Below are 72,089 nucleotides of genomic sequence, written 5' to 3'. Positions count from 1 at the left end.
AGCAACATGGTGAAGTTCAAAGAGATTCCCCAGGGAACTATGAGAGTTGAGAAGCTAAATAATGTTTTAGATTTTAAGAGATAAATATGTAACATTTTTGAATATTTGGAGCCCTTATTTATAGCTCCGATGATGAAGATCTGGGTTCCTTGGGGGAAAGTAACAAATATATATTAAATTTATTTTTATCCCATGGAGCATGTGCAAACCTTTCAATGTTCAGGCGGTTCCTTTTTTTTCCTTTTTTTTCTTTTCTTTTTAGGTAGGAGTATATATCGGGGGGGGAGGGTTAAGGGGAGGGGGGAGGGTAGATATTTTTTTTCTCATGTATCACTTGAAAATTCAATAAAAATTATATTTAAAAAAACTTCTGAAATGCCTGCTTCACTGCCACTGCTACTGTGTGATCCAGAATCTCCGGACGGGAAGGCCCCGAGTCCTTGGCCTTGCTTGTTGCTCGGCAGCCAGGGCAGGGTCGAAGCACTCGGCACTTGGTGTCGGAGGGCTGGTCGGAGGCTCGAAGTTTTCGGACGGACTCAGAGTCGGCTGTGGTGTAGTGTTTCCAGGGTACTGCATCAGCACTAGAGGTTCATGGCAGGGAGAGTTTCTCCCTTCTACTGTCTACATAAAATGATGGGTTATCAGGACTTCATGACTTTTTTACCGTGGTCTGTTCTTTATCAAATTATGTGTTTTTTGTCAGTTTTAGTCTTGGTCTGTCCTGTGTTTCTGTGATATCACACTGGAGGAACATTGTATCACTTCTTAATGCATGCATTTCTAAATGACAATAAACGAGGACTGAGTGTCCTCATAATCTAATCTAATCTAGTATGTCACCATATATTTGCATAAGTCTAGATACTTAAGCAAACATTTGGAGATACCGTTTTACATGGTACAGATAGTAGCATAGTGGTTAGCACAATGCTTTAGAGCAGCAATGGTCACCGTTTAGGGTTCAATCCCTGCGCTGTCTGTAAGGAATTTGTATGTTCTCCCCATGACCATGTGTGTTCCCTCCGGGTGCTCCACTTTCCTCCCACATCCAAAAATGTACGGTTAGAGGGTCGTGAGCGTGCTCTGTTGGCTCCGGAAGCATGGACACACTTGCGGCCTGCCCCTAGCACAATCCTCAGATAATGGCACAAACTGAAAACAAACAAGAACTCTACGGCCCGAAACATCGACTGTACATTTTTCCATAGATGCTATCTGGCCTGCTGAGTTCCTCCAGCATTGTGCTCGGAGCAAACTATGCATGCTTCAATGTTTTGACAAATAACGCTAAGTTATCTTTTTGTTCTGTGTTTTATCATGTAAGACAGTAGAATAATCACAAGCTGAAATGTATTTCATGAGATGCATTTATTATTAACTTGGCTGAATTCACTCAGGTAGTTAGTTGTTACACTGAAGATTTTATGTCAAAAATGCCAATAGTCAGAATGTTCTGGCAATAATGGAACAAATTTTATTTATTTTTAATTTTCCCATCTGTCAAATTTTATTGAATTTCTCCATAATGAAGTGCCTGCTACTCGACAGAGGGAGGACTGATAGTCAACGTCAGCTGCTACTAAAGACCGCTGAAACATCAATACAATTAGGACCATGGGCATCCTGATAACAGGAAACATTGTGAAACCAGAAGCTGCCTTGGATGCAGGGAACAGAACTTCAAGCAGCAGCTCTTTTATTAAAGTCGTTAGAAATGCACCCTCCAGGGATGTCTCCTGACCAGCTGAGTTTTCTGACATTCTCATAGTTTTCAGGTTACCAGCAATGTCTATATTCTGGTTGACACCATTTCAACACTATCTATTTACCTGTTCATCTATTTTCCATGTGTTTGTCTTTCTTCATAGTGTGTCTATCTATCTATTTATCTAATCTACCTGTCTATCTATCTATCTAGCTATCTAATCTATCTATTTATCTAATCAATCAATCTATCTGTCTATTTTTCATCCATCTGATTTTTCTTTCTATCTGTCTATTTATCTATCTTTTTATCTATTTATCTATCCATCTTCATCCATCTGTTGGTTTGTGGGTCTATCTATCTATCTAGTCAATCAATTTATCTATTTATCTAATCTATCTATTTTCCATCCATCTATCTTTCTTTCTATCTGTGTATTTATCTATCTTTTTATCTATTTATCTATCTACCTATCCCCCTGATCTCCATTTCTACCTTCGGCACACAGATAGCTGCTACTAAGAGCTCAGCTACGCACTTTCAGCTGACACCAGTCTCCAGCACCCACTTTCTTCTGGTTACCATCCTATCACAGACATTCCCTTTGTTCTCCCCACCCTACGGCCTTCTTTATAACGTAAAAAAAATGTTTGTTTCCCAAACTTTCCCATTTCTGGTGAAAGGCCATCAACTGGAAACTAGGGGCTAAATAGTTTCACAAAAGGGATCACCCATTAAAGACTGAGATGAGGGGTAAATTCTTCTCTCAAAAGACCGACGCTCTTTGGAATTCTTTATCCTAGAGTTGAGGTGGTGGAGTCATTCCAATATTGAAGGTAGAGACTGACAAATAACTATGTGGAAATCAAGCACTTTCAGAGAGAGTGCGTTGAGGCCGATATTGAGGGAGGCGCAGCTATTAGCATAAAGCTTTAAAGCAAGACTCTTGGAATTTAATGCAGACAAGTGTGAGGTGTTGCACTTTGGTAGGACCAACTCGGGTAGGCCTTACACAGTGAGCGGCAGGGCACTGAGGTGTGTGGTAGAACAAAGGTATCTGGGAATATGGGTCCATAGTTCATTAAAAGTTGCGTTCAAAGTTGATGGGGTCATTAAGAAAGCTTTTAGTCATAGTCATACTTTATTGATCCCGGGGGAAATTGGTTTTCGTTACAGTTGCACCATAAATAATTAAATAGTAATAAAACCATAAATAGTTAAATAGTAAAATGTAAATTATGCCAGGAAATAAGTCCAGGACCAGCCTATTGGCTCAGGGTGTCTGACCGTCCAAGGGAGGAGTTGTGAAGTTTGATGGCCACAGGCAGGAATGACTTCCTATGACACTCTGTTTTGCATCTCGGTGGAATGATTCTCTGGCTGAACGTACTCCTGTGCCCAACCGGTACATTATGTAGTGGATGGGAGACATTGTCCAAGATGGCATGCAACTTGGACAGCATCCTCTTTTCAGACACAACTGTCAGAGAGTCCAGTTCCATCCCCACAACATCACTGGCCTTACGAATGAGTTTGTTGATTCTGTTGGTGTCTGCTACCCTCAGCCTGCTGCCCCAGCACACAACAGCAAACACGATCGCACTGGCCACCACAGACTCGTAGAACGTCCTCAGCATCGTCCGGCAGACATTAAAGGACCTCAGTCTCCTCAGGAAATAGAGACGGCTCCGACCCTTCTTGTAGACAGCCTCAGCGTTCTTTGACCAGTCCAGTTTATTGTCAATTCGTATTTGGCACATTGGCCTTCATAAGTCAAAGCACTGAGTACAGGAGACAGGATGTTATGTTGAAGTTGCGTAGGGCATTGGTGAGGCCTAATTTGGAGTACTGAGTGCCGTTTTAGTCAGCTACCTACAGAAAAGAGGTAAGTAAGGAAGAAGGAGCATGGAGAGAATTTACAAGGATGTTACCTGTGTAATGCCTTGGTCAAGATTTCTACGGCTATATCGTGGGTGTTTTATTTTAGCAGGTTTCTGCAAACGCAATCTGTCCTCCTGGTAGAATGTTTTGGTTTCGGCTAAAGATAAAATAGCCTTACTGTTCAATTTTGGAATGTTGTGTCAGCCAATCAGAACGGTGGGATCAGTGGGACGGAGAGAGATTTGTGATGGACACTGGTCTGGTTTGGGGTCTTCTGGTGGGAGCTGCAGAGTGGGACAGAAGGGAAGATACCACAGAATGGCATCGGAAGGTAAGTCCCCATTGCAAGAAGTGCTTTGTGCAGATGAATGGCTCCAAGGAGGACGGGGCAATGAGCCTGAGAAAGAGCCCATTAATTTGAGAGCGTCTTTGAGGGAAGTTCAGACTGTGTTGGGTGCTTTAACGCAGACTGTGTCCGGGCATAATGGTTAAACCCAGCTTTTGAAAGAGATGAGCTCCAACGATCATGTGCACATTTAGACTGGTCTGACTACAATGGGCCCTTTTATTTTTTTCTTCTTCTTTCTTTTCTTTCTGTTAATAACTGCTTAACGAAGCTGAAATTGGCAAATATACTTTTAAAAATAATTTGATGCAGCGTACAATCTGTTATTTCTTGCCAGCCGACAATTGTGTATGGGCAGTACTTACACAGCATTCACTCAAATTGAGGTTTCTTTAATTGGAACATCCCAACTTTCCTGCTGGGTTGAACCCTAATCATACCGACCCTAGATGCACAGTATATTGTTTATGAAAGATGCCCTTCTCACTGCTAAGTCATGTAGCCTTTGCAGAGTTAGCTAAGGAGCCAGGTTTGCATCCGAGCCCGGTGAGAAGGCTACATCTGGTCTGGAGGACCTGAGCTATAAGGAAAGATTGAATAGGTTAGGACTTTATTCCTTGGAATGTAGAAGATTGAGAGGAGATTTGATAGAGGTATACAAAATTATGAGGGGTATAGATAAGGTAAATGCAAGCAGACTTTCCCCACTGAAGTTGGGTGGGAATACAACCTCAGGGTGAAAGGTGAAAAGGGGAAGCCTCTTCACTCAGAGGGTTGCGAGAGTGTGGAATGAGCTGCCAGCACAGGTGAGCATGCAAGCTTGATTTCAATCTTTATGAATTGGGCTAGGTACATGGGTAGTAGGAGTATGGACAGCTATGGTCCCGATGCAGGTTGATGGGAGTAGACATTTTAAACAATTCAGCATGGACTAGATGGGATGAAGGAACTAGATGGGCTGTACTTTTCTATGGCTGTCTGACTGTCTTAAAAGGCATACAGTTTGCTTAGAAGTTTAACTGCTCCAACTAAACCAGCTGAAATGAGCTTTGCTGAGTAATGCAGGAAGATTTCCTTGGCACTGTTCTTTCTGCAAGTGAGGTGGTTAGTAATTAATATGTGTAGAGGGTCAGTGAGTGTTATTGTGGTTGGATTTTGCTACAGGAGGGGGGGTGGATTTTGGAGCCCATGAGTTTTGTTTCTTTTCTTTTTCATGCTGGGGCTGTGAGCTGATGTCTTTTCTTCCATCAACATTCACGGTCGCTCTGTATTTAATGGCTATCTGGAGAAGGCAAATACCAGAGTTGTATTGTACAGGCATACTTTGAGAATAAAATGAACATTTGAACCTTTGAACATTGGGAAATTCCAAAATCTGAACTGCAAATGGAGTTGAGAGTCCTTGTGAAGGATTCCTGAAAGGTTAATTTGCAGGTTGAGTTGATGGTGAGGAAGACAAATGTAATGTTAGCATCCCTGTGAAGAGGACTAGAATATAAAAGCAAGAATGTAATGTTGAGTGTATAAGGCCCTAGTGAGGCCTCACTGGGAGTGTTGTGAGCAGTTTTGGGCCCCTTATTTAAGAAAGGATGTGCTACCATTGGGGGGGGGGGGTTCGGAGGAGATTCACGAGATTCTGGGAATGAACCTTGAATAAGGAATGACTGATGGCTCTGGGCCTTTAGTCGCTGCAGTTTAAAAGAATGGGGAGGGGGTGGTATCTCGTTGAAACCTATTGAATTTTGATAGGCCTAGAGAGAGAGGATGTGGAGAGGATGTTTCCTATGGTGGGGGAGTCTAGGACCAGAGGAGACAGCCTAGCATACAGGGCCGTCCATTTAGAATGGAAACGAGGAGGAATTTCTTTAGCCAGAGGGTGGTGAATCTGCAGAATTCATTACCACAGGCAGCTGTGGAAGCCAAGTCATTGGGTGTATTTAAGGCAGAAGTTGATAGGCTCTTGATTAGTCAGGGGTGGAAGGTTATGGGGAGAAAGCAGAGCATGGGTTGAGGGGGAATGGATCAGCAATGGGGAAATCATGGAGCAGACTCAGTGGGCCAAATGGCCTAATTCTGCTCTTATGTCTTATGGTCTTATGGATGTACCACTGAGGGTTATGGGTAGGGCACTAGCAAATTTCTGCACGTGTACCGTGGAGAGTACTTGAGCTGGTTACATCACCGCCTTCTATAGGGGCTACTCTATAGGATCAGGAAAAGCTGCAGAGCGCTACAAACTCAGCCAGCTCCATCGTGGGCACTAGCCCTCATGGCATCAAGGACGTCTTTGAAAGGCGATGCCTCAAAAAGGCAAAAACCATCATTAAGGGCCAGCATCACCCAGGACGTGCCCTTTACTCATTGCTACCATCAGGGAGGAGGTATAGGAGCCTGAAGCTACACACTCAGCCTTTTAGGAACAGCTTCTTTCCCTCTGCCATCAGATTGTTGAATGGACAATGAACACACCCAAGAACACTACCCTACCTTACTATATTTTCTGTTTTTTTTGCAATACTTATTGTATTTTATACATACATATACACACACACACACACACATGTGTGTGTGTGTGTGTGTGTGGTGGAGTGGAGATATGTTTCTGCCAAAGGAGGTGTAGGACACTCCTTTCCTTCACTAGCCTGCAGGTCATCCTTGGGCAAGGTGTAGCACCTGCTTAGCCCCCGATCAGGGTCATGTGAAGCCATGGCAGAAGGTGGCGGATGGCCGTATGAGCAACTGGTGCACATCACAAGTCCTGGTTATGCGACCACTAACGCCAGGCAGACAATCTCCGGAGAGTATTGATAATGGCTGGGTCATGACCAGTGCCCAGAAGAAGGCAATGGCAAACCACTTCTTTAGAAAAATTTGACAAGAACAATCATGGTCATGGAAAGAGCATGATCGCCTACATCATATGACACAGTACATAATGATGATGATAATAATGATATATATGGGGGGGAGGGGGGAGAGAGAGACAGTCAGAGAGAGAGAGATAAATTGAAAATTATAATAATTTTTTTATGTATTGCATTGTGCTGCTGCTAAACAATAAATTTCGTGACATATACAGTGCCATTAAACCTGTTTCTGATCCTGATTCTGGAAATAAAAGGAGTCTGAGAGTGTTATACCACAGGCCTCCCAATAGGCGTCTGGAGATAGAGGAATAGATGTGTAGGCAGAGTATGGAAAGTGTGCAAGTACAACAGGAATGTTGTGGTGGGTGAATTTAACTTCAAAGGTTCAAAAGGTTCAAAGGTTGATTTATTATCAAAGTACACAACTCTGAAATTCTTCTTCTCCAGATAGCCACGGAACCAAGAAGAAAAAAGAACGGCAGTATGAGCATCAATCCCTAAATCCCTCCTCCACATACAAAAATGAACAAAAATGGAACAGGAACATCGACCCCCAAAATTTCCCTCCTCCACACACAAAAATAAGAAAGGTTGAGCGAAAACTCCAGAATATAAAAAAACTATAAGACTGAAAAAAAGCCCACATCCAAAATGCAGAAAACCTAGGTAGCATTTTCCAGACCCAGTGGCAGACCTTTCCCTCTCTGTAACAGAGTGATTTTAACAGTGATCAAAAGGCAATCTCCCTCCTCCACAGCAGAGTGATCTCACTAGTGATCAAAAGGCAGTCTCCTTTCTCACAGCAGAGCGTTCTCACTAGTGATCAAAAGGCAGTCTCCCCTCTCTGTAACAGAGTGATCCCACCAGTGATCAAAAGGCAGTCTTCCCTTTCCACAGCAGAGCGTTCTCACTAGAGATCAAAAGGCAGTCTCCCCTCTCCACAGCAGGGCGATCCAACCAGTGATCAAAAGGCAGTCTCCCCTCTCCACGGCAGAGCGATCCCACCAGTGATCAAAAGGCAGTCTCCCCTCTCCATAGCAGAGTGAAACCCCAGCAATCAAAGGGCAGTCTCCCCTCCCCATAGCAGAGTGATCCCCCAGTGATCAAAAGGCAGTCTCCCCTCTCCACGGCAGAGCCATCCCACCAGTGATCAAAAGGCAGTCTCCCCTCTCCATAGCAGAGTGAAACCCCAGCAATCAAAAGGCAGTCTCCCCTCCCCATAGCAGAGTGATCCCCCAGTGATCAAAAGGCAGTCTTGATGCTAGAGGCTTAGATGCGGTAGAATTCCTTTAGTTCTTCAAACTGGAGACTTCCACCTGTTTTACACTCATTATCTTACAGCGTTCTGATCACAATCAGTCTCCGGGGATCTGTTTCCTCTGCACCCAGCCTCATTCACTCACCCTGTGCTCAAGGCAGCCCTGCAGAAAAGCCAGCCAAATCAAGCCCCATGGGCAGAAATGATCCTCTCCAGTGTCGAACCATCTAATCATCTGCCATTTTGTGTTTATAACTTATAGCAACTGTCGAGAGTATTTCGAAATGAATGTATTTGAAACAATCCATTCTGTACAGCTGTTATGCACTTGCATTTGCTCAGTTAGATGACAATTAAATCTGTCCATGAAATGCAGCTGGATTTCCTTTTCTTTCCCCAGTACTGTATACTTCAGTGAATAAATCTATTTAAATGGTTGAATCTTTGCTAATGAAAGCAAAACATATTTTGATTTCTCCAAGGGCTGAAGAAAACTTCCTTCATGTGTCGAGAGAAAGCAGGATGAAATAGTGTAATTCGAAAACAGTGTGATGCACAGAATAATAAAAACCGGGATTCATTTAAGATGTTCTAAGAGCAGAATTTTGCATCGCTTCTGAATATTTGATTAATGCTGTCAGCTGGAAACTGTCAACTAGCTGTCCAGCGTGTGAGGCTGCTCTGAAAATTTTAGGCAACTTGCTTGAGATGACTGCTGAGATGGCAAGGGTGTAGGCAAGACTGACATGTATTTGCTTTACATGCAAAACGACAAGGTATTTTAAATCACACCTCTTTAACATAACATATGTACTCCTGAAACATTTTGAGGAACTATCAAAGTTCAAAGTAAATTTATTAAAGTATGTATATGTCTCCATGTACCACCCTGAGATTCATTTACTACTTAATAAGTCCATAATAGAATAATAACTATAATAGAATTAATGAAAGACCACACCAACATGGGCATTCAACCAGCGTGCAAAAGTTCAAATTTTATTATCAAAATACATAAGTAAAGAAAAACAAAAAGAAAAGGGCCTGTTTTAATAAAACAGTCAAATGTGCACAAGTTGGAGCTCAATGTTTCACCATATTCACTGATCATTACTCGATCTCTGCACCTGGTCCCACACCGGGTCGAATCTTATGACCTGTTCTCCCTTCATGTCCCACTGAACGACAGCCCCAAGCCAAACCTCAGTGTCCCTCACCAGAAAAACCTCCCCCCCAAGTTCCACCATCCTAATGGATGGTGCACGTTCCTCATCATCCCTTATCTTCAACGGTAACCCAAACAGGCTGACAGTAGAACAGACTGCTCTTACAGAATTGCTAAATGAAATACCTACAGCATAAGAGTAAGAATGTGAGCCAGGGCATTACGCATATATGTCACCATATACAACCCTGAAATTCATTTTCCTGTAGGCATACTCAACAAATCTATAGAATAATAACTATAACAGAATCAATGAAAGACCGCCCAACTAGAGTGCAGGAGACAGCAAACTGTGCAAGTACAAAAAGAAATAAATAATAATAATAAATAAATAATGATAATATGAGATGAAGAGCCCTTGAAAATGAGTCCATAGTTTGTGGGAACATTTCAATGATGGGGCAAGAGAAGATGAGTGAAATTACCCCCTTTGGTTCAAGCTATAATTGCTCTGAACCAATCGATCAAGCATCATCCATGAATTTGTTATATTGCTACTTTAATACTGGTTTTGTGGCTGTCATGCATCTGAGTTGTGCTTTTGTACTGCTGGACATCGCTGGTACTGGCTGGTTACTTGATTTTATTTATTGTTTATTTATTTTATTTGTTGTTTTATAGCATTGAGCATGAGAGTTGCAAACTCATTTTCACTGTATTGGTGCATGAGAAATTGTACTATGCAATGACAATAAAGATATTTCAAGAGCCTGATGGCTGAGGGGTAATAACTGTTTCTGAACTTGGTGGTGTGAATCCTGGGGCTCCTGTACCTTCTTCCTGATGGCAGCAGAAGGAAGAGAGCACATCCTGGGTGGTCCAAATCTGACCCGAATGACATCAAGTGATACACTTTAGAAAGTCAATAAGAGGTTACATATGCACAATAAATGGCAAGGCACCAAGGAATGTTGATAAATGGAAACCGAGGGGTTTCAGGTGCAAAGTACCCAATTCTAGTACTCTAAGGGTAAGATTGAGGTATTGGAGGGAAATGAGGAATTGTTGTGTTCTGTGTTTCACAGAGACGTGGCTCACTCCGGACATGTCAGATGCATTGATGAGACCCGAGGGATTCTCAATACACCAGATGGATCGGATTGCTGATTCAGAGAAGGCAAAAGGTGGGGTCTGTCTTTTTGTGGTGCTCAGATGCAGCAGTCTTGTAGAACACCTAATCCCCCAATTTGGAACAGCTGATGATTAAGTGCTGATTGTTCTACTTACCAAGAGAGCTCCTTTATGATCCTGACCACAGTTTACCTCTCGCCAAGGGCAGATGTTAGGCAAGCACGATGCATTTAGTGTCATGATTAGCGAACAAGAAACAGCCAACCTCGATGCCTTTCAAATCAATCAATTATTAAAGCAAACAATTTATTTACAATTTACTCATATATTACTGGGATATTAAATATACAACAGACATTTTGACTGAAGGATAAATAATGGCCAGGATACGAAGAGAAGTCTCAAACTCTTCTTCAGAACAATGTAATCGGATGTCATTGAGGCAGCGCAGTAAATACAAAGAAATCAATGAAAACCTGCACACAAAGGTGCAAGGTGCAAAAGACAACAGATTTTACAAATACAAATAAATCAATAAATAATATTAAGAACGCGAGTGGTAGAGCCTTTGAAAGTGCTTCAGGAGGCTGATGGTTGATGAGTTAGTAAGGCTCTTGTACCTCCTTCCTGATGGCAGCAGTGAGAAGAGAGCGTGACCTGGACGGCGGGGGTCCCTGATCGTGGTTGCTGCTTTCCTGCGAACCCCGCTCCGTGCTCAATGGTTCCATCAGGTGAGACGGTCAGACTCTGATGAACGTGTCTCGCTCTGTGATTGGATTCACTTTCAACACACCCCTCCGGATTTGTTATTTCCCAATCTAAACTACTGCAAGCCCTAAAAAGAAAAAGCAGGTTTAGTTTTCCATCAAGATGCTGCACTGTGCACGCTCTCAAATGATCCGCCTGAACTCGTCAGGAACAGTATCACGGCACTTGGTGCAAGACATCATTTGATGAATGTTCTTCCCATATGACTGGTTTATCAGCGTCTGACACATCTGAACACAGAGGGAAATGGCAAATACTTCAATACCTCAACAAATTTTCAGCATAGTACACTGATTTAAGTCCAAAGCCATTTTATTTAGCCATTGTTATTCCATTAATTCGACACAAAATAATTTCACACTTCAGAACAAACAGTTGTTATTTCAAGCCACAGTGCAGATTTGGTTACTTGCCCATTTTCTTTGGGTCTTTAAATCTACTTCACTCCTGGGAGCCACGATTACATTCATGCTGTCAGTCTGAAACATCTTATGCACTTGAGTGTGTCCTTCAAGCTTCTCCCCTCCTGTGAATGCCTCGACTCCTTCAAGGTCACATTTCAGTGGGGGCCTCCAGCCTTCGCAAAGAACTGACAGATTACCCACAGTCCAGGGAACCATAATCGAGGCTGGACAGCATCTGTGATCGGCAGGGTGTCACTACCTACTGCTCTACACTGATGCTGAAGGACCTTGGGATGTCTGATTGTGAAATAGCTCTTTGCACTTATGCAGCAGAAGAGATGTCCTTGTTTTTGTTTCCTACCATTTGCCATCCACAGGTACTGAGGCCAACGGTAGATCCCTCAACTACTGATCAAATAACCCAAGGAGAAACTGGGACTTAAATCTGTTTTGAGGTTTGAGCCCCTGTACGATGCAACAGTCCCCTTGAGCTTGCAGTGACACAGGGTGCGGTGGTTGCAAGGAGCGTGCTGCCGGGGGGTGGTGGTAGAGGTAGATACATTAGGAATATTTAATAGACTGATAGATTGGCACAGGATTGAAAGAAAAATGGAGGACTATTTGGGAGGGAATGAATAAATTGACCTTGGAGTTGGTTGAAGGGTTGGCACAACATTGTGGGCTGAAGGGCCTGTATTGCGCTGTCTTGTCCTATGCTCTATTTAATCCCTTGTGTCGGATCATGGCTGATGTTGTACCTCAGAGACACTTTACTACCAGATATCCACAAATTTCCTTAATATCCAGAAACCTAGCGTACCCCATCTTACGTCATTTTGGACCCCGGAGCAAAACTTTTGTTTCAACAAATGCAAAAGTACTTCCTTCCTCAAAAACAATAAACCCTCAAAGTAGAACTGTCATAGAGTCATAGACAAGCACAGCACAGAAACAGGCCCTTTGGCCCATCTAGTCCATGCTGGACCATTATGCCAATGGCATAATGATTTCCAGTCCTCTGATAGCCCCAGGCACAAACCAGTCCCTGCATCCTGCCTCTTTGGCTGAAGTCAAACAGCCCTAAACAGGAAGAGCATGGGGCAGCCTGATAGTGTAGTAGTTGGTATAATTGGACCCAGGTTCAATTCCCACCGCTGCCTGTAAGGGGTTTGTACATTCTCCCTGTGACTGCGTGGGTTTCCTCCCACAGTCTAAAGACCTTCTGGTTAGTAGGTTCATTGGTCATTGTAATCTGTCCCGTGGTTAGGCTAGGGTTAATTCGGGGGTTGCTGGGCAATGCGGCTCGAAGGGCTGGGAAGGCCTATTGCACGCTGTATCTCAATAAATAAATAAACAAGCAACACACACAAAATGCTGGAGGATCTCAGCAGGCCTGGCAGCGTCCATGGAAAAGAGTACAGTCGACACTTCAGGCCGAGACCCTTCATCAGGACAGGAGGAAAAAGAAGATGAGGTGCAGATTTAAAAGGTGGGTTGAAGGGAGGGAGAAACACGAGGTGATAGGTGAAACCGGGAGGGGGAGGTTCCAATAAATAAATAAAGAGGGAAAAAGGCACCTGTGTCATATTTTTGGGAAATTTAGCTTCTCTTTTTCCTGCTTATTTTACTGAGTCTGCCGCCAGTGTTTAATTAGGTTTATGTGCAATGCCACACTTCACCCTGTTCAGCCTTGACTCTAAGATGGGTTCGAGACCCAAACTGATCCAGTTGCCATCCCACAGCCAAGGACAAGTGACTTTTCCAGCCTGTCATCCAAAATACCATAAGGACATAAGTCATCAGAGCAGAATCTGGACATTCGATCCACTGAGCCTGCTCCGTTATTACATCATGGCTGATTCATTAGCCCATTCTCCTGGCTTTTCCCTGGACCAATACTAGCACCCTTACTAATCAAGAACCTATTATATATATATATATAGGCATCCGTTAGTCTCAATTTGCGCCTTGGAAGGTCTCCAGGGCGCAGGCCTGGGCAGGGTTGTATGGAAGACCGGCAGCTGCCCATGCTGCAAGTCTCCCCTCTCCACGCCACCGATGTTGTCCAAGGGAAGGGCATTAGGACTCATACAGCTTGGCACTGGTGTCGTCGCAGAGCAATGTGTGGTTAAGTGCCTTGCTCAAGGACACACACACTGCCTCAGTTGAGGCTCGAACTAGCGGCCTTCAGATCACTAGACGACCGCCTTAACCACTTGGCCACGCGCCAACCTATTAACCTATTAACCTCCGCTTTAAATGTACTCAGTGACTTGGCCTCCACAACCGCCTGTGGCAACGAATTCCACAGGTTCACCACCCTCCGGCAAAGAAATTCCTCCCCATCTCTGTTCTGAGGCACAGTCCTGGAGCAAACCTGGCTGATTTCTCACACGTTTGCTGTCTTCTACCAAACTGTGCAAAAGTCTTAGGCGCAGATATATAGCTAGGGCTCCTAAGACTTTTTTTTGCAGTGCTGTATTCGTCAACGTGGAACGGAGAGCAAGTTCGTCAATCTGGCGGGAGCAAAGGATGTTGGGAGTGGCGAGGGTGGAGCCCCGTGGAAGGGCTGTGGGGCAGGGGGCAGAGAAGGAGTGCCAGGGGCATGGTTTGGTGTGGGTGCAGGCACACCCAGCTCTGAGACACCATGGAAGGTCACTTGATTCCAGACAATTGGTTTAATGATCATTGCAGAAAGTCCCTCTGGTGCTTCCCGCTCCCTCCCCTCTCCCTTCCCCTTCCCACTCTCAGTCCGCAATAGAGACCCATATCAGAATCAGGTTTATCATCACTCACATATGTCATGAGATTTTTTTTCAGCAACAGTACAGTGCAATACATAAAATCACTATAGTACTGTCTTGGGCACCATATATATATATATTTACACATACAGTATATATGTGCCTAAAACTTTTACAGTTCTATATGTGTAGGTGAATGTGGATCAGCACAGATGGTGATCTGCAGCACTGAGTTCCTAATCTGCAAGAGTCAGATAGTCACCCCCTCCTCTAATGGAACCAACGAGTGCAGCTCTCGTTGGACAGACAAACACAAACTGCTGGAGGAACTCAGCAGGCCAGGCAGCATCTACAGAAAAAAGTACAGTCGACGCTTCGGGCCAAAACCCTTCAGCAGGAATACCAGTGGAGTCTGCCCTCTACCCTTTGACCTATTTGGTATGGGTAACCCTATAAGAAGCCCTGACCCCAGCTGACATAGCTCTCCGGGTCACTGAGGCACGCAAGCCTCCAAACCCAACGACGAGGTTGTGGCCCTCTTGGAGGTACATTATGAGCGTTATTCCAGAAAGGGGTTTTATTTGCCGGAGTGAAAGGTTCAAGTGGGTGGAGGTTTGTGAGTCTCAAGTAGAGTCAAAGTGAGACAGAAACCAGTTGGAAAGTGGGTTTCATCAGTCCACAATAACTAATGTGATTCATCGAATGAAATGTCTGTGAAACTACCGCTTTGCAAAGAATGAAAAACTGGGTTCTTGATTACCTGCATTGCTTAATGAACATATCTGATTACAGTACGGACCACTTTATTTACCGGGATACAGTGGGAAATAGGTTCTTTCGGCCCTCTGAGTTGCGCTGTCTAGCACAGCAACCTCCGAAACTTCGAATGATGACTGTACTTTTTTTCCATAGACGCTGCCTGGCCTGCTGAGTTCCTCCAGCGTTTCGTGAGTGCTGCTGCAATTTTCCAGCATCCGCAGATTTTCTCTTGTCTAGTTGGACAGAATGATTTGATGAAGTCTGCTTATGCCTTCAGATGCATGTTTATGAATTTTTGATGCTTCCTGGGCTTTGTTCAACAAATTAAGCCGCTGTTTCCTGAAGAAAACATAAGACTGCAGTTGCAATTTCCTAACACTCCGGTGAGGGTTGCATTCTCTGTACCGCTGTTTTCCAGTTAAAAGTTGCTAGTGACACACAGGGGCTATAGGGCAGATCATTTAAATATTCCACTACTTGGTCAATCAGAATTCACCACTATAAAGTATAACTTCAGGAAACAGGTGTTACTTGTACAAGGTTATCTTCCAGATAAAATGGTACACTGAAATGTAACCATCAAAATAAAATCTGAGTGTGTGGGGCACGGTAGCAAAGTGGTTAGCACATCGGTTTACAGTACGGCCGACCCGGGTTCAATGCCCGCCACTGCCTGTAAGGAATTTGTATGATCTCCCCTGTGAATTGCGTGGGTTTCCTCCGGGTGCTCTGGTTTCCTCCCACAGTCCAAAGACGTACCAGTTGGCAGGTTAATTGGTCATTATAAAATGTCCTGTGATTAGGATGGGGTTAAATCGGGGGTTGCTAGACAGAGGGCCGAAAAGACCTATTTCACGCTGTATCCCAGTAAATAAAATGGTCCGTACTGTAATCAAATATGTTAATTAAGCAATGCAGTAATCAAGAACACAGTTCTTCATTCTTTGCAAAGCAATAATTTCACAGACATTTCATTCGATTAATCTCATCAGTTATTGTGGATTGATGAAACCAACTGGTTTTTCTCTCACTTTGACTCTACTTAAGACTCACAAACCTCCACCCACTTGATCCTTTCGCTCCGGCAAATAAAACCCATTTATGGAATAACACGCATAATGCTCCTCCAAGAGGACCACGACCTTTTCGTTGGGTTTGGAGGCTTGTGTGCCTCAGTGACCTGGAGAGCTACGTTGGTTGGAGTCAAGGCTTTATGCTTTGGATCTTGGTAGGGTCACCCATGCCAAACAAGTCAAAGGGTAGAGGACAGACTAAGAGTAGTCCACCAGTCCCCAAGTTTCGTGGGATCAGCTCAGGCCTAACAACACTGACTGGTCAAACAAAATTATTACGGAAACAGCAATGAATAATCCTATATTTGGAGTGCAAAAATATTCTTGAGTCTCCACCTGGGACTTGCATGATTGACAGTAGTGAAAATTGAGAAGAAGCTACTGACAGGGTGAAGGGAGCCCTGAACACCGCCAGAGATGGAGGGTCTTCATTGCTGCCCTAAACAGCTACGGCATATTGGGCAGTAAGAAGATTCATAATCTTGCACGTGAAGTTGGTCTAAGTCAGCCTAGTTAAATGAGACATCATTGTGCTTTTCCTGGCCACTGGTCAGTTTGACTGGGACAGTGGACTCAGCCTACGTGTTATGTGTGTAAAGCTGGCTACTCCTCACGTTCTGTCCGCACTCCTGATCCACCGTCGCCTTGTACGGAGGGGGCTAGGTCGCTGGGGGAATGTCCTGGAGTGCTTGCTCCTGGGCCTGACCAAGCTGACCGCTCACGGGTCCAGGCAGCAGACAGTCAAGGGCTCTGACCACGCCAACAGCCGCTCCTCTTCCGGGGTTATGTCCGTGCCCAGGCATCCTTGGAGATGGAGCACAGTAGGGGATTTCTGAGGCCAGAGCATCCCAATCCCTCGTGGGCATTGAGTGTTTTGTAGATAACAGTAATCGTATTTCAATTTGAATTATTAATAGAACATAGAAGAGTATAACACAGGAACAGGCCATTCGGCCCACAATGCTGTGCTGACCCGGCTAAAAAGTAAATCAAAAACCCCCCAAATACTAATCCCTCCTACCTACATAATGTCCACGTTCCTCCAACTTCCTCACATTCATCTGCTGTTTGAAATGTCTCTCAAAAGCCTCTAATGTATTTGTCTCTACCACCACACCAGGCAGCACAATTCAGGCGGCTACCACTCTCTGAGTAAAAAACTTACCTCTCACATCTCCTTTGAACCTGCCCCCTCTCTCACCTTCAATGCATGCCCTCTGGTATTAGACATTTCTACCCTGGGAAACAGACACTCTCTGTCCACTCTATCTATGGCTTTCATAAACTCATAAACCTCTATCAGATCTCCCCTCAGCCCTCGCTGCTCCAGAGAAAACAACCCAAGTTTGCCCAGCCTCCCATGATAGCACTTGCCCTCCAAACCAGGCAGCATCCTGGTGAACCTCTTCTGCACCCTCTCCAAAGCCTCAACATCCATCCGACCAGAACTGTGTGCAATCCTCCAGGTGCAGCCTAACCAGAGTTTTATAAAGTTGCAAAGTAACCTCTTGACTTTTGAACTCAATGACTCGACTAAAAAAAGCGAGCATTCCATAAGCCTTCTTCACCACCTTATTGACCCGTGTAGCCACTTTCAAGGAGTTAGGAACTTGGATCCCAAGATCTCCCTGCTCAGCAACACTGTTGAGGAGAGTGTACTGTCTCCTTGCATTTGTCCTACTAAGCCACAAAACCTCACATTTATCTGGGTTATCTATTTTTGTGAATCCCTGATTACTGTATGTACTTCTGTGAGTGAATAAACCTTTGTAGCTTTGTTTAAAAAAGCTGGCTTCACCTGAGAATTAATGATGTGCTGTGCCAGATTAACTGCAAATCTTCCTAATAAATGCACATTTTAATTAAGGTTCCAACATAGTAAGATAGACTTTATTTCCTGGGCCGTAGGAGATTTGATAATGATATACAAAATGATGAGGGGTAGAGATACGGTTAATTTCCGCTGAGGGTGGCTGAGACTCGAACGAGAGGTTAAGGGTGAAATGTGAAGCATTTAAGGGGAACCTGAGTGTGGGATGATCTGCCAGTGGAAGTGGTTCGATTGCAATATTTATGAGAGGTTTGAATAACTTCATGGCTGGGAGGAGCATGAAGGTTTATGGTCCAAGTGTGGTGTTTTAAAAGGCTTGCTAGACCATGGATCTGCGCCTGGAAAGTCTTCACTCTCCAGGGCGCAGGCCTGGGCAAGGTTGTATGGAAGACCAGCAGTTGCCCATGCTGCAAGTCTCCCCTCTCCACGACACCAATGTTGTCCAAGGGAAGGGCATTAGGACCCATACAGCTTGGCACCAGTGTCGTCACAGAGCAATGTGTGATTAAATGCCTCGTTCAAGGAAACAACACACGTTGCCTTGGCTGGGGTCGAACTCACGAGCTTCAGGTCGCTAGTCCAATGCCTTAACCACTTGGCCACATGCCCACACCAAGTGTGGTGTAGATTTCATTTTTCACCCTTAACGTATGACCTCTTGTTCTAGTCCCACCCAGCCGCAGTGGGAAAAAGCCTGCTTGCATTAACCATATCTACACCCCTCATAATTATGGACTAGGCAGAAATAAAGTTTGGCTGAGACTTGACGGGCTGAACGGCCTGTTTCTATGCTGTAGAATTCTTTGATTCTAGAACATGAAAACATGCCCTTCAGCCCATCCAGTCCATGCTGACAAAGCTGCTCATCTGAGCTAGTCCCATTTGCCCGCTTTTGTCCCATATCCTCTAAACTTCGTGAGACCAGATACCTGTTTGAGTGTTACTAAAATGTACCTGTCTCACCGACTTCCTGTGGCAATTGATTTCGTACACGGATCATCCTCTGGGCACAAGAGTTGCCCCTCAGATCCCTCAGCAAGCAAAGATGTCAAAAGCTAAAGATTTAGGTCAATGGGATGGGGTTTTGGGTAATAGGGGGGTGTCTGAGGAAGAAATCTTTCACCCAGGGACTGTTCGAAACCTGGAACACGTTGCTGAGTTGTGTGGTGGAGGCAGAGACTTTCAAAACATTTAATTAGTATTTGGATGAACGCTTTGATTGTAAAAGCATCGAGGTCAAGTGCAGGAAAACGGAGTTATGGTAGATAGGTAAGTTATAGTTTGCATGGTATACTGCTTCGACAGGCGGGCTAAACCAGGTGGGGGTAGCTGGCCGCCTCATACCCCGGTGAGACAGGGACAGGCCTGTCCCAGCATGTGATGTCAGCTCTGGTAGACTGGGCGGATCAGATCTACAGTGAGATCCAAAGGTCAGGAAGGCGGAACTGCTACAGTGCATGGAGAGCGAAGGGCATGGCAAGGCACGGAAGATGCCGTGATCATCCATTGCAACCTAGGAAGGCCTCAGTTTGCGACACTGGTTGGTATCACTGGACCTGGATTTCCAAGGGGGAGAGAGTGGAGCTAATCCAGTTCAACAGGTTTTGTGTCATCGATGGTCACGATGGACAACCACCACAGGTTTGCCAGGACATAGGGGGCTGAGGGGCCTTTTTTCTGTGCAGTTCAACTCTACGAACCTGTTAAGCACAAGTTCATAGAGTTGAACTACGGGGCGAGGTTGAAGGCGCTCGGCAGAGGATGACACTCGGGAGGGTGTATCGGAGGGGCTGGTCGGAGGCTCGAGGTTTTCGGATGGACAGACTCATTGTCGGCTGTGGTCGGGTCCTTCCAATGCATTGGCAGTTGTCGGTGTCTGGAGGTTTATGGCAGGGAGTTTCTCCCTTTTGCCGCCTGCTATCGGGGTCTATTGGGAGTCGACTGGGACTTTGAGACTTTTTTTTTTACCGTGCCCATGGTCTGCTCTTTATCAAATTATGGTATTGCTTTGCACTGCTGTAACTATATGTTATAATTATGTGATTCTGTCAGTGTTAGTCTTTGGTTTGTCCTGTTTTTCTGTGATATCACTCTGGAGGAACATTGTATCATTTCTTAATGCATGCATGCATTTCTAAATGTCAATAAAAGAGGACTGAGTGTCCTCATAATCTAAAAAAAAACTTCTGAAAATCTAAATACATAACATCTACTGGCTCCCCTTTGTTGCGCTGCTCAAGACTTCCAGCATCTGTAGAACCCCTTGGTTTACCTTAACCCATACTTTTTCCTGCATCTCCAAGGAACACTAACATATTTGTTAAATACACTTTCCCCTTTAATCTGTTTATTGGTCTTATATTCTGCTATTATTTCTTAGTAATGAATTCCATTGTGCTTCCTGGATGACATCTGCTCAGTCAGCACGGCTTTATAATATGGAGTTCACAATGTGAAAGCACTCAGACTTTTCCCCAGGGATGGGGAATCAAGAACCAGAGGGCATCAGCTTAAAGGAAAGGGGAGAGGAATCTGAGTACCCGTCGAGTATCTGAGAAAACAGCCTTTGAGCAATGGAGCAAATTGCACACCAGCTAGCAAGGACTGAATCTAACTGATCCCAGAAAGCATTGAAAGTCTGGTGAGGTGGACCGGGGGCGGATGTAAATGGTGAGATGGCAAGTCGAGTGCCAAAATCTCCTAGGCTCTGTGGCATGTGATAAAGGTAGAGCTAGGCTCTTGTCCCTGGGCTGAAACTCGACATGAAGCAACGCTAGGAACTGTAACATCTGAACCATGAGCTGCTGGTTCCTCCTCTCACTGTGGCAGGAGTCTTATCTCTCCCTCCCTTGTTACTGAGAGAGAGAGAAAGCCTGTGGCACGTCGAACTGCTGGGATGGACAGCGGTTTTTGATGGACTTTAGATCATGGCTTCCTTGGGGGTGTTGCTATTCCTTGGATGGCGGGTGGTGGGTCTGGTGGTTTTGCTGAGGCAAGTGAAGGGGGATGGTTGGTGCTTTGTTGCTGCTTGTGCGTAGGAGCGGGAGAGGAGGGCGTTGAGGTTCTGATTTCCCATCATTCATCCTTTGGGGTTTTTCTTCTGTTTTGTGGGTGTCTGTGAAGAGTAAGAATTTCAGTTTGTATACATTCTCCGATATTAAATGGAATCATTGAACCATCAAACTCAAAGCGCACGTGAAGTGGCAACCACTCCAAGGACAACAGGGTGGAAGATGAAGGGTAGGAGAACATGAGGGAATAAACTGAATTACTGGGGAAAACAAAACCAACTGCATGGACACTTGGCCCATTTCCACAGGCTGTTGGGGTTCTCCAAGTTGTTTAGCTTAGAGATCATTTTCCAAGGCAGTTAGCAATGGGAACTCGGCCAAGGCCAGTGTACAATTTCCCTGAGGGCCGTGATTAGTCCACTTCGGGCACGTAGCTGATGACATCACCACATCATCATCCACAGGTACCAAACTAAATTGATGGAACTTGCACTTTTTGATTGCGTGGCACGAAGGAATTCGGCAAACTCGGCAGCATTCTGGCCATGAGGTGTGACTAATATAGTGCCTACCATTGCTTTGTACCCAGGCAGAAGCATCCGTCCAAGCCCTCTCTATGATCGCATCGCTCTAAGTTCCCTCAGTTGAGGCTGTACAGCAGTGATCCCTGCATTTCTATGTGCTTCTCCCTCCTCCAGATTCAAAATACGCACCCAACTACACCAGCTCCTGGAATTTCGAAGCTCTAACTCTCTGGAGCATGGATAGCCGATGTGACCCCTTTAAGGATTCAGGACCGTCCCGCTAATTGGCTGCCGTATTCAGCCGCCAGGATTTCAGTATTTAAGGTGCACCTGAATGGGGATTCAGTGCTCAATCGTGAGTTCAGCTTGGGTTATCGTCTAGCTTCTTGTCTAGTGCTCAGACCCTCTCAATCCTAGTCTCCGATACTCTGGCACTTGGGTCCTAACCATCCGCATCTAGGTCTCTTGTCATGTCCAGATCCAATGTCAGCGTCCTCTCCCAGCACAACCCAGCAAAGAGACCCTAGCTCCATTCAGCCAGCTCCACATTTTTAAAGACTTAAGAGATACAGCTCTGTAACGGACCCTTCTGTGCAATGAGCCAGCGCCGTCCAATCACACCCATGCGACTAACTAACCTACCAACCCATGCATCTTTGGACTGTGGGAGGAAACCGAAGCACTGGAGGAATCCCACGCGGTCACGGGGAGAACGTACAAACTCCTCACAGGCAGCAGCGGGAATTGAACCCGTGTCACTCACACCGTAATAGTGTTGTGCTACCTCATGGCCCACTACGTCTGACACAGTTCCAAAAGAGACATAAAAAGTCCAGGGGTTCCCAATGTTTTTTGTGCCGTGGGCCCCACGCCACTAACCGAAGGGTCTGTGGACTGCAGCAAGGGAAATCCTGCCCTAAATGGATCATCAGGCGAATGCAGAGGGAAAAAAAATAAGATGTCCTCAAGACACAAGAGGTACTGCAAATGTTGGAAGTCTGGACACACAATCCTCCCGGGAGGGGGGAGAAGATGGTGGCGCGACGGCAGCGTGCGTGGCCACTTCGGTGATGAATATCTGTTCTTTGCCAAGTAGGGGACAGTGCACAATTCTGATTTGACGGAGACAGACGTGAGAGCACAGCGGAACATCTGGAAAACTTCTGAAATGCCCGCTTCGCTGCCGCTGCTACTGTGTGGTAACTGGAATCTCCGGAGCAGAAGGCCCCGAAATCCTCGGCTTTGCGTGTTTCAGCGGCCGGGGCGAGATCGAAGGCGCTCGGCAGAGGATGGTGCTCGGGAGGCTGTATCGGAGAGGCTGGTCGGAAGCTCGAAGTTTTTGGACGGATGGACTCAGTGTCGGCTGTGGTCAGCTGCTTCCAAGGCACCGGCGAGTTGACGGTGCCTGGAGATTTATGGCAGGGAGTTTCTCCCTTTTGCCGCCTGCTATCGGGGACTCGGGAGTCGACCGACACGGGACTTTGAGACTTTTTATTTTACTGTGCCCATGGTCTGTTCTTTATCAAATTATGGTATAGTTTTAGACTTCTGCTGTAACTATATGTTATAATTATGTGGTTCTGTCAGTGTTAGTCTTTGGTCTGTCCTGTTTTCTGTGATATCACTCCAGAGAAACATTGTATCATTTCTTAATGCATGTATGCATTTCTAAATGACAATAAAAGAGGACTGAGTGTTCTCATAATCCAATGTGCAGGAGGTGGTCAGCAGGCCAGGCAGCACCTATGGATAGGAATAAACAGTTGATGTTCTGGGCCGAGACCCTTCACCAGGACTGGAAAGGGAGGGGGGAGAAGTCAGAGTAAGAAGTTGGGGGGAGGCGAGGAAGAGGTACAAGGTGGCAGTTGCTAGGTGAAACCGGGGGAGGGGGGGGAAGGATGAAGTAAAGAGCTGTGAAAGAGATAAAAGGCTGGAGAAGGGGCAATCTGACAGGAGAGGACAGGAAGGGGGAGGAGCACCAGTGGGAGTCGATGGGCAGAGAAGTAGAGAAGGTGTGAGAGGGAAACAAGAATGGGGAAGGGGGAATGGTGAATGCGGGGGGGTCATTTATGAGAGGTTCGAGAAACCGACGTCCAAGCCTTCAGGTTGGAATACAAGGTGTTGCCTCTCCAACTGAAGTGTGGCCTCATCATTTCGAGGAATCGATGTTCATGCTACCCAGAGGCTACCCAGACGGAATATAAGGTGAGGTCCCTCCAACCGGAGTTTGGCTTCATCTTCCCAAAGTCTCCCTTTAAAGAGTAATGTATCAACCGTTTCATGGGAATCCATCGCTCACACAAAGATGAAGCAGCATTGAAAACATGTCTCTCCTTGAGTCGGGACACCCGGATGCCTAATGTAAACAGCACGAGGTCACACCTTTCAAAGTACCGAGCCACTCCACCCCCCCACAAACATCTATGAAGCACCGGATCTCTTATTTGGCAATCATTTGAATTCTGCTCTCCATTCGCACATCAACATGTCTGTCCTTGTCATGTCTGCTGAGGTGAGGTTAAATGCAAATGAGAGGAGCAGCACATTATATTTCCTCTGGAAAGTCTACAGCTCGGTGGCATGAACATCTTCCCCCTCTGTCCCTTTCCTCTCTCCTCCTGGTCTACTCGGCCCCCATCACCCTGTCTATATCCCTTCCACCACCATCTCTATCTCCCTATCACCCATAAAACCATAAGATATAGGAGTAGAGTTAGGCATTTGGCCTATCGAGTCTGTTCTGCTATTTCATCATGGCTGATCCATTTTCCTCTCAGCTCCAATCTCCTGCCTTCTCCCCGTAACTCTTCATGCCCTGACCAGCCAAGAATCTATCAACCTCTGCCTAAATATACATAAAGACTTGATCTCCACAGCTGCCTGTGGCAAAGAATTCCACAAATTCACCACTCTCTGGCTAAAGAAATTCCTCCTTATCTCCATTCTAAAAGGATGCCCCTCTATTCTGAGGCTCTGTCTTCTGGTCTTAGACTCTCCCACCATAGGAAACATCCTCTCCACATCCACTCTATCAAACCCTTTTGCCATTCGATAGATTTTTAATGAGGTCACCCCTCCTTCTTCTGAATTCTAGTGAATACAGGCCCAGAGCCATCAAATGCTCTTCCTATGACAAGCCTTTCAATCCTGGAATCACTTTCCTCCCGCTGGGTCCCCTTCCCCATGAGTCCCATCTGCCCTTCCTATATCAGATTCTAATATTTGTCACTTCCACCCATCTCCTCCTAGCTTATGGTGCTGTTCCCATACTCTCCTCACCCCTCCGCCTACCATCCACTCCCCCATCACGTGGATCCCTCTACCACATGCCAGCTCCTCCATCCACCTTTTTATTGTATCTCCCCTCTATCATCGTCTTCACCCAAATTATTGGCTGTCCATTTCCTTCCCTGGACACTGCCCGACCCACTGAGTTCCTCTAGCACAGGGGTTCTCACCCTTTTTAATGCCACAGAGCCTTACCATTTGCCGAAGAGCCCACGGACCCCGGGTTGGGAACCTCTGCATTGCTCCAGGTTTCAGCAACTCCAGTCTCACGTCTCCATTTACCTCCTCTATCAGGCATCGAGTGTTGATCAAAATAGTGTCATGGAGTCATAGAAAAGCACAGCACAGCAAACAGGCCCTTTGGCCCATCTAGTTGGTGCCAAACCATTTAAACTCCCTACTTGCACCAGCCTGCACCGGTACCATCGCCCTCCGTACCCCTGCCATCCATGTACCTGTCCAAACTTCTCCTAAACGTTGAAATCAAGCTGGCATGCACCACGTGTGCTGGCAGCTCATTCCACACTCTCACAGCCCTCTGAGTGAAAATGTTCTCCCTCATGTTCCCCTTAAACTTTTCACCTTTCACCCTTCACCTCAAGTTGTAGTGTCACCTAACCTCAGTGGAAAACGCCTGCTTGCATTTACCCTGTCTATACCCCTCATAATTTTGTATACCTCTATCAAATCTCCCCTTAATCTTCTCCGTTCCAAGGAATGAAATCCTAACCTATTCAAGCTTTCCTCATACTCAAGTCCTCCAGTCCCAGCAACATCCTTGCATCTGCAGAATCTCCTGAGTCTCCCACCCTACCTGCCTTATCATCCAGAATATAAAAGGGCTGCAGGGTAGTGTAGCAGTTCGCATCACATTATTACAGCGCTAGTGACCCAGGTTCAATTCCTACTGCTGTCAGTAAGGAGTTTGTACGTTCTCCCCACGACCACGTGAGTTTCCTCTGGGTGCTCTGGTTTCCTCCCACATTGGGAGGTAGGTTAATTGGTTACATTGGACTGGAAGGGCTTGTAACTATGATGTATCTCCAAGTTAAAATTAAATTTAGAATTCCAGTAGAAACAAGTTATCTTCAATCCCAAGAGAATGACCAAAGAGGAGGAGATAATTGCACTAGACATCTGTACTCTGCAGCTCAAATCCTCTTGCAATGAGCTCCAACATACCATTTATTTGCTGAACCTACACACCATTTCTCATTGACTTAGATACAAGGACATGCAGTCTGTAAGAACAAACACCAACAGCTTTCAATCTGCCACTACCTGTGGAAAGAAAAGTTTTGTTTTTCTAATTTCTTCTACTAAATTAGGTGACCTCAAGCTTCTATATTATATTATACTTCATCCACTGAGTTCTCAACCGCTCATTTACCCTGGCTATATTCCCTCCAAACCTCTCGTCCTCCTTCAGAGAGCCACCAGCTTTGTATCATCTGCAAATTTGGGTACATGGCATTGATTACCACAAAATGATCTGAATCTCAACAGCTGAACTTGAATATTCTACTGTTTTCCCCACCACTTATGTCAGGCTATGCGATCTGCACTTCCTTGGATTCTCTCTCTGTCCAACTTGTGGGATCTTGTAGAAGTCATGGAATTTTTGGGAAGTGACAACCTGGACATCAATCATCTCCAGAAATGCCTCTTTCGGAACGGTGGAAAAGACAAGGTTTCACACCAGTGTGCGAAGCCGCACAGGCCACATTTGATGTAATTTCTGGTCAATTTCAAGAAATGGTTACGGTGGGGGGTGGGGAGAGAGAGGAGTGAAGGTATTGGCCACTTGTGCTATTGACAACAAGTTGACCACACTGAAAGAAATTAAAGGTACTGGCACTGGCATCTGGGGAAGGAAGAGCTTCTCATGGGAGATGGGGGAGTGGGTCCTCTGGTAAATAGGGATGTGCGGGTAACAGAAAGCCACCCTCTCATTTGCTACACTGGAGAAAGAGGCCTCTTTCTCTGGGTCAACTCATGTTTATCCCATGTGGGTCCTGACTCCCGATCTACAGTACTGTACAAAAGTCTTAGGCACATATATATAACCAGGATGCCTAAGACTTTTGCACAGTACTATATTTGTCAACGTGGAGCGGAAACCAAGTTCGTAGACCTGGCAGGAGTAAAGGATATTGGGAATAGTGAGGGTGGAGCACCGTGGGAGGAGTCTGGGACAGGTGGCAGGGGCGGTGGGGTGGTGCGAGTGCAGACACGTCCAGTCCTGAGACACCAGGCAAGGTCATCTGATTCCAAACAATTGGTTTATTGATCACAACAGGATGTCTCTCTAGTGCTTCCTGCTCCCTTCCCTCTCCCTTCCCCTTTTCCCAAACATGATTCCCCTCTCCCTACCCAGAATCAGGTTTATCATCACTCATATGTCATGAAATTTGTTTATTTTTGTGGCAGAGGTACAGTGCAACACATAAAATTACTACAGTACTGTGAAGAAGTCTTAGACATCCTAGCCATATCTATCTATATCTATCTCTGTCTGTCTATCCATCTCTCTCTGTGATACATATACCTATCTCTCTATATACATATACGTACTTATGTATGTGTACGTATGTGTGTGTGTGTGTATATATACACACACACCCAAGATTTTTGCACAGTAATGTAGTTCCTGGTGAATCTGTCCAACAGTGAATGTACAACCACTTCCTCACTCAAGGGACTAGTTAAAGTTCTATTTGGATCAGCATAATTAAAGACCAACGTTCTTATGGTTTGTTCAGGGTGCAGTTAAAATTGCAGTTAGCTGGATGAGGTTAATACCACATGCACACATTGGGCAGGCAATGTACACCCTGGGGTATTGTGGCTCCAATAAGCATTTTACAGCTTCAAAGTTCAACAAGTTCAACACATCAGTCTTGTAGTACATAAACCATTACCGCACACAACACAATACACGCACTTTGGTCCACAATGTAGTGCTCACCTTTTAATCTACTCTAAGACCAATCTAACCTTTCCCCCCAACATAGTCCTACATTTTTCTATCACCCACATGCCTACCTAAGAGTTTCTTAGAAGTCACTAATGTACTTGCTTCTATCACTAACCCTGGCAGGGCACTCCCCGCACTTGCCACTCTCTGCGTAAAAAAGTATACCTCTAACATTCCCTCATCACCTTCAAATTATGTCCTCTTACATTTCCACCCTGGGGAAAAGTCTCTGGCTGTCCACTCAATCTATACCTCTTATCATCTTGTATACTTCTATCAAGCTTTAAAGGGTTCCAAACTAAAAAAAATTAGTAAGCGTGCTGTAGGTACAATTATGGGTTAAGTTTTGCATTAATAAACATCTGTTCCTGAGGACACAAGGGACAGCCTCAGAATACAGGGACGTACATTTAGAATGGAGATGAGGAGGAATTTCTTTAGCCAGAGAGTGGTGAATCTGTGGAATTCTTTGCTGCAAGCAGCTCTGGAGGCCAAAATCTTTATGTATATTTAGGGAAGAGGTTGATACATCCTTGATTGGTCTGGGCTTGAAGGGGGTACGGGGAGGAGGCTGGAGATTGGGGGCTGAGAGGGAAAACGGATCAGTCATGATGGAATAGCAGTGCAGACTCGATGGGCCGAGTGGCCCAATTCTGCTCCTCTATTTTAAATGGTCTTATGGTCTATTTATTTAGTAGGCCCATCCGGCCCTTCGATCCACACTGTCCCAGCAATCACTGTCAACCCCGATTCAAGCCTAACCTAATCACAGGACAAATTCCAACCACCAATTAACCTACCCGGTACGCATGGGAGGAAACCGGAGCACCCGCGGAAACCCACACGCTTTCCGCGGGAGAACGTGCAGACTCCTTACAGATCACGCCGGAACTGATCTCCGAGCTCCGCTGCCCCGAAGCTGTAACAGCATCGCGCTAATCGTTACGCTACCACGGCGCCCAAAGCATTTGTAAATGCAACCTGCCTGGCCCTCATTTTCTAGAGCAAATTAGATTTCTGCTTATTGATGAAGGAACAAGCAGCCATCCTTGACTACAGAAATATAGCCAGCATTACAAGGAAAATGAGATCATATAGACAAAATAAATATATACGTACGCCTGAAGGGCATCTTTTAAATATGGTATGTATCTTTCTACATTATATTCTTTGAGAACAAAATCTTGTCAAGTCATGCTGGCGCAGTGCTATCTAGCTTAGCTTTAAAGATATGTCCTGTATGGCACGTTTCCACAGATGGCAAATTTAACATGTGCATTAAAAGACCATCAATAAAATTAATAAATATTTGAAATTCTAAAGTTTCATGTAGTGCAATTTTATGATGTCACTTTTTTTGATATTCTGATTAACATTTTTTTTTTAAATTACACTTACGCACAAAAGCCTAACATAATCTTGCAGCTTCACATCTACTTGACAGGTGCATTGAAGATTCTATGTGCAAATCTCCCTCAAAGCAGAGGGGAAAAACTTAAGTGCTAAAACACACAATCTACACAAACCGGACAAATTAGTGACACCAAAGGGTCGCAGTGCATTGCTCACTCCCAGTTCATCTCTGACCTTGGCGGCGGCAGGCAAACGCACCGTCCCCATGGGGCTACCTTTCCATCAGCATCTTCTGAAGTGCACGAGCTTCTGGAAGGCTCGCTTGAAGTCTTCATTGAAAGCCGTGTAGATGACTGGGTTGATGAGGGAATTCAAGTAGCCCAGCCACGTGAAGAAGTCAAAGAGGACTGGGTGGAACGGGCACGCCTCTTTGCAGGTGCCGATTATCAAGGTCACTACGAAGAACGGGAGCCAGCAGAAAATGAAAGCACCCAGGATGATCCCCAAGGTCTTGGTGGCCTTCCTCTCCCTGGCCGCACAGATCCTCTTTCTCTCCAGCACACTGTCCGAAACCTTGATCTTGACGTGGTTCAGGTAGACAGGCGATTCGCCGGGGTGAGGGAGGGTCTCCTGGCTGGTGAAGCCAACCGAGCACAGCGAAGATCCGGTGGACCCACTGATCAGCTGAGCAGTGGTGAAGCGCTTCCCGAAGGCAGAGGGCGGCTTCTGAATCCGCGACCTGGCGGCCAGGTAGATCCTGCCATACAGCACAATGAGCAGCAGGCTGGGGATGTAGAAGGCCCCAAAGGTGGAGTAGATGGTGTAGAATATCTGGTCGGTGTTGACCACGCACTCTTTGAGCTCATCCAGGGCTTTCGATTGCCTCCAGAACAGTGGCGGTATGGAGATGGAGATAGAGATGATCCACACCACCGCTATCATCAGGCCTGCCCTGCCCGGGGTGCGGCGTTTGGTGTACTCCAAGGCGTCGGTGATGGCCCAGTATCTGTCCAAAGCAATCACGCACAAGTGCAAGATGGACGCAGTGCAGAACGTGATGTCAGAAGACAGCCAAATGTCGCACATTATCTGTCCCAAGGTCCACACCTTGATGACGGTGTACACAATGCTGATGGGCATCACCATAATCGCCACCAGGAGGTCCGTCACTGCCAGGGACCCAATGAGATAGTTGGCAGGGGTGTGCAGCTTCCTGGTGAGGCAAATGGTGACCAGCACGAAGGAGTTGGAAAGGATGGTAGCCAGGGTGATGATGCCCAGCACCACAGACACTGAAATCCTCAGCCACAGTCGAGCTTCTTCCTCCCAGCTGCCGTGCATCGCAGTGGAATTTTCTGTAGAGCTGGTCATCACATCTTCAAGGGACGCCGCGGAGTGATTATCGAGGTCCATTGTCAGTGAGCTCCGGTGCGCAGGTCCAAGTAAAACTCATCATTCTTTTCCAACCCGGAGGTAAGTACTATGTTCTCAGCACACATAACACAGTGACAGCTGTTATCGTCATCGAGACTGCATCCATTGTCTGTTTATAGAAGCAATATTTCATACCTGGTACAGGAAAGAGATAAAACAATTTAGTGGCAGACATTTACAAGGCTATAAGCCTAACCCATGTCAACATGTGCTAAAATTCTTTGCAGCAATTTGTCCTATCACAATTTGGCATTACCTGAGTAAAGTCAAAAGCATTATATTAAGTGGTTACCTCTGTAATTAAAACTCAAAGAGGACCACAACCTTGTCGTAGGCTTTGGAGGCTTGTATACCTCAATGGTCTAGAGAACTATGTTGGCTGGGGTCAGGACTTTATGCTTTGGCTTTTGGTAGGGTCACCCATGTCAAACAGGTCAAAGGGTAGAGGACATACTAAGAGTGGTCCACCAGTCCTCCAGGTTTGTGGGTTTAGCTCAGAGCTAACAACCCTGACTAGTAACACAAAATTGTTATGGAAAAGGCATTGAAGAATCCTTGTAGACAGGGATGGAGAGCCTTAATTGCTACCCTAAATACCTGCAACATAACGGGCAAAAAAAAAACGTAATTAAAGATTCACTGACATTGACACTGTTTAATACAAAAACTATTATGTTCAAAAAGACAGGAATGAACTTGTAATTGTACGGGAGCTCCTAATTCCAAGGATGCCTCACAGACAATTTGTGACGGTCACTCGTGAGTTCAAGTGCAGGAATCAAGGAAGCTTCAGTAATTAAAATAAAACGAAAGATTTATTACAGAAGTTAGCAAGAAAAAAAACTAACGAGAGCTCAGGCAAGCTGTACAGAATCTTGACAAGCTTGCGTTACTCATGGCACACAGAAGAACTCGGTCTGAGTTATACCAGACAAGGAATTACAGTGAAACGATGGAGAGGGGTTGGAATACCCCCCTAAAATACCCTGAATTCCGGACATTGACAATACTGTGCTAATAAAATTAGCCCAAATTGAATAAAAGTGATAAAAACAAAGAGAGCTCAACAACCTTCATGATCTTAAACGAGACAGCTACAAAACAAAGTGAAAACCGACAGCCAATGCAAAGACAAGCTATTTAGACATAAAAGCATTTCGGGATGTATATTGCATGCATTTCTCTGACATTAAATTGAACCTTCGACGAATCAGAATCAGGTTTAATATCACCGGCAAATGTCGTGAAATTTGTTAACTTGGCAGCAGCAGTACAATGCAATACATGATAAATATAGAAAAAAATAAATCAATTACAGCAAGTATATATGTGTATGTTAAGTAGTTAAATTAAAAACAGTGCAAAAACAGGAAAAAAAAGTGAGGTAGTGTTCATGGGTCAAATGATCATTTAGAAATTGGATGGCAGAGGGGAAAAAATCTGTTCCTGAATCGTTGAGTGCGTGCCTTCAGCCTCCTGATGGTAACAATGGGAAGACTGCATGTTCAAACAATCCAAGAACGCATTCCCATGGAGTAACACTGAGAGAAATACAGCCCACATACTAACTGACAAAAAAAACCTTTTCTTTAAAAAAAGGATCCCTGGTTCTGACACAATTAATCTCTGTCGTGCAGCTGCTGTGTGATGTATGAAACTTAGCAGCTAATTAAAAATTTGGTAAAATATTAATGAAATAAGGTTCACACATTCCAGTCGTGTTGTTCGAGGGATAAATATTGGCTAGGGCAGCAGTTCAATGTTTGATCTTACACTACAGTACTCCCTGAGCATCATTCTAGATACTGTAATCAGTCTGATCTGGGACTCAGTTCTTTCAAGTGGGACTTGACCTCATCACTGCTCAGCTTAGAAGCGAGTGCTCCACACTAGACAGAGAAAGTACAGCTACTTGCAATTTTATCCCAAAGCACAATTTTCACTCTCTGACATCCTACTCCACCTGCATGTCAAGTCTTCCTGACCAACAGCTTTGACCACTGAAGGCATTCTACTCTGTGAGGGTTAACGTCGTGGAATGGCACTGCACAGCGACAGGCTCTTTGGCTCGGTGAATGTGTGCCTAGGATTCGTCCCGCCTGACACCCTTCCCGATAGCGAGTCTGCACAAAATCTGGGAGGCAGGACAAGGAATGGCTGTTTGTGAGCCCTACGCACAGAAAACTGGAGGAACTCAGCAAGGCAGTCAGCGTCTAAGGAGGGAAATAAACAGCAGCTGTTTCGGGCCGAGACAATTCTGTTGGTGCACCCCGTCTCACACAGAGTCACAGCATAGGAAGCATTCAGCCCGTTAGCAAAACAGACAAAACGCTGGAGGAACTCAGCAGGCCAGGCAGCATCCGCGGAAAAGAGTAAACAGTCGACATTTCGGGCCGAGGCTCGTCGTCAGGACACAAACGTGAGGAAATCTGCAGATGCTGGAAATCCAAAGCAACATACACAAAAGGCTGGAGGAACTCAGCAGGCCAGGTAGCATCTACAGAAAAGAGTAAACAGTCGATGTTTCGGGCCGAGACCCTTCATCAGGACCTGTCAGCCCATTAGTCCTGTTTTGGATCAGTAACGATCCAGCGAGTGGTGGGGTGGAGATACGTCTCTACCAAAGGAGGTGTAAGGTGCTCCTTCCCTCTGCCAGCCTGCAGGTCACCCTTGGGCAAGGTGTAGCACCTGCTTAGCCCCCCAATCAGGGTCACGTGAAGCCATGAGAGCAGATGGTGGATGGTCGTGTGTGTAGCTGGTGCACATCACAAGTCCTGGTTATGCGACCACTGACACCAGGCAGACAATCTCTGAAGAGTATTGATAATGGCTGGGGTCACCCGTCTTGTAAAGGCACTGCCCAGAAGAAGGCAATGGCAAACCACTTCTGTAGCAAAATTTGCCAAGAACAATCATGGTCATAAGACCATGATCACCCACGTCTTATGACATTGCAGATAATGATGATGTCATACATGACACATAATGATGATGTCATATGACAGCGCATAAGGATGCTGATGGTGATGAATAACCAAGTCAATCAATTCTACCATCTGCCCTGCTCCACCATCTTTCATTTCCGCCTGATCAAGTTTTGGGTTTTAAAAAAACAGGTAACAGAAAACATCAATGGCAGTGACAAAATAAAACAAATTATTTGAGAAGCTCAGCAGATCCTGTGGCACTTGTGGGCAGAATGATGGTGAAGCGACTCAAATCATTGACTGTCCAAACCACAGAGGCTGCCTGACCTTCAGCTGGTTTTAAGCTCCAGATTCCAGCATCTGCAGTCGCTCTATTTCCATCATGTGATCCGCTTTCTTACTTTTAAACCTTTAAAAATAAACTGCATTTAAAAGCATCACCAACTTTATCAACAAAACAAAATCAAGAAAAGCACAATTTTTGGCCTGCACGAAAAATCCTGGAATTAAACACAAAAAAATACTCTGCAGATGCTGGGGTCAAAGCAACACGCACAACATGCTGGGGGAACTCAGCAGGTCGGGCAGCATCTTAATCCCGGAAATAATGTAGATAGAGTTTACCAATGAGGCCTCAGTCAGTCAGGGTCGAACATGGATGTTGTGTCCTAGCTGTCTAGATACGCAAGCCAGGACAGTGCGATATGGAGAGTAAACTGTTGCCCATGTAGCAAGCTCCCCCTCTCCACGCATCTGATGAACCCAAAGGAACGGCAGAGACCAACACAGTCTGGTACCAGGAGCTGCCAGTCAGCATTGAACTCGCTGCCTTAGGGACTCCGTCTCCGGATTTTCCCCTCGAGGTTTACTCCCAAAGCCTTCCCCAAGAGTGAGTACAGCCGCAAGGCGGCGGAGATTTGACTTTTCCTTCTCCTAGATGAGCTGCCCATCATGGCTGACGAGCCCCCCATCTGCCTGAAGCCGCCAGTTACCCGTCTTTGCCCTGTCTCCTGTCAGTAGCATCGGTTCCGCTGAGCTTAGTAGCTAAGCCAGACGTGAAGGCCAGGAGCTGGCCTTGGTTGTCAGAGGCTAGTTGGGACGCATGCCATTGGGAGCATTTAATAGGTTGTGGGAGCTTGTCTCCATGGCCTCTCCCTGGTGATGACAACCTTAAGGAAGCAGCGAACGTCCAGCGGCAAATCATAAGCACAAGGGGTTTTGCAGACGCTGGAAATCCAAAGAAACACACAGAAAATGTCGGAGGAACTCAGCAGGCCAGGCAGCACCTGTGGAAATGAATAAACAGTTAACGTTTCAGGCAGGGACTCTTCCTCAGGACTGGGATCTTAGAGCAGTGATTCAATTCTCCAACGTTTCTGAACAAAGATAGACAAAAAAAAAATCTCAATACCTATTCAGGGCCACGGAGGTTTAACGTGAACTTGTCTGCTGGAAGGTTTTGGTTACGAGGGCAAACAGTTTATGTTCTTATCTTAGGTGCTAATCAAAATCCGAATGAAGCATTAATAGAAAATACTGTATCCCGGTTTCTACTGGAAGATGATTCCAGTGGCTTGGATTCGTAGAGAAGGCTTCTTCAAAAATCCACCCTGACAGTGGGCATTTGAAATCCGTCGAAACAAAATCCAATCTAGAGGGAGGTGAGCCGTCGGATTCCATGAAGCCTTTCCCCACACAAAAATAAAAGCTACACGGGAGAAAGCAGAATCATTTCGCTTACCCAGTCCGATCTACACGCGGCTCCACAGTCTAGAATCCAGCTGAATTAATGGTAACTGTCTTCGGAGCTTTTGAGGTCGCTCCAAACGACCCAAACAGCTCTTCGGACAACTAGGACTGAACAGTGCCAGTGATACCCTCACCCCGAGAACGAATCATTCAACATATATCACAAAATCTCTTTTTAAAAAAAAACTCTCCACTTTAAGGGATTGCGAACGAAATCCAGGCTTTCACAATCGTGTGTTTTGAGTCTGCAAGCCCCATCAACCGCGTTATAACTGAAAAATTGCTGAATTAAATATTCATTCAGCGCAATTCTCTCTCCAAAGAGAGAGAGAGAGAGAGAGAGAGAGAGAGAGAGAGAGAAAGGCGCCCACCCCTACCTTCCAGCGCAGGAATAGATATCTCCCTCGGTCGAGAGGTGGCGGGCTAACGACGAAGTTTCCACTTGCGAGGTGACTTCGAATCCGGCGAAGAATACGAACTGATTGAGGGACGGGCGCACTTTCAAAACTTCCATGCTAATTTTAAGTTTATTTAGAATGGCTTACGGAATTATTAGAAAGTGGGAAATGACGCGATTAAGTAGATTTGATGGAAAGCGAAATTACAGTGTGCGAAGTTATAATGCAGAAAAAAAAAGAGCGCCGTTGCAGGGATGTACCATTCGCGGATGAAACGGAGTGTCAGGTGCTGAACCGAGTCCGGCGCCTGTACACGTGGATGTCTCAGTTACTGATCACCGTAAGAGAACGATGTAATGAAAGTTACAAAGAAAAAGAGCAAATAAAAAGTAGTGTCGAAATGTCCAATTATTTAAGAAGCGATTCTGTACAATTGGTTAACCTGTATTGTAGGCGCTAGTGAAATGTACACTTGCGCAGTGTTTTTTTTGCACTCACCAACAATGCCTTTTCTCTTCAGTGTTTTATTCCTTCTCTCCTCCAGCCCGGAAGTTTGCTAAAGGGATTTGGCGTCTTGGTAAAGCTTGCTTTCTGGTCGGCAGGCGTATTTTCCGCTTCTAAAGGGTCGCCGGTCGGGCGATGGATAGCGTTTGGTAGCCCCTGGGGGGCAGAGGGGGAGAGAGGGGCAGAATTGCCAGCTTCAGCCACTCTCCCGCCTTGCGGACTCCTGATCAGAGATGGTCCTTAAATCAAAACCCGAGCGCGCAGTAAAGCGAGAAGAATTTGGTTTTCTCTTCATATCAGACACCAGGCAGAGGAGACAAGACTGGCTCGTTTCTGCTGTGGTTACAGTGTATCGGATCCGGCTGACGAGTCGAACTTGCCTCACGTTGTAGAGTAACACGGACCCCGCGCCAAGCAGCATCGAGCGGCTGAGCGAGAAGCACTGTTCGCAGCCCCCTTATCTGCGGAGAAACAGGCACGGTCCACCCGGGCATTCCGTGCGGGCAGCATCCCGCTGTTCTATCGGCAGGGTGCAAGGGAGGCAGCGCCTTTAAACACGTGCATAGGACGGCCGGCAGGAGCCGAGTTCGCGCACGACCTTCCGAAACCCCGGCGCCGAAAGAGATGCACAGAATCGCCGCAGGAACTCTTTCCGATGGCCCTTCTCATCTTATCGGAGTAAATGTAAATGTACAGCGCGATACAATACACCCCAACCGGCTACACGGGGGGGGGGGGGGCTGAAAACTGTTTCTGGGATCTTGCTGTGCCGGCACTTTCTTCCCGCCGGTGCCTTGACAGACGTGAAGCCCTTTGGGAGGGCGAGGTCATGAACTGGGCTGTTCATTTTTTTTAAAAATCGTTTTACCTGGCGATCTGGTCTTCTCTTGCAAGATAAACTAATTAGCCCGTGGTAGCTGTTAATTACCTCCTGGCAGACTAGTCAGTTAGCGAGTGGTTATCACACCGTCGCTCCTTCCCGGTGTTTGCTCCGTCACGTTTGTTACCACCTTGCAATGTTATCTGAAGGGTTTCTCCTAATCAGAGTTATAAATTTGCAAGAGAGATATCGCAGTTACAACAATGATTGCAGCTCACTCTATTTTGATAGAATCGATTATATTTTCTTTATATTGTTTGCGGGAATTGTCACCCAATTCTTGAGCAACAGTTACAGTCACAGGGTCGGTGTGTGCGTGAACTGGCTGCCACGGCTCCCCGCTGGGTAGTTTATGAAACACTTTATTGATTTTTGCTTTCGGATAGAAAAGTGAGTGAAAATAAATAGAATTATGTTTGCTTGGCTATTGAATTTGGCTGCAATTTCCTAAATCAATAATAGTCACTAAATAAGGGCTGAAATTGTTTTTGTATTAGCGGGCTTGGGTGATCGCAAGATGTCCCAGTACATTCTCCAGGCATCTGACGTGCAGCCGCTGAAATTCAGGAAACGTGCACAGGGAGATCCCACAGTTATGACTGTTGACTGAGGGATAAATGTTCAGGAGAGCAGTGAAGTAAAGAAGCCTTGCCAGCCATTTCCACTCTCACCGTTCCACCAGCAGGAAAGAGGCAGGTTGATTTCTGCAACACAAGAGGTATTGCACATGCCCGAAATCCAGAGCAAGACACACAATGTGCTGGAGGAAATCAGCAGGTCAGGCAGCATCTATGGATGGGAATAAACAGTCGATGTTTCAGGTCGAGACCCTTTATCAAGGCTTCAGGTTGTTTCCTGCACGCTGGATGATCTTTCATTGATCCTGTTATAGTTACTATTCTAAAGATTTGCCGAGTATGCCGGCAGGCAAATAAATCTCAGGGTTGTATATGGTGTGTACATATATGTACTTTGATAATAAAATTTACTTTGAACCTTGAGCTGCTTTGTCCTTCAGTACAATGAGTGGCATATTTTACTTTCTGTCATAGATTATTTATAGGCATCCGTTAGTCTCGTGAGACCGTGGATTTGCACCTTGGAAGGTTTCCAGGGCGCAGGCCTGGGCAAGGTTGTATGGAAGACCGGCAGTTGCCCATGCTGCAAGTCTCCCCTCTCCACGACACCGATGTTGTCCAGGGGAAGGGCATTAGGACCCATATAGCTTGGTACCAGTGTCGTTGCAGAGCAGTGTGTGGTTAAGTGCCTTGCTCAAGGACACAACACGCTGCCTCAGCTGAGGCTCGAACTAGCGACCTTCAGATCACTAGCCCGACGCCTTAACCACTTGGCCACGTGCCAACACATAGATTAACACTGCAAGGAACTGGCTTGTCATATGAAAAGTGTTTGATTACTCTGGGGCTGTATTCACTAGAGTTCAGAAAAATGAGGGCTGACCTAATTGAAACCTATCGAATGGTGAAAGGCGTTGATAGAGTGGATGTGGAGGGAATGTCTCCTATGCAGCGAGAGTTTAAGACCAGAGAATCACAGCCTCAGAATAGAGGGGCGTCCTTTTAGAATGGAGATGAAGAAGAATTTCTTTAGCCAGAGAGTGGTGAATCTGTAGAATTCATTGCCACAGGCAGCCATGGAGTCCAAGTTTTTATTTATATTTAAGGCAGAGGCTGATAGATTCTTGATTGGTCAGGGCATGAAGGGATACAGGAAGAAGGCAGGAGATTGGGGCTGAGAGGGAAATTGGATCAGCCATGATGAAATGGCAAAGCAGACTTCATGGGCCAAATGATCTAATTCTGCTCCTATATCTTATGGTGTAATGGAAACAGCTCTTGGTCCAAACTGGTCCACGCCGACCAAGGTGCTGACTTAAGCCAGTCCCATTTGCTGGTGTTGACCCATATCCTCCTAATACTTTCCTATCTGTGTACCTGTCCAATTGTCCTTGAAATGTTATTGCACCTGCCTGAACCACTTTGTCTAGCATCCTGATTATTTTAAAAACTGTGGCACAAAGGACTTCACCCTTGGTGAGAGGGAGGCATGAACCATTAAGGGCATTAAGAATGAGTGAAGCTGTGGAATGAATCCCTTGAAAATAAGCAAATGTAATTTCCTGTGCATTGGGGGATATTCTTCCCCGCTGCATCACAGTTTTACAACATAAAATATAGAAATCTACAGCACATACAGGCCCTTCGGCCCACAGTGTTGTGCCGACCATGTAACCTACTCTAGACACTGCCTAGAATTTCCCTACCGCATAGCCCTCTATTTTCTAAGCTCCATGTATGTGTCTAAAAATTGCTTAAAAGACCCTATCGTATCCGCCTCCACCACCGTTGCTGGCAGTGCATTCCACGCACCCACCATTTATCTCTGACATCTCCCTTGTACCTACTTCCAAGCACCTTAAAACTATGACTCCTCACTTTAGCTATTACAGCCCTGGCAAAAACCCTCTGGCTAGCCACACGATCAATGCCTCTCATTATTTTATACATCTCTATCAGGTCACCTCTCATCCTCCATCGCTCCAAGGAGAAAAGGCCAAATTCACTCACCCTATTCTCATAAGGCATGCTCTCCAATCCAGGCAACATCCTTGTAAATCTCCTCTGCACTCTCTCTATAGTATCCACATTCTTCCTGCAGTGAGGTGCCCAGAATTGAACACAGTATTCCAAGTGGGGTCTAACAAAGATCTTATACAACTGTAACATTACCTCACAGCTCTTGAACTCAGACCCATGGTTGATGAATGCCATCACGTCATGCACCTTCTTAACAACACTGTCAACCTGTGCAGCATCTTTGAGTGTCCTATGGACATGGACCCCAAGATCCAAGGTGACAAATTCTATTTTGGATCATATGTCCCTCAACTTGCTTTCATGTCAATATGTTTACTTTCGTTTTTTTTTTAAATTTAGAGCTACCGCACAGTAACAGGACGTCCCAGCCCAACGGGCACCCGTCACCCAATCACACCCATGTAACCAATTAGCCCGCTGTAGAGCTCTGTGCTAACTGCTACACTACCATGGCACGCACACACACACACAATTACTTCCATGTGACCAATTAGCCTTCTGACCGGTACGTCTAGACTGTGGGAGAAAACCAGAGCACCCGGAGGAAACCCACGCGATCATGGGGAGAACGTACAGACAGCGGCAGGAATTGAACCTGGGTCGCTGTCGCTGTAATAGTGTTACTCAAACTGCTACACTATCATGCCAGAAGATTTGTTTTGTCATGCAAGTTATGAATAATTTATGTTAATTCAAGTTTATGTGATTTATTCTTGTAATATACTGTACTGCAGGTGCAAAAATGTAATTTTTGTGGTGCTTATACTCTTCATTTGAATGCCCTTGATTAAACTTGAACTTGAAGTAATGAATTGCCAATTTTTTACTTCTCGCTTGAGGGTAGTTTCAATCTCCATTTCCCCCCCTCCCCCCCCAGGAGATTCCATCTTCCGATCAGGCATCAGCTGATTTCCCAAGATCCAGCTGTGAGTGATCACTCCTGGACCACTACCCACTGATAAGGCATCTGAAATGGAGTAATTATGCATTGTGGAAGCATCAATCAGAAGTTAATTTCAAACTCTCTTAAAGAATAAAGTGAGCTAAAGTGTTTACATTATGCCACCGACTGAGTTTATTGTTAATAAAAAGGAAACGGTGGATTCCGGATAATTGGGGCAGAGCGGGATCAGTACATTTTGGCCCAATTCAGCGGCTGCCACATTTAGCCAAAGTTTCATGGAAATAGTTAAAGATTTAAAAAAGACAAACTATCATTTAAATGCATAACAAATTATTTATTTAAATGAAATATAGAACAAATTAGAACACAATCAATACTACTACATTATTATAAAACTGTGTATTAGTTCCTGATAGTTATCGAAGAAGGTATTAATCCAATGTTCTCTGCTGTACTATTTTGATTGACTGGTAATATACAAAATTAGCGCAGATACCTAGCGGAGATAATGGACTGCCTTCATACAATGCTTTCGACAATTGCATCCTCTAAAGCTTCATTTTCATTGTAACATTTAAGTTGATTGTCAATATCTTCCAGTTCTTCATCGCTCCTAACTTGCTGAAGCAGTGGAATTGTTTCCTTTCCACTCCCAGCCGTGTCTGGCATCTCTCAGCCTGAATGCTTGAAACCGCAGTGAGCGAAGCAGTTCTGAATTGCCTTTCTGCTTATTTCTCACAGACTATCAGTGACAAAAATCAAAGCTTCTTGAACACAAGCACACGTGACTGATGCTATGAAATACTGTTTGCTCTAAGCGGAGTGTGGTGTCTAATGGCCATACAAGTGCACACGTTTGACGCCAGTTAGAAACTCTGCAACAGCAGTCTCCTGCCCCAATTTAGTGGCATAGTGTCCCAAATAAACAAAGGGAATCCTGGCTATTTTCACAATTACTTTTTGCTCTTTAAGAGTTGTCCCAAATAAGAGGCTGTCCCAATTAAATGATGGAATCCACTGTATTTAAGGAGATATAAAACGAGCTGCAGGAGGAACTCAGCAGGCCAGGCAGCATCTGTGGAGGGAAATGTATTATCAACATTTCAGTCATGATACATTAAGCGTCTCGACCCAAAACATCAACTAACCATTTCTCTCCACGGAATCTCTTACCCCAGATTCCAGCATCTGCAGTCCCTCGTGTTTTTATGCAAAGTGATTGCTAGGGAACAGGTCAGCATTATCAGAGATTAGGAGACATTTGCAATCTCTTGTGTAAAGCTATAAACGGTGATAAGATTAGATGAAACAAATATGTTATTTGATATCTGTTGTTCCTAGTTACGGACTGTAAATGTCACTGAACAATATTTGATTTCCATTTAATATATTGGGACATGATTTTTTTTGTATACCTGAACGATGGAAGTCTTAATTGCTTTTTATTTTGTGTAGCTGTTTTGTGTGATCTGTCTCTGGGATTTCTTTGCTTTGAACTGAAAAAGAAAAAAGGCAGATATGATTTTTAGAATAACACTGAAGATAAAGGCAGTCTTTGTTATTTATGTGAAAATGGATCAGCTGCTTTGGGGGGAGGAGCGCATGCCTGATGAGATCCTTCAGTTTTGTGTAAATGCTTACATGTTTACATTTTCCCAATGAATGTGGTGATGTTTCGGAATTTGGGTGGTAGACCTGCCTTATATACATAAAGTCTTATTGCTTCTGGCTAAAAAAACTGCAGTTGCAGGAAATCGAAAATGAAATTTGGAAATGTTTAGTAGGCTAGGCAACATCAGTGGGGAGCAAAACAAAATTAATGGAAGACCTACCTACTCCTCAACAGTAGCTCTGTTTCTCCACAGATGCCTCTTGGCCCGGTGAGTATTTCCATTGTTTTTGTTAAAAACTTATCGATTCCTAGCCAGGTACAATTTTAACGTAACCGGGTGACCGTCGGATCTTATTTGGTATTGTTAAAAGTGTACTTAGGCATCCATTCGGGTAATGCTAGAATAGTAGTCTGTGCCTTTAAGGGAGATGGTGATGTCATTACGCACACGTGGGATAGTGGGGAGACCATTTTGCTTTCTGCTGAAGATGCTGGTGGGGCGTTGGATTTGGGTTCCTCCCCGAGACTGGGCATGGTGAGGAAAGGTGAGCATTAATTTACAATATCCATGTGAATTCATTTATGCTTGTTGGCGAATCGAGAATATCAGTAATTTGACATGTTTTACATGTGGATGCTTTAGATTTCCACGAGTGAAGGAATCGAGGCTGGGTAGCGTGGCTTATACGAAGTTCCTCACCATCCAAGTAGGTCAGTCTTCCTGTAATTTAACTACCAGGCAATACCCTGTAAAAGTTGTGCCAAAGTGAACCTTTTGTCTAACTTTATTGTATCAGGACTGATTGTGCATGTAACCATGTAACGTGAATGTTTAGTCTCTGTTCGGAAGTTCAGCACGTGTGTACATCTTAGATGAGATGTATTCGCTTACATTTTTCGCTTTTACGTACAAGATACAGGGTTGGGGGGGATTCTAATGTTGTTTGTATTGTGTTCCTTCAGAATTGCCACTACCGTATTAGTTCTGGTATTTTTATACTGCATACATAATTCTGTTCATACACAAGGGTGTGGATCGAAAGTTAAACTGAGATTGTACTGGCAAGAACTGGTTGTAAATTCGTTCGTTTTGTTTTGCGACCCTCTTCTGGCACTTTAACATCTAAAACAGATAAAGGAATTAAAACCCGAAAGAAGTATTTGTTGTCCTGAGTGTGTAATTTTCCCCAGGCTACAAAATTAACATTGTCCTGCACAGTGTACTTACTGGCAATCAACCCCAGTAGCACTGAAAATGAGCAATTTTAAAAGTGTTACATTTCAAATTAAAACTATTTGAGGATCTTCCCTTCTGTTCCATTTTTCATTCTTTCCCTTCATCCATTCTTTCCTTGTCTCTCTGTAAATTTCTTCCTGAACTTGACTTTGATCCCTCCCACATTGTTTACATTAATTATCATCATCATTTATGTACCATGTCATACGACACAGGCAACCATGGTCTTTGACCATAATTGTACTTGACAAATATTTCTACAGAAGTGGTTTGCCATTGCCATCTTCTGGGCAGTGACTTCACAACATAGGAAACCCCAGCCATTATCATTATATATACTAGACACTAGAATACTACAGCTCAGTACAGGGGGTTCGGCCCTTGATGTTGTGCCGACCCATATATTCCTTAAAAAACCCACACTACTGCGTACCGCTCTATTTTCCTATCATCCTTGTGCCTGTCCAAGAGGCTCTTAAATATCCCTAATGTTCTAGCCTCCACCACCATCCCTGGCAAGTCATTCCAGGCACCCACAACCCTCTGTGTATAAAACTTACCCCTGATGTCTCCCCTAAACTTCCCTCCCTTAACTTTGTACATATACCCTCTGGTGTTAGCTATTCATGCCCTGGGAAACAGGTACTGGCTATCCACCCTATCTATGCCTCTCATAATCTTGTAGACCTCTATCAAATCCCCTCTCATCCTTCTACGCTCCAAAGAGAAAAGTCCCAGCTCTGCTAACCTTGCCTCATAAGACTTGTTTTCCAATCCAGGCAACATCCTGGTAAATCTCCTCCGCACCCTCGTCATAGCTTCCATTTTTCATTCTTTCCCTTCATCCATTCTTTCCTTGTCTCTCTGTAAGTGTCTTCCTGTACTTTGATCCCTCCCACACTGTTTACCTTAGTTATCATCATTATGTACCATGTCATATGACGTAGGCAGAGATTGTCTGCCTGGCGTCAGTGGTCGCATAATCAGGACTTGTGATATGCACCAGCTGCTCAGACGACCATCCACCACCTGCTCCCATGGCTTCACATGATGCTGATCTGGGGGCTAAGCTGGTGCTACACCTTGCCCAAGGGTGACCTGCAGGCTAGCTGAGGGAAGGAGCCTTCTTTGGTAGAGACGTATCTCCACCCTCCCACCCATTACATTAATTCTGTAATCAATTTTACAATCTTTTATCAGTTGATTTAATGGGATGTCCAATTATTTGTTTTTATTCACAGGGATCCCAGGTACACAGTAGTCCTTTCTGCAAAAGATCATTAAAAGGAAGATGCACATGGATAATCAGTCTTCATCCGAGATCCCCACCACCCAGACCATGCTCTTTTTTCACTGTTGGCAAGATACAAGAGCCCCAGGACTTGCACTGTTAGGGCATATTCTGGAGTTGATTATATCACAAAATAGTAAGTTCAGCAACCAATCTTTAGACCTGAACATGGAGTTGTGGACACCAATTAATTGATAAACCAAACACTGCTGATTAACGCAACACACACAAAATGCTGGTGGAACGCAGCAGGCCAGGCGGCGTCCCTAGGAAGAGGTACAGTCGACGTTTTGGGCCGAGACCCTTCATCAGGACTAACTGATTGAAGAGCAAGTAAGAGATTTGAAAGTGGGAGGGGGAGGGGGAGATCCAAAATGATAGGAGAAGACAGGAGGGGGAGGGAAGAAGCCAAGAGCTGGAAAGTTGATTGGCAAAAGAGATACAAAGTTGGAGAAGGGGGAGGATCACGGGACGGGAGGCCTAGGGAGAAAGAAAGGGGGAGGTGAGCCCAGAGGAAGGTGGAGAGCAGGTAAGGAGTGATTGTGAGAGGGACAGAGAGTGAAGAAAAAAGGGGGGAATAAAAATAATAATGAGTAAGGGATGGGATAAGAAGGGGAGGTGGGGCATTAAGGGAAGTTGGAGAAGTCAATATTCATGCCATCAGGTTGGAGGCTACCCAGACGGAATATAAGGTGTTGTTCCTCCGACCTGAATGTGGCTTCATCTTGACAGTAGAGGAGACCGTGAATAGACATATCAGAATGGGAATGGGACATGAAATTAAAATGTGTGGCCACTGGGAAATCCTGCTTTCTCTGGCAGACAGAGCGTAGGTGTTCAGCGAAACGGTCTCCCAGCCTGCGTCGGGTCTCACCAATATATAGAAGGCCACACCGGGAGCACCGGACGCAGTATATCACCCCAGCCAACTACACCTGCTATGCCTGTCCTTACACTTCCTCCCTCACCACCATTCAGGCCCCAAGCAGTCCTTCCAGGTGAGGCGACACTTCACCTGTGAGTTGGCTAGTGTGATATACTGCTACGGTGCTCCCAGTGTGGCCTTCTATATATTGGTAGAGACCCGACGCAGACTGGGAGACCGTTTCACTGAACACTTACGCTCTGTCCGCCAGAGAAAGCAGGATCTCCTAGTGGCCATACATTTTAATTCCACGTCCCATTCCCATTCTGATATGTCTATCCACGGCCTCCTCTACTGTCGAGATGAAGCCACACTCAGGTTGGAGGAACAACACCTTATATTCCATCTGGGTAGCCTCCAACCTGATGGCATGAACATCGACTTCTCAAACTTCTGCTAATGCCCCTCCTCCCCTCCTTACCCCATCCCTTATTTATTCTTATTTTTATTCCCCCTTTTTTTTTCTTCTCTCTTTCCCTCTCACAATAACTCCTTGCCTGCTCTCCATCTTCCTCTGGGCTCCCCTCTCCCTTTCTTTCTCTCTAGGCCTCCTGTCCCATGATCCTCCCCCTTCTCCAACTATATCCCTTTTGCCAATCAACTTTCCAGCTCTTGGCTGCATCCCTCCTCCTCCTGTCTTCTCCTATCATTTCAGATCTCCCCCTCCCCCTCCCACTTTCAAATCTCTTACTAGCTCTTCTTTCAGTTAGTCCTGACGAAGGGTCTCGGCCCGAAACGTCGACTGTACTTCTTCCTATAGATGCTGCCTGGCCTGTCGTGTTCCACCAGCATTTTGTGTGTGTGTTGCTTGAACTTCCAGCATCTGCAGATTTTCTTGTGTTTGCACTGCTGATTAACGTTCATTTTCGATGTCTGGAGTGTGTGTGCAAAGAAGGAGGTGTGAAAATTATATGTAATTCAAAGGAAGCGTTGTATATAGAATTGTCCTTTGAACTTTAGCATACAAAATATCATGTAATATTGGGTCAAACAGGCCTTTTGCTCCTGGAGTGTCTCATTTTGATGAATAAAGTACTTGTGTATCCATTAGCTACTGTGTCTCTTCGGCAACTTTGTTCATGTTACAACACCACCACCAGGTTCAAGAATAGCTACTACCCCTCAACCACCAGGCCCTTGAATTGAAGGAGATAACCGCACTAACTTGCCCCACCAATGATCTCACTTTAGTGACTTTTTAATCTCATGTTCTTGTTATTTATTGCTATTTATTTATATTTGCATTTTCACAGTTTATTGTCTTCAGCGTTGATATCTCATTGATCCTGTTATAGTTACTTTTCTGTGGAGTTGCTGAATATGCCCACAGGAAAATGAATCTCAGTGTTGTATATGGTGACATGTACATACTTTAATAATAAACTTTGAACTTTAAACCTATTTAAGTATCCTATAGAGCAACAAATGAAAGTATCCTGACTGGCTGCATCATGGGCTGGAACAGCAATTTGGATGTGCAGGAACATAAGAAGCTGCAAAGAGTAGTGGGTTCTGCTTAATTACATCAGAGGCACATCCCTCCTCACCAGTGGTAGTATCTACAATGAGGGGCTGCCTCAGTAAGGCAACACCCATCATCAAAGATCGCCAGCATTCGGGCTATGCCACCTTCTTGCAGCTACCCACTGGGCAAAAAGGTACAGGAACCTGAAATCCCACATCACCAGCATCAAGAGCAGCTACTTCCTTTCGACCACTCAATTCTTGAACCAACCAGCACAACCGTCATCACTATCTCAATATGGCAGCACAGTGGCCGCTTTGATCACTTTTGCACTACAATGCACTCTGTGTTCCAAACGCGTCCTTTCTTGCAAAAATTGTATTTAATATACAGTATGTTTTTCCTGTGACTGCCACCTATCTGATGGTCTGTGCCTGTGATGCTGCTGCAGGTGTGTTTTTCATTGTACCTGTGCGTACATGGACTGGTGCGTATGCTGATAAACTTGACTTTGGCAATGGTAGATGCTGTTGGATGCCATCTCGCCAGAGTATCTGGACCAATTCTAATGACAGGTACACAGGGACAGAGTACAGCCCACTGGGTTAATGTGCCACATGGAGGACAAACATTTTTATCTTGAGCTACAAATATGGTGCATGTTTCCTTCTCAACCATCCGGCCCGTTGGGAAATACGTGCTGATCATCAAGTGTGTAACTTATTGTAACTTATACCATAAGACATTAGAAGCAGAATCAGACCATTTGACCCATTGTGTCTGCTCCGCCATTTCATTGTGGCTGATTTATTTTATGTCTCAACCCCATTCTCCTGCCTTCTCCCCTTAACCTTTGACACTCTTGCATATCAAGAACCTGCCAACCTCCACTTTAAGTATACCCAATGACTTGGCCTCCATAGCTGTCTGTGGCAATGAATTCTACAGATTCACCACCCTCTGGCTAAAGAAATTGCTCCTCATCTCTGCTCTGAGGGGGTCTCCTTGTATTCTGAGGCTGTGCCCTCTGTTCCTTGACTCCCCCACTATAGAAAACATCCTCTCAACGTCCACTCTATCTAGGCCTTCCAATATTCCATAGGTTTCAATGAGATTCTCCCTCATTCTTCTAAACTCCAATGAGAATAGGTTCCTCGTATGTTAACCCTTCCATTCCTGGGAGTATTTGGTAATGTAGGTAATGAAACTGCTACCATTAAACCATCTCACCTTGTCCTGTCACACACATTCCCTTTGTTTTACACTGCCCTTCCCCCACCTTCCCCTCAATTGCATCTCTCTTCCCTGGTTCCGATACAGGATTTCTTTCCACAGACACTGCCTCACTTGACGAGTTTTTCCATATTTTCTGTTTTTGTTGCACCTTCTGTTATTATTTCACTTTTCCGTCCATATTGCGAGGGGCTACTCCAATGCTTATGTTGACCCCAGTACGTATTCTTTTAGAAACACACGTTGAAGGGTCTCGGTCGACTGTTTATTCCTTTTTTTATAGATGCTGCCTGATCTGCTGAGTTCCTTCAGATGCTCATCCTACATTAACCCTTTCATTTCTGGGATCAGTCTCGTAAACCTCCCCTGGACTCTTTCCAATGCCAGTGGATCTTTTGCTATACAAGGGGCCCAAAACTGTTCAGAATGTGGTCTGACCAATTTACACAATATATCCCCTAATGTGAGACATTGAGGGGGAATCTTCCTAATGTAGCGTCATTCCACTAGTCTCTGGGGCCATTCTTATTTACTCTATAGAATGTTGAAAGGTGTTAGATCGAATCTTCGGCAAAATCATGACTCTGATGGCCAATGGCAGCAATGGTAGCAATGGAGAGTGTGCGGAAGAGATTGTTCCAAGGCGGTTGCCAGGAATGGTAGCTTATAGCCAAGGGAAAGGGGAGGCCGAGGCTGAGGGAAGACTTGATTGAGGATTATAAAATAATGCAGGGCTTTCACATAGCAGACAATTCAACATCCAAGGACACAGATTTACAGAAACGAAGACTAGACGGGCAGATAAAAGCTTCCTCAGAGGCTGCCCCTCACTGGCTGATTGGGTCAGAGAGGCAGAAATCCTCTTTGTTTAAGCCCTTTACAAATGTACAGTACCATGCAAAGGTCTTGGGTATATGTATAGCTAGGGTACCTAAGACATTTGTACAGCACTCTATGTGTCAACGTGGAGCAGAGAGCAAGTCTGTAAGTCCAGCGGCAGCAAAGGCTGTTGGGATTGGTGAGGATGGGGTGCTGCAGGAGAGGCGTGGGACAGGAGGCAGAGAAGGAGTGTCAGGGTGAGGGTGGTGGCACACTCGCCCCCTGTGACACCAGGCAAAGTCATTTGATTCCAAGCAATTGGTTTATTGATCATTACAGAATGTCTCTCTGGTGCTTCCTGCTCCCTCCCCTCTCCCTTCCCCTTTTCTCAAACATGATTCTCCTTTCCCAGTCCACAATAGAGACCCTTATCCCCTGAACCAGGATTATCATCACTTACATAATTAGATTATGAGGACACTCAGTCCTCGTTTATTGCCATTTAATAATGCATGCATTAAGAAATGATACAATGTTCCTCCAGTATGATATCACAGAAACACAAGACAGACCAAGACTAAAACTGACAAAAAACACATAATTATAACATATAGTTACAACAGTGCAAAGCAATACCTTAATTTGATAAAGAGCAGACCATGGGCACGGTAAAAAAAAGTCTCAAAGTCCTGATAGCCCCATCATCTCACGCAGAGGGTAGAAGGAAGAAAACTCTCCCTGCCATGAACCTCCAGCACCGCAAACTTGCCGATGCAGCATCCAGGAAGCACCCGACCACAGTCCGACTCAGAGTCCGTCCGAAAATTTCGAGCCTCCGACACCGAGCACCATCTCTGCCGAGCGCTTCGACCCCGGCCGCTGAGCACCAGGCAAAGCCAAGGATTCGGGGCCTTCCCCTTCGGAGATTCTGGATCACACAGTAGCAGCGGCAGCGAAACAGGCATTTCAGAAGTTTCACCAGATGTTCCTCCATGCTTCTCCCATCCGTCTCCATCAAATCAGGATTGTGCATGGCATCCTACTTGTCAGAGAACCGATATTCATTCCGGAGTGGCCGCTGTGTGCTCCGGAATATGTCACGAAATTTGTTTTTTTTGCAGTAGCAGTACAATGCAATCCATAAAATTACCACAGTACTGTGCAAAAGCCTTAAATGTCCTATATATATATATACATATATACACCCAAGACACTTGCACAGTACTGTAGATGATGCCGTTGTGGAAGGCAAACTCCAAGCCTCAGGAACAAGCCTGACAGTCGAAGCAGTTTCTGTTATCAAGTGTATTTGAAAATAAAAGTTGAGTCCAAGAACAGTGAGGTAACGTTGCAGCTCTACAAAACTCTGTTTTGACCACACTTGGAGTATTGTGTTCAGTTCTAGTCACCTGGTTTTTAGGGAGGATGTGGAAGCTTTAGAGAGGGTGCAGAGGAGATTGACCAGGATGATGCTAGAGTTGGAGAACATGTCTTCTGAGGATGGATTGAGTGAGCCTGGGTTTTTCTCTTTGGAGACAATGAAGATAAGACAATATATCAAGCGGTACTGCAGCTTGACCCTCACCCTGACACTCCTTCTCTGCCTCCTGTCCCACGCCTCTCCTGCGGCACCCCATCCTCACCATTCCCAACGGCCTTTGCAGCTCTATAAAACTCTGGTTTGACCACACTTGGAGTACTGTGGGCAGTTTTGATCTCCTTATTTAAGAAAGGATATGCTGACGTTGGAGAGGGTACAGAGAAGATTCACTAGAATGATTCCGGGAATGAGAGGGTTAACACATGAGGAACGTTTGTCCGCTCTTGGACTGTATTCCTTGGAGTTTAGAAGAATGAGGGGAGACCTCGTAGAAACTTTTCGAATGTTAAAAGGCATGGACAGAGTGGATGTGGCAAAGTTATTTCCCGTGATGGGGGAGTCTAGTATGAGAGGGCATGACTTAAGGATTGAAGGGCGCACTTTCAGAACAGAAATGCGAAGAAATTTTTTTAGTCAGAGGGTGGTGAATCTATGGAATTTGTTGCCACGGGCAGCAGTGGAGGCCAAGTCATTGGGTATATTAAGGCAGAGATTGATCGGTATCTGAGTAGCCAGGGCATCAAAGGTTATGGTGAGAAGGCGGGGGAGTGGGACTAAATAGGAGAATGGATCAGCTCATGATAAAATGGCGGAGCAGACTCGATGGGCCGAATGGCCTACTTCTGCTCCTTTGTCTTATGGTCTTATGGTATGACAGAGGGAAATGGATGAGCCATGATTAAATGGCGGAGTAGACTTGATGGACCAAGTGCCCTAATTCTGCCTGTATATCTTATGAAGATGGAAAGAGGCATAGATCGAGTGGACAGTCAGAGACCTTTGTCCAGGGCAGAAATGACTATTACAAGGGGGGTGTAACTTTAAGGTGATTGGAGGAAAGTATGGGGGGGTTGTCAGAGGTAGTTTTTTTTTCCTCCGCACGGAATGGTGGGTGTGTGGAACGTGCTGCTCGGGATGGTGATAGAGGCAGATTCATTAGGGACATTTTAGAGACTCTTAGGTAGGCACATGGATGAAAGAAAAATGGAGGGCTATGTGGGAGGGAAGAGTTAGATTGATCTTGGAGTAGGTTAGAGGGTCAGCACAACATTGTGGGCTGAAGGGCCTGTACTGTGATCTACTGTAATACGTTATTTGTTGGTGAAGTGGCGTTCCAGTGGAGACAAGAGGAGAAGTAGTTGTCCCAAACTACGGGCCAACCCCTCTCTCAGTGCCCCATGCTGAAGTCAGAAACTGGCAACCCATAGCCCATCTAATCTAGCAATGGGAGCTGCTTTTAGAGGTTCCTGCAATACATTCAGATAGCCTGACGTTGGACTCAGCCTCCGTTTTAGGTGATGGCACACCAGATAAAAAACGCGTAATTCATTTCTATCCTATTAGGTTTTTAGCATGCGGCATGGTAGTGTAGTGGTTAGCATAATGCTTTACAGTGCTAGCTGTAAGACCGGGGTTCAATTCCCACCGTTGTCTGTATGTTCTCTCCGTGATCGTGCTGGCTTCCTCCGGGTGCTCCAGTTTGCTCCCACATTCCAAGAAAGACTCACGAATTACGGTTAGCAAATTGTGATCATGCTTCGTCGCTGCTGGAAACACAGCGATGCTTGCAGGCTTCCCCTAGCACACCTCGGACCGTGCTGGTCGTCAACGCAAAACAACGAATTTGACTGGATGGTTTCAATGTTTCTGAGTCCTCTGTTGGTTGGGGTGGACCATAGACGTTGTATCCTAGCAGTCTAGATACGCAAAGCCAAGGTGGTAAAATATGGAGGGCAAGCTGACGCCCATGTAGCAGGCTCCTCCTCTCCGCACAACTGAGGAACCCAAAGGAACGGCGGAGGCCGATACAGTTTGGCACCAGTGGCATCGCAGGAGATGCCAGTCAGCACCAAACTCAACGTGGGACTGCCAGCTCCCGACCTTTCCCTCAGGGTTTACTCCCGAAGCCTTCCCCATGAGTGGGTATAGACACAAAGCAGTAGGTGTTTGAGATCAGAGTTTTCCTTCTAGATGAGCTGCCAACCATGGCTAACAAGCCCCATCTGCCCGAAGCGACTGGTTTTAAGGCACCAGTAACCTACCTTTGCCCCTTCTCCTGTCAGTAGAAACAGTTCTGCTGGGCTTAGTAGCTAAGCCACACATGAAGGCCTGGAGATGGATTTGGTTGTCAGGGGCTACCAGAGGTGCACACCATTGGGAGCATTTAATAGGCAGTACGAGCTTGTCCCCATTACCACCCCCGGCTATAACAACCTTGAGGAACTATTTTGATGAACATGTGACAAATAAAGCTACTCTAATAAATAAAAAGGAATATCATAACCTGATCTGTTAAGTATTCACCCACAGAGTGAACATTAGAATTCAAGTCACGTTTCTTCCTCACAACCAAACTATTATCTCTCCTAGTCCCCTTCATGGGACTTGTTGAGATGTCACAGCCTCACTCCTTGATTCTAAAAGGTTTTGGATTACACATAGATTATTATCAGCCCAGAACAAAAGGCTTTTACAAAGGCAGTGACTATGATATGGAACTGTAATGCATAAAGGGAATGAAGAGGTAGTTTAACAATGTGAAGAGGCAGAGCTTGGAGTACCAACAGGAGGACAGATGAAACTTAAATGATTTAAGTAGGAAAATCAGGAAGGTGATAACTGAGTCTTTTTTTTCTTCAATATATATACAATTTATGCTCTGGTTTCTAATGGCATGCTGAACTCTTGGGTTGAACAGAGTTCATGGTCTCTTTGGGGGTGTTGTTATTCCTTGCATGGTGGGTGGGGGGCTAATGCTTTCTGCTGAGGCACGTGCGGGGGGGGAGGTTGATGCTTCTGCAGCTGCTTGTGCATGGAAGGGGGTAGAGGGGGGCTTTGTGGTTCTGACATTTTCATGTCATTCATTCTTTGGGGTTTTTCTTCTGTTTCGTGGATGTCTGTGGAAAGTGAGAGTTTCAGGTTGTATACTGTATACGTTCTCCAATATTAAATGGATCCACTGAACGACTGATTGGAGGGAGGAGAAGATGGCGGCGCGACGCAGCGCGTGCGGCCGTTCCGAATGAATATTGATATGTGTAACTAGGGGTGCCGTGCACAATCCTGATTTGGTGGGGACAGCCGTGAGAAGCGCAGAGGAACATCTGGAGAAACTTCTGAAATGCCCGCTTTGCTGCCGCTGGTACTGTGCGATCGAGAATCTCCGGAGACGAAGGCCCCAAATCCTCGGCTTTGCCTATTGCCTGTTGCCGGGGCCGGAGTCGAAATGCTTGGCAAAGATGGTGCTCAGTGCTCGGTGTCGAATAGGTGGTCGGAGGCTCGGAGTTTTTCGGACAGATTCAGAGTCGGACTGTGGTTGGATGCTTCTGGGATGCTGCATCGACGAGTTGGCGGCGCTGGAGGTTTACCGTCTGCGTGAGATGATGGGACTTTCGAGAGACTCTGAGACTTTTACTGTGCCATGATCTGTTCTTATCAAATTATGGTATTGCTTTGCGCTGTTGTAACTATATGTTATAATTATGTGGTTTTTGTTAGTTTTTAAGTCGGTTTGTCATGTGTTTTCGTGATATCATTCTGGAAAAACATTTTTATCATTTCTTAATGCATGCATTACTAAATGACAATAAAAGGGGACTGCGTGTCCTCATGATAATAATTTTGTGCTCCCCCCATTATGTACTTAGTATCCCCTTTATTAGATACACATGTACACCTGCTTGTTAATGCAGATATCTAATCAGTCAATCATGTGGCAGCAACTCAATGCATAAAAGCATGTACACATGGACAAGAGGTTCAGTTGCTGTTCAGACCAAACATCAGAATGGGGAAGAAGGTGTGATCTAAGTGACTTTGACTGTGGTACCAGATGGGGTGGTTTGAGTATCTCTGAAACTGCTGATCTCCTGGGATTTTCATGCACAACAGCCTGCAGGACAGGGGTTCCCAGCCTGGGGTCCACAGACCCCTCTGTTAGTGGCACAAATTAGGTTGGGTGCCCCCTCCTCAAGAGCTCACGGAGAAGCGGCGGCTCCGTGGGCGAAAACGTCTCGTCAATGAGAGAGATCAGAGGGGAGTGGCTCAGACTGACAGGAAGGTGACAGTAACTCAGATAACTGCACATCACAGTGGCGTGCAGAACAGCATCGCTGAACACACGGCAGGCCGAACCTTGAAGTGAGTGGGCTACAGCAGACTCACCACAAGCATAGTGTACCTAATAAAGTGGCCACTGAGTTCATCATTCATCTATATATAAAATTACAGTACTTCTTCAAAGTATTAAGGATTAGTCAGGTCATTGCAGTTAGACTTCATACATTTAAATGGGTGTTATGTAAGTTCAAAGTAGAGAAAAAGAAGATTATTCCAACACAGGTGAATGATGTACTTAATCTTCCCCATTAAATAAAGATGATGATAAATGGAATTAAATGCTAAGTGGAATGAGTTTTAGTGGAAAATTAGTGGTAGCTTATGCATTGCTATTTCATTGCTTAATGGGTCTAAGGTGATTAAACAGTATTCCTTAAATCATAAAGTCATTTTATAATCTTCTAATGTTCTGAAAGAGATCATAATTCCTCATGTTTAGGCTGGCTGGCTCTGTTTTTCTTTCTGCCAACATGGATAAAATGGGCCGAGGGGATATGTTGAGGTCGAATACCGCTGCTCGGTCTTGAGAATGGAGTTAGGTGCTCATCTGTCACAGGCGGTGATTTTTTTTTTGTTGATGGGGTGCTCATGATTTATGTCCTTTGTTGAGTGCAGGGCTGCCTCTGCGCTGTCGAGGCGGACACAGGAATCAACGTGTAAACGCACGGCATTCTGCAGGAGCCGGAGAGCCTCGAGCAGCGCACTGAGAATGCCGAAGGGACTCGGCAAGTCCCTTCCTTTCCAGTCCCGATGAAAGGTCTCGGCCCGAAACACCGACTGTTTATTCATTTCCATTGATGCCGCCTGACCTGCTGGGTTCCTCCAGCCTTCTGTGTGTGAGAATCAAAGCGAAACTGGCCTTTTTAGGGGCAGTTTTTCTGGTAGTTGTGGGAGTCTGCCACGCACAAATTGTTTGCAAATTTTTCTGTATCATTTTCTGCTCAGGCTTTCGACACAATGAGACAACATGTGGCAATGAATGTTGTCATTTAAGTGCAAGTCTTGCTGAGTTTCCTTTCTTTGTGGCCCCTTTTGAGTCGCTGACAAGCAAAATTTCATTTGCCAAGACATAGCTCTACTAGTGTCACCCGCATTTGGGTCGAGGAAGTCAAACAATTACAATGTAAAGTATCTGTAAGATCCATCAATAGAAATTGTATTGTTCAAAACGCATTTAGCTCTTCAGCTCATGATAGTATCGCAACTAGTGCAATGGGTCTTACAAGCTTCCTTCTAGGGTATATTATGAATTAAGGTAGACAATTTCAAAGTAGGAATGAAGACTCAGATGAATTTGAACTTTTAGTTCAAAACAGCTATGTCTGACGTCTCAAGAGAGAGAGAGCGCGAGTGAGTGAAAACTAGCAGGACAAGCTGCAAATGAGCACAGCGGTCATGGCAAGAGAAGTTCTGCAATAGGACTGACTATCCACGGCAACTGGGTGGTTATTGGGAATCAAGACTGACAAGCGCTTAAGTTGGTGGATTGGGTTATCGATCTCACAGCCAGCACAATCAAAGATCCCACTCACCCCTGACATTCTCTCTTCTCCCCCCTCCCATCGGGCTGAAGATACAAAACCCTGAAAGCACCAGGGCTCAAGGACAACTCCTGTCCCACTGTTATCAAACTCTTGAATGGATCTCTTTGTACAACAAAACGGGTCCTCTGCCTCAATATAAATATATTTAACCTTTATATTTCATATTTAAATATAAAGGTTAGCTTTATTCGCCATGTGTTGATCAAAACATCAGGACAAACGGTGAAATGCATCATTTTGCGTCAATGACCAACATAATCCGAGGAGTTTCAGGTGTCCTACAGGTGTCGCCATGCTTCTAAAGAGCCAAGGTTTTGGGCCGAGACCCTCATCAGGACTCTGTGTGAATCAAGGCCCTCCTGATGAAAGGTCTTGGCCCAAAACGTTGGCTCTTTGCTCCTCTCCATAGATGCTGCCTGGCCCACTGAGTTTCTCCAGCATTTTGTGTGTCATAAGAGGGCGCACTGGGAGCAGACCCAAATGCAAGACACAGACACTGAAGTACTAGGAACAGGACTAGGCATGACAAGGAAGCAAGGGAAGAGGGGAAGAAATGACACTGGACATTGACACAGACCCTGGACAAGGCAAGGATTCAGGGCCTGGGCTAGGACAAGAGACACAGGACCTGGAAATGGACATGGAACAAGGAGCCTGGACTAGTGACAAGGAACTCCAGAACCAGAGCCTAGACAACAACCCAGAACCTGGGTCTTGGTTGGGACTCAGAACCAGAACCCATGTCTAGGCTAGGACTCGTGACTAAGATCTTGGCAAGGACAGCATGTGGCTACAGAAAAGGACATTGGAACTCCTGCTCAGGACAAAGCACATGGACAGGACGAGAACACAAAGCCTTGACTTGGACAGGACGAGGTTCTTGGACGTGGCTTGGACAGGACAAGAGACTCCTGGACAGGGCGAGGGAACCCCAGCACCAGGCTGGGCAAGGTACTCCTGGGCTGGGCAAGGCACATGGACAGGACAAGAATGCAGAGCCTTAGTGAAGGGAGACAATAAGTGCAGGACTAGGCCATTCAGCCCTTCATGCCAGCACCACCATTCACTGTGATCATGGCTGATCATTCACAATCAGTACCCTTTTCCTGCCTTCTCCCCATATCCCTTCACTCCACTATCTTTAAGAGCTCTAACTCTTTCTTGAAAGAATCCAGAGAATTGGCCTCCACTGCCTTCTGAGGCAGAGCATTCCACAGAACTACAACTCTCTGTGTGAAAAAAGTTTTTCCTCAACTCCATTCTAAATGGTCCACCCCTTATTCTCAAACTGCAGCCTCTGGTTCTGGACTCCCTCAACATCAGGAACATGTCTCCTGCCTCTAGCATGTCCAATCCCTTAATAATCTTATATGTTTCAATCAGATCCCTTCTCATCCTTCTAAATTCCAGTGTATACAAGCCCAGTCACTCCAATCTTTCAACATATGAGAGTCCCACCATCCTGGGAATTAACCCTGTGAACCTACACTGCAACACAGAGCCTTGGCCAAGGGAGACAGGAACACAGAGCCAGGACCCCTCCTTGGGAACAGGACATAGGGCCAGGACTCATACACCAAACACAGTGAGACAGTTCCAAACACAAGGTAGCAGCAAACAGCCAGACCTACCTAGCAAAGGCATGGAGACAGACAATTCCTAACAACAAAAGACAGTTCTTCATCTAAACACAGCAAGGCTCCAGTCTTGCTCCAACAGTTGAACTTAACAGCAGTGAAGGCAAAGGCTGCAGGCAAGGCAAGAAAAGATTCAAACAGGAGATTTTGACAGAAACAATCCAGCAGCCAAGCCCTGGTCTCCAGAGGTATTTATGTGTCTGCCCAAATGAGAATCATGTGCACAAAGGAAAACCAGAAAACCTGGAATAAGGATCGATGGACCAGTCTGTGAACCGGAATGCAGACTTCACGGACCGGACCATGATGTTGTGTGTTGCCCTTGTATCTGTCTTGTTGTCCGTTGGTTGCACATTGTTCAGTGATCTTCAAGCATTGTGGACATGCCATGTTGACGATACTTGCGGGCTTCCCTCTCAGCACATCCAGAAGCTGTTGGATGTTAATGCAAACGACACATTTCACTGTATATTTTGATGCACAGTATTACGCAAAAGTCTTAGGTACACACTTGCCAAGACATAGCTAACATAGCCAAGACCAGGCAAGGTCATTTGATTCCAAACAATCGGTTTATTGATCATTACAGAATGTCTCTCTGGTGCTTCCCACTCCTTCCTCTCTCCCTTTCCTCTTTTCCCAACTATGATTCCCCTTTCCCCGCTGCCCTTCCCACTCTCAGTCCACAATAGAGAACCATATCAGAATCAGATTTATCATCACTCACATATGTCATGGAATTTGTTTTTTTTCGTTGCAGCAACAGTACAGTGCAATACATAAAATTACTACAGTACTGTGCAAAAGTCTTAGGCACCCTAGCTATATGTATGCACCTCAGACTTTTGAAAAGACTGTACATGTGACTAATATATCTCATCTTGAATCTTGAAATGAGTACAATACTTCAAGCAAGCAGGAGAAATTGAATGTGATGCTATTCTGTTGTTAACACAGCAGGATTTTCTTGTACTATCTAAATCCATCTGTATTCAGCATCTATCGTAATTGCCTTGCCTTCAGCTTAAGTATCTAAGCACCAGAGTTCCTTTCTTCACCCTTCTCCTTCTCAATGTCCATATCTTAGCTTTTCATCATCTGCCCTGCTATCTCTTTAAGTAGTTCGATGTCAACATTTTCTTTGATAAAGTTGCCGTGAAGCCGTTTGAGGTGCTTATGTTAATCAGAGTCAGAATCCAGTTTATTATTTGAATCTGAATCAGGTTTAACATCACTGGCATATGTCATGAAATTTGTTAACTTTGTGACAGCAGTACAATACATGATAAATGTAGAAGAGAAAATTAATTACAGTAAGTATCCACAGGATCCCACCACTCAGCACATCTTCCCCTCCCCCCTCGCTCTGCTTTCCGCAGGGATCCCTACGCGACTCCCTTATCCATTCGTCCCCGCCATCCCTCCCCACCAATCTCCCTCCTGGCCACTTATCCTTGTAAGCGGAACAAGTGCTATACATGCCCTTACACTTCCTCCCTCACCACCATTGAGGGTCCCAGACAGTCCTTCCAGGTGAGGCGACACTTCACCTGTGAGTCGGCTGGGGTGATATACTGCGTCCGGTGCTCCCGATGCGGCCTTCTATATATTGGCGTGACCCGACACAGACTGGGAGATCATTTTGCTGAACACCAACGCTCTGTCCGCCAGAGAAAGCAGGATCTCCCAGTGGCCACACATTTTAATTCCACATCCCATTCCCATTCTGACATGTCTATCCACGGCCTCCTCTACCGCAAAGATTAAGCCGCACTCAGGTTGGAGGAACAACACCTTATATTCCGTCTGGGTAACCTCCAACCTGATGGCATGAACATTGACTTCTCAAACTTCTGCTAATGCCCCACCTCCCCCTCGTACCCCATCCGTTATTTATTTATATACACACATTCTTTTTCTCTCTCTCCTTTTTCTCCCTCTGTCCCTCTCACTATACCCCTTGCCCATCCTCTGGGATTTTTCCCCCCCTCCCCCCTTTCTTTCTCCCTGGGCCTCCTGTCCCATGATCCTCTCATATCCCTTTTGCCAATCACCTGTCCAGCTCTTGGCTCCATCCCTCCCCCTCTTGTCTTCTCCTATCATTTCAGATCTCCCCCTCCGCCTCCCACTTTCAAATCTCTTACTAGCTCTTCCTTCAGTTAGTCCTGACGAAGGGTCTCGGCCCAAAACGTCGACTGTACCTCTTCCTAGAGATGCTGCCTGGCCTGCTGCGTTCACCAGCAACTTTGATGTGTGTTACAGTAAGTATCGTTGTTGTTGTTAGGTTGCATCTGGAAATTCCAGTTGCGGACGATTTCTCTCCACGCCGCTCTGACATATTAGGAAGTTATGTTCGTGGCAGGTTACAGCAGTGATTTGCCTTTGCCTGCTGCCGGGTGAGTTTAAAGAGATCACCACCTCCCACAGCAGATGACCAGGACGTCTAAGTGCCTTGTCGTGCTCTTAGCGCTCCGCCACGCCTGCCGGGCCTGCCTTCTTGACCGTTGGACCATTAATCGGTCTCCTCCAGTCAGTCTGCCAGGGCCAGACCACACGCTGGGACAGGCAGATCCCCTACCTCACCAAGGGTCGAAGACCCGTCTGCTACCCTCACCTGGTTTGGCCCGTCTGTCGAGACGGTTTACCGGGGGTGTGGCCGCTGTGCGTGTTACAGCTACTTGGAGCCACAGGTGAGAGCTGAGCGCCAGGTGGGGACCAAAGGTGGACGAGCTGCCCTGAAAAAGGACATGGCAGGCCGCCCCCCACCAGAGGTGCTACCCCTCCCTAGACACCCCATACACCCCACAGTAAGTATAGATATATTAAATAAGTAGTGCAAAAACAAAAATAAAAAAAAATAGTGAGGTAGTGCTCATGGGTTCAATGTCTATTCAGAAATCGGATGGCAGAGGGGAAGAAGCTGTCCTTGAATTCTAGATTATGTATTGCATTGAACTGCTGCTGCTAAGTTAACAAATTTCACATCACATGCCGGTGATAATAAACCTGATTCTGATAGTATCCAGAACATCTTCAAGGAACAATGCCTCAAAAAGGCAGCGTCCATCATTAAGGACCCCCATCACCCAGGACATACCCTCTTCTCATTGCTACCATCAGGAAGGAGGTACAGGAGCCTGAAGGCACACACTCAACAATTCAGGAACAGCTTCTTCCCCTCTGCCATCCGATTTCTGAACGGACATTGAACTTATGACAGTACCTCACTACTTTTTATTTCTATTTTTTGCACATTTTTTGCCCGACGCTGGCCCGCTAGGCCTGAGTTGACGTAGTAGCAGTAGTAGTTTTTGCACTATTTATTTAATTTAACTACTTAATATATATACTTACTGTGATTCACAGTTTTTTTTTCTCTATTGTTAAGTATCACAATGCCCTGCTGCTGGAAAGACAACAAATTTCATGACATATGCTGGTGATATTAAACCTGATTCTGATTCTGATGCTGGCTGCCTGATTTAATATCAGACTATTTATAGTATTGACAAACATGATTTTGTCATATTCAACTGTATGTGCAGAAAATGCCAGAAAATATCTGGAGGCTAAATATGGTGTTCATACAGGCATGAAGAGCATGTACAATTATATCAAGAGCCAAGGGGGTTCTTTGTTCTGTAACGTTGTGAGACAAGCTCCCACTACCTATCATATATTCCCAATGGCGTGCACCTCAGATAGCCTCTGATAACCTAGTTCAGCTCCTGGACTTCAGGTGTGGCTTAGCTACTAAGCCTGTTGGAACAGTTTCTACTGACAGGAGAAAGGGCAAGGGTGGGTTGCTGGTGCTTTAAGACCAGTCGCTTCAGGCAGATGGGGCTTGTCAGCCATGGCTGGCAGCTCATCTTGGGGAAGGAAGAGTCTGATCTCAAGCCTCTGCTGCCTTGCGTCGATACTCACTCATGGGGAAGGCTTCGGGAGTGAACCCAAGGGAAAAATCTGGAGCTGGAGTCCCTAAGGTAGTCCATCGTTGAGTTCAACGCTGACTGGCAACCCCCGGTGCCAAAGTGTATTTGCCATTCCTTTGGGTTCATCAGAAAGGGGGAACTTGCTACATGGGCAACAGCTTGCTCTCCATATTGTACTGCCCTGGTTTTGCTTACCTGGACAGCTAGGACTCAACATCCATGGTCGACCTAAACGATGGAGGCCTCTGGTGGGGGTTAGCGGTTCTAGAAACATAGAAAACCTACAGCACAATACAGGCGCTTTGGCCCACAAAGCTGTGCCAAACATGTCCCTACCTTAGAACTACCTAGGCTTACCTATAACCCTCTATTTTTCTAAGCTCCATGTACCTATCCAGGAGTCTCTTAAAAGATCCTATCATGTCCGCCTCCACCATCACCGCCGGCAACCACGCACTCACGCACTCTCTGTGTGAGAAACTTACCCCTGACATCTCCTCTGTACCTATTTCCAAGCACCTTAAAACTATGCCCTCTCGTGCTAGCCATTTCAGCCCTGGGAAGAAGCCTCTGACCATTCAGAAGATCAATGTCTTTCATTATCTTGTACACCTCTATCAGGTCACCTCTCATCCCCTGTTGCTTCAAGGAGAAAAGGCTGAGTTCACTCAACCTATTCTCATAAGGCATGCTCCCCAATCCAGGCAAAGTCCTTGTAAGTCTCCTCTGCATCTTCTATGCTCCATCAATGGTGAAGTGTCAATTGCAAATGAAAGGCCAAACTAATAACATTTCCAATTAAGATTTGACTGTGTTTTTACATAAGATTTCATCATAAAATTAAGTCTTATGTGAAGAACCTTAACTCCAGTAAATCTTTTACAGACTTTGACATTGTCAGGACATGGCTATCACCAAATCACCAGGTTGTAGTGATTATCATGTAACTAGGTGGACAGTTCACATAGGGTTTTATGAGGGAGAGTCAAGTCTCATTTATTGACTGTACAAGAGTGAGCATTTTCTGCCGCTTGGCAACTTCAGTGCTTGATTACTGCAATCAGAGCTTAAGCTTCCTACTCCTATCACACTCATTGAAGTGACACCTCTTTTATATAAAAAACAAGAGGACACTATTTACATTAGAAACTATTGCTATTAGAGACTATTTATTCCTTTACACACTCTCCTACCCAATGAGATCATAGTTTTAACTCCATCATTCTCCAATCACAATCAAGTTTATTGTCATATGCACAGGTGCAATGAAAAAGCTACCTGCTGTGGTATCACAGGTATATGCACCATGTTAGTGGCATTCCCAAGAAATATATGAACTAGACAGAAATTGTACAAAACTTTTACATGACAAAACACAATTTAAAAAACCACAAAGTCCATTAAAGCAATGTAAAGTGATCAAAGTATTTGCTAAGGTACCCCATGCAAAGCGTATAGGCATTTGATACACGGCTTATTGAGAAAGTAAGGAGGCATGGGATCCAAGGGGACTTTGCTCTGTGGATCCGGAACTGGCTTGCTCACAGAAAGCAAAGAGTGGTTGTAGACAGGTCATATTCTGCATGGAGGCCGGTGACCAGTGGTGTGACTCAGGGATCTGTTCTGGGACTCCTACTCTTAGTGATTTTTATAAAAGACCTGGATGAGAAAATGGAGGGATGGGTTAGTAAATTTGCTGATGACACAAAGGCTGGGGGTGTTGTGGATAGTGTGGAGAGCTGTCAGAGGTTACCGTGGGACATTGATAGGATGCAAAACTGGGCTGAGAAGTGGCAGATGGAGTTCAACCCAGATAAGTGTGAGGTGGTTCATTTTGGTAGGTCAAATATGATGACAGAATATAGTATTAATGGCAAGACTCTTGGCGGTGTGGAGGATCAGAGGGATCTTGGGGTCCGAGTCCATAGGACACTCAAAGCTGCTACGCAGGTTGACTCTGTGGTTAAGGAGGCACACAGTGCATTGGCCTTCATCAATTGTGGGATTGAGTTTAAGAGCTGAGAGGTAATGTTGCAGCTACGTAACACCCTGGTCAGACCCCACTTGGAGTACTGTGCTCAATTCTGGTCGCCTCACTACAGGAAGGACATGGAAACCATAGAAAGGGTGCAGAGGAGATTTACAAGGATGTTGCCTGGATTGGCGAGCATGTCTTATGAGAATAGGTTGAGTGAACTCAGCCTTTTCTCCTTGGAGCGATGATGGAGGATGAGAGGTGACCTGATAGAGGTGTACAAGATAATGAGAGGCATTGATCATGTAGATAGTGAGAGGCTTTTTCCCAGGGCTGAAATGGCTAGCATGAGAGAGCATAGTTTTAAGGTGCTTGGAAATAGGTACAGAGGAGATGTCAGGGGTAAGTTTTTTACGCAGAGAGTGGTGAGTGTGTGGAATGGGCTGCCGGCAGCGGCAGTGGAGGTGGATACAATAGGGTCTTTTAAGAGACTCCTGGACAGGTACATGGAGCTTAGAAAAATAGAGGGCTATGGGTAAAGCCTAGGTAGTTCTAAGGTAGGGACATGTTCAGCACAGCTTTGTGGGCCGAAGGGCTTGTATTGTGCTGTAGGCTTTCTGTGTTTCTATGTTTCCAAAGTAGTCCTAGCAACACGCCCAAAATGCTGGAGGAACTCGTCAGGTCTGGCAGCATCTGAGGGAAAGAATAAACAGTTGACCTTTCCGGACTGAGAAGGAAGGGGGAAGATACCTGAATAAAAAGGTGGGGGGGGGGGAGAGAGGGGAAGAAGCTAGCTGAGAGGCGACAGGTGAAGCCAGTTGGGTAGGAGAGGCCAAGTGCTGGATAAGAAGGAATCTGATAGGAGAGGAGAGTGGACTATAGGAGAAAGGGAAGGAAGAGGGAAACCAGGAGGAAGTGATATGCAGGTGAGAAGGAATAAAAGGTCAGAGTGGGGAATAGAGGAAGGGGAGGGGATTTGTTCACCAGAAGGAGAATTCGATATTCATTCCAACGGGTTGGAGGCTACTCAAACGGAATATAAGGTGTTGCTCCTCCACCCGGAGGGTGGCCTCATCTTTGCACAAGAGGAGGCCGTGGATCGATGTGTCAGGACAGGAATGGGAATGGGAATTAAATTGTCTGGAAGTAATCCTAGCGTAGCTAAACAGTAGTGATTAGGGTCCTTTCCACTGGTTGACGGCCGACTGGTTGAAGGTAGGTAGCTGGTGGTGTGGGATTTCAAGCTTCCCGACCTCCTGTTTGGTGGTAGCTACAAAAAGATGGCATGGTCTGGATGATGGGGTTCTTTGATGATGGACGTTGCCTTTTTGAGACCTCGCCTCTTGTTGGCTCTACCAATGGTGGGGAGTGATAGGTCAGGGATGCATTGGGCAGAGTCCACTACTTTCAGCAGCGACTATCATTCCTGTGCATTCAAATTGCCATATGTTAACAGTACACCTGTAGTCAACAGTACACCTGTAGTCAACAGTACACCAGTATGTCAACAGTACACCTGTAGTCAACAGTACACCAGCATGTCAACAGTACACCTGTAGTCAACAGTACACCTGTAGTCAACAGTACACCAGTATGTCAACAGTGCACCTGTAGTCAACAGTACACCTGTAGAAGATTGTTAGATTGTCCACTGACATAACGACCCTCTGTAACCTCAGCATTAGCATCTTTTGCATTTCGGGGAGATCATCAGTGTCATTATTATGTGTTAAGTCATATGACGTACGAAATCCTGGTCTCTTGACCATGATTGTTCTTGGCATATTTTTTTACAGAAGTGGTTTGCCACTGCTTTCTTCTGGGCAGTGTCTTCACAAGACGGAAGACCCCAGCCATTACCAATAACCTTCAGAGATTGTCTGCCTGACGTCAGCAGTCACATAACCAGGACTTGTGATATACACCAACTGCTCATACGTCCATCTGCCACCTGCTCCCATGGCTTTGCTTGACCCTGATCGGCCGGGGGGGGGGGGGGTAGGGGGGGCTAAGCAGGGGTTACACCTTGCCCAAGGGTGACTTGCAGGCTCATGGAGGGAAGAAGCATCTTGCACCTCCTTTGGTAGAGATGCATCTTCACTCGGTCACCCTGTTTGTGGAAAAGAGTTTTGACTTCTGGCCTCCTCCCCCTTTCCTTCCTCGGCCCGTAACTTTGACTCTTTATTCCTTTCCATAGACCCTGCCTGATCTGCTGAATTCTTCCAGCATTTGTGTGTGTGTGTGTGTGTGTGTGTGTGTGTGTGTTACTCTGGTTTTCCAGCATCTGTAGAATCTCTTGTGTTTCTGAATTACTCCTATCCTCTGCTCGTGGAAAAAATTCTTCATTCCTACATACAGAACCCTAACTCTTGCATTATGGCTTGCATTGTTTCATTTTTCTTAACCAAGAGAAATGCAGCGCTGTACAATAGTCTTAGACACATATATATAGCTAGGGTGCCTAAGGCTTCTGCACAGTACTGAAGTAACTTTATGTACTACACTGCACTGTTGCCACGAAAAAAGGACAAATTTCATGACATATGTGAGCGATGATAAACCTGATTCTGATTTGGGTCTCTATTGTGGACTGAGAGTGGGAAGGGGGCAGGGAGAGGGGAATCATGGTTGGGAAAAGGGGAAGGGAGAGGGGAGGGAACAGGAAGCACCAGAGAGACATCCTGTAATGATCAACAAACCAGTTGTTTGGAATCAAATGACCTTGCCTGGTGCCTCAGGACTGGGTATGGCTGCACCTGTGTTAACCCCCTGCTACTGGCACTCCTTTCCTGCCACATATCCCACTGCGCTCCACCCTCTCCACCCCCGACATCCTTTGCACCCGCCAGATTTACAAACCCTCTCTCCGCTACATGTTGACAAATAGGGTACTGTGCAAAAAGTCTTAGGCACCCTTGCTTTATATATGTTCCTGAGACGTTGGCACAATAGCGTAGATCCCCAGCTTCTCATTTACTCAGTCTCTTTCAATATAACAGAAACTTCTGTGACCTTACCTGTTAGACTTCTGAAATGCCAGGGAGTACTGGACGTCATTGATCTGTAACACCTGGCCCCTGCACTCCAGCGATACCTCTCTCTCTTTTGATGGTGAGTGAGAGCCTGTCGATCCTTGAGTCCGGGGACCCAGCGAGGTGACGTGGAAGACTGTAACATCGAAACAGCCAATTGCTGGTCTCCTGCTCTCGTTGTTGAGGGAGTGATCTCTCTCTCTCCCTCGCTGGTGAGAGACAGCCTGCCTGAGACAACGAAGTGCTGGGTTATGGACTGTAGTTTTTGATGGACTCTAGATCAAGGTCTCTTTGAGGTCCTTTGCTATTGCATCCATGGTGGGGGAGGTGGAGGGGGGAGGGTGATTTTACCTGGTGCAAGTGGTGGGGGGAGGGTTGATGCTTCTGCCGCTGATTGGGTGTGGGAGGGGGTAGGGGTGCTTTGCGGTTCTGATGTTGCTGTCATTCATTCTTTGAGGCTTTTTTTCTCTTTTGTGGATGTCTGTGAAGAGTAAGAATATCAGGTTGTATACTGTATACATTCTCTGATATAAAATTGAACTATTTAACCTCTCTCCACGGATGCTGCCCGATCTGCTGAATATTTTTTCTAGTTTGGATTTCTAGCATTTGCTATATTTGGCTTTTTTTTGATAATAAATGTGTGAAATATTGAAGTATTAGGATCAAGAAATACTGCATGTCAATCAGGTTGTGCTGATAGGAACATTGAAACGTGCCAGACATCGATGAATGAAACATTGCATCCCACTTATGGTGAACAGTTGGCACCACTTGATGGAGGCTTGTGATTTAATTGGCTCCTACTGGACTTCTTACAAACTTTATAAAACTCATTCTGGGCATTATTGATGTCCATCTTTGTGGCTGCTTGTCAATGGAGGAAACCTCCACAAAGTCAAGAGAAGTGCAGATGCTGGAAATCCGCAATAAAAACAGAGACAGCATCTGTAGTAAGAGATTCAGAGTTAACACTTGAGGTTGGAGACCCTTATCACAACGCTGGTTTTAAAGTTAGAGAGGAATGGACCAGACAAAGAGAATATTTGTGAACACGAAGTTTCTGCAGATGCTGGAAAGCCAGAGTAACACACACACACAAAATGCTGGAGGAACTCAGAAAGTCAGGGAGTGTCTATGGAGAGGAATAAACAGTCAACGGTTTGCGCTGAGACAGTGCATTGGGATTGGAAGGAAAAAGAAGCTCAAAGTCCAAAGTAAATTTATTATCAAAGTAGATATATATCACCGTATAGAACCCTGAGGTTCATTTTCTGGTGGGTATTCACAGCAGAACATAGAATCAGTGAAAAACTACACACAAAGACTAACAATGTGCAAAAGAAGACAAACTATGCAAATACAATAAAAATAATTATAATAAATAAATAAGAAGATAGACAATACCAAGAAGGTGACTTGTTAAGCCCTTGAAAGTGAGTCCACAGGGTTGCACGATCAGTTCGGTGCCGAGGTGAGTGAAATTAGTCACACTGGGTCAGGAGCCCGATGACTGAAGGATTAAAACTACTCCTGAACCTGGTGGTGTGGGTCCTAAGGAAGGGTGAAGAAGCTAATATAAGAAAGTGGGCAGCGGAGAAGCCGTACACTCTGGCAGGTGACAGGTAAAGCCAGGTGAGGGGTGTTACCAAGTTTATCCGATAAGTATTCACCCTCTTTGATAATGATCCATGCTTACTGACTAGTACCTTTATTGCCTCAACTGACAAGCATGTGGATTTACAAACTAACTAACTGTGTGAATATCTAATAGGTTTCCCTGCCTGTTTCCACGAGCAGTCAAAGAAGAGAAAGGTAATGCTTGAGAAAGAGAGTCTTTGCTGGTCAGGCGTTCCACGTAGCCAAGGGTTCAGAGGTTTGTTTTATTACCAAAGTATGTATGCAGAATACTGTATGTATGCTGAGGATGTTCTATGAGTCTGTGGTGGCCAGTGCGATCATGTTTGCTGTTGTGTGCTGGGGCAGCAGGCTGAGGGTGGCAGACACCAACAGAATCAACAAACTCATTCGTAAGACCAATGATGTTGTGAGGAGGGAACTGGACTCTCTGACGGTGGTGTCTGAAAAGAAGATGCTCTCCAAGTTGCATGCCGTCTTTGACAATGTCTCCCATCCACTACATAATGGACTGGTTGGGCACAGGAGTACATTCAGCCAGAGACTCATTCCACCGAGATGCAACACAGAGCGTCATAGGAAGTCATTCCTGCCTGTGGCCATCAAACTTTACAACTCCTCCCTTAGAGGATCAGACACCTTGAGCCAATAGACTGGTCCTGGACTTATTTCCTGGCATAATTTACATATTATTAATTATTTATGGTTTTATATTGCTATATTTATACTCTGTTCTTGGTTGGTGCAACTGTAACAAAACCAAATTTCCCTCGGGATCAATAAAGTATGACTATGACTATGACTATGACAACTCTGAGATTTGTCTTCTCCAGATAGCCATGAAATACAGAAAACCATAGAAGTAGTTGAAAAAAGCTATCAATGAAAATGAAACAAAAACTCACAGTCCCTGCCCCCAACCCCACCTTCGCATAAAAACTAACAGATCATCCACATACAATCTGATAGGAGGGAGAAAGGAAATATCTATGATAAGGTAAGACCAGGTTAATGTTTTATTGGGGCAGATCGAGAGAGCTTTTACAGACACAGGAAAACTCTCCTAAGATGTGGAGTCAGCAGTATAACTTGGGATGGTATTTCTTATGTTGCTTTGAGCGGATCCCAGAGGTAATAACAGCCCAAATGAAACATACTCTTTTGTTACTGAGCAATGATCTGAAATATTTCCAAAATGGAATGAAAACATAAAGCAGGCAATGTATTTGATTCACATAGAACAGCGCATTATCAGGATATTTGGAAAGCACATTTTTGCCTCTGAGTTGTGTTGTAAACAATGTTTATTATTTTCCTTTAAACGCTACTTGGATACCAGTTATCAACCACATGTATTATTAACAAATTATTCTGTGAATAAAGAGCCTTTTGACTTCTGGGGAGCTCAGTATCACCAAGATCATTCTGATTATACATTTTCTCACTCACAATACTTAAATTAAGCATTTCTATTGTCTTCCAAGCACCTTGGGGTTTCTTTATATGTGCGATGCCACAACTTGTTCAGAAAGTGAAAGTATATCTACTTTTATCCCCAATATTTTGTCAGCAAGACCAAAGAACTGATTGTGGACTTCCGAAATGGTAAGACGAGGGAACACACACTATTCCCCATAGAGGGATCAAATTCCTGAGTGTCAATATCTCTGAGGATTTAATCTAGGCCCAACATATCGATCCAACTGCAAAGAAGGCAAGACGGCAGCTATACTTCATTGGGAGTTTGAGGAGATTTGATATGTCACCAAAAATACGTGCAAATTTCTACAGCTGTACGGTGGAGAACATTTACAACTGGCTACATCGCTGTATGGTATGAATGGGGCAGTGCACAGGGTTGAAATAAGCTGCAGAGAGTTGTAAACTCTGTCAGCTCCATCGTGGGCTCTAGCCTCCGCCGTGTCCAGGACATCTTCAAGGTGTGATGCCTCATAACAGCAGCGTCCATCACCCACATCATGCCCTCTTCTCATTGCTACTATCAGGAAGGAGGTACAGGAGTGATGCACCATCAATAACGCCAAAAGACTGGAAGTAGAGAAGATACTGAAAGGCTTTTATTCACAGTAAAATGTGAACTCCAGCATGCTGAGTGTCTGCCCCTGGACTGAGAGGAGGAGCCAAGGCCCAATCGCCTTTATTCAGGGGTCTGTGAGAGGAGCCACAGGAGCAGTCAGCAGAGGGGCATGTCCAGACAGGTAACCCAGTTACAACACATATATATAGTTTACCACATTCACCCCTCCTTTTTTTTAAAAAAGAGACCCGCGGGGTGAAGTGACTGACAATATTTACAAGAAGTATATTTACAGGTTAAGTCTATCAGATGGTCGAGTCCGTCGCTGTGATCTACGTAGCACCGGCGGTGATTGCACCAGCGATGGCGGTTGTGCTGGCTCCAGCCTGACTTGAGGTGTTAGCACGTTAGGCGTCGGTAATCCCTCATGCATGTGCGTCGCGCCTGGTATGGGAGTGTCATGTCGTGTCTGTGTAGGGTTTGGAGTGCGCGGTATCTCGTGGGTACATATATCGGTGGATACGGGGTTAATAGTCACCACGGAGTGTTCAGGGTAGGGGCTTGGTGCTCCTGCGGGCACCAGGTCACGGATGGAGACCGTGTCCTCCCGCCCATCAGGTAAAACCACATAGGCATACTGGGGGTTCGCATGAAGTAAGTGAACCCTCTCGACTATCGGGGAGTATTTATTGCTCCTCGCATGTTTCTGGAGCAGCACTGGCCCGGGGGACGTCAGCCAAGTTGGTAGGGTGGTCCCAGTGGTTGACTTTCTGGGAAATGAAAAGAGCCGCTCATGAGGGGTGGCATTGGTGGCCATGCATAACAGGGAGCGGATGGAGTGGAGTGCCTCGGGAAGGACCTCCTGCCAGCGAGAGACTGGTAGTCCCTTTGATCTGAGGGCTAAGAGTGTGGCCTTCCACACCGTGCCATTCTCCTTCTCTACCTGTCCATTCCCCCGGGGATTATAGCTCGTGGTCCTACTAGTTGCAACTCCCCTAGCCAGCAGGTATTGGCGCAGCTCGTCACTCATAAACGAGGACCCTCTGTCACTGTGGATATAGCATGGGTATCCGAACAGAGTGAAGAGCTTGCACAGGGCTTTTATAACTGACATGGTAGTGGTGTCTGGGCAGGGAATGGCGAAGGGGAACTGTGAGTAGAGACCTACGCTTTGTCCGCCAGAGGAAGCAGGATCTCCCAGTGGCCACACATTTTAATTCCACGTCCCATTCCCATTCTGATATGTCTATCCACGGCCTTCTCTACTGTAAAGATGAAGCCACACTCAGGTTTTAGGAGCAACACCTTATATTCCGTCTGGGTAGCCTCCAACCGGATGGCATGAGCAGTGACTTCTCTAACTTCCATTAATGCCCCACCTCCCTTTTGTACCCTATCCGTTATTTATTTATCTTTTATTATTATATATTTTTTTCTCTCTCTTCTTTTTCTCCCTCTGTCCTTCTCACTATACCCTTTGCCCATCCTCTGGG

General features: G+C 45.5%; 1 protein-coding gene across 1 annotated transcript; it reads right to left on the bottom strand.

The window, feature by feature from the left end:
- Positions 1 to 29,367: 29,367 nt before the first annotated feature.
- Positions 29,368 to 30,498, bottom strand: htr1d (5-hydroxytryptamine (serotonin) receptor 1D, G protein-coupled). Its single transcript, XM_072246264.1, has one exon. It carries the CDS (start codon positions 30,496 to 30,498, stop codon positions 29,368 to 29,370), a length of 1,131 nt encoding a protein of 376 aa, XP_072102365.1.
- Positions 30,499 to 72,089: the final 41,591 nt, after the last annotated feature.

Source organism: Mobula birostris, chromosome 29 (assembly GCF_030028105.1).
Source record: "Mobula birostris isolate sMobBir1 chromosome 29, sMobBir1.hap1, whole genome shotgun sequence".
Lineage (NCBI taxonomy): Eukaryota > Metazoa > Chordata > Chondrichthyes > Myliobatiformes > Myliobatidae > Mobula > Mobula birostris.
The sequence above is the reverse complement of the archived record's forward strand: the minus strand, read 5'-3'. Positions and strand labels throughout refer to the sequence as shown.

Bases quoted from the DNA above. Each gene is read 5' to 3' on its own strand.
- htr1d (XM_072246264.1), bottom strand. From the start codon at position 30,498: ATGGACCTCGATAATCACTCCGCGGCGTCCCTTGAAGATGTGATGACC.